General features: G+C 43.3%; 1 protein-coding gene and 1 pseudogene across 3 annotated transcripts; one reads left to right on the forward strand and one right to left on the reverse strand.

Moving 5' to 3' along the window:
- Positions 1-24,760: 24,760 nt before the first annotated feature.
- Positions 24,761-49,695, forward strand: XCR1 (X-C motif chemokine receptor 1). 3 transcript variants are annotated; one of them, XM_054551136.2, is made up of 3 exons: positions 24,761-24,953; positions 26,824-26,881; positions 44,719-47,267. In XM_054551136.2, the coding sequence occupies exon 3, from the start codon at positions 44,750-44,752 to the stop codon at positions 45,749-45,751; it is 1,002 nt and encodes a 333-aa protein (XP_054407111.1). In that variant the 5' UTR covers positions 24,761-24,953; positions 26,824-26,881; positions 44,719-44,749; the 3' UTR covers positions 45,752-47,267. The 3 variants fall into 3 exon arrangements, with proteins under 3 accessions (XP_054407111.1, XP_054407112.1, XP_002813880.1); XM_054551137.2 differs by lacking the exon at positions 26,824-26,881 and having other exon boundaries at positions 24,767-24,953; positions 44,719-49,671; XM_002813834.4 differs by lacking the exons at positions 24,761-24,953; positions 26,824-26,881 and adding an exon at positions 39,125-39,275 and having other exon boundaries at positions 44,719-49,695.
- On the reverse strand, positions 42,545-43,403 carry LOC100446551 (nuclear receptor-binding factor 2-like; annotated as a pseudogene).
- Positions 49,696-72,089: the final 22,394 nt, after the last annotated feature.

Here is a 72,089-nt window from a genome sequence, read left to right on the forward strand (position 1 = left end):
TGGAAAAATCAGCTATTGAGGACCCACCATCTATGTACTAAGTATCTAACTCATATTAATTTATATAATCCTCACACCAACTCAGTAAAGTTGGTGTTATAATTATCTGCAATTCAAGATAACGAAACTGAGGTGCCAAAATTGCGTAGGCACTGAATGCTAGAGTCTGGGTTTAAACCCCTGTGGTCTAACTCCAGACCCATGGAATTAACCTTTACACTGCCTGGCTTCCTTCTTCATAACTGCTTAGACACTTGTTACAAATGCAGAGGCCTGGGCCCCATCCAAAGAGCTTCTGTTTCTATAGGTCTGGGTGGAGCCTGGGAACCTATATATGCCACGAGCCTCACTTAGTGTAGTCCACACCAACTTCCCACTAAGAAATGATGGCTGTGGCTAGGCGGGATGGCTGACGCCTATAATTGCAGCACTTTGGGAGGCCCAAGTGGGTGGATCAAGAGGTCAAGAGATTAAGACCATCCTGGCCAACATGGTGAAACCCCGTCTCTACTAAAAATACAAAAATTAGCTGGGCGTGGTGGTGTGTGCCTGTAGTCTCAGCTACTCGGAAGGCTGAAGCAGGAGAATCGCTTGAACCCAGGAGGCGGAGGTTGCAGTGAGCTGACATTGCACTGCTGCACTCCAGCCTGGCGACAGAGTGAGACTCCGAAGAAAAGAAAGAAAAAGAAAGAAAAGAAAAGAAGGAGAGAGAGGGGGGGGAGGGAGGGAGGAAGGGAGGAAGGGAGGAAGGAAGGAAGGAAGGAAGGAAGGAAGGAAGGAAGGAAGGAAGGAAGGCAGGCAGGCAGGCAGGCAGGCAGGCAGGCAGGCAGGCAGGCTGGCAGGCTGGCTGTGCACAAGAGCACCAAGGAGTAAGTCCGGGACTCTACATGGTCTGGCCCTAGTGAGCCTGTCTTGCTGCATCACCACACACCCTGTGCTTACTACCCTCACTCCCTCAACCAGGAATGCTGTCGCTGGCCTCCCTCCTTCCATCCACCCGTATGTGCTTGAGCAGCAAAGGAGTGAGACAAGGGAGTGAATATATTTTCCTCAGATCTTCCTCTGAGAATGAGTTAGCAAATGCCCCAGGGACATCCCGACATGGCCTCTTCCAGAGGCCCTGGAGCAGGCAAAGACGCCTCAGGCTTCTCAAATGCCTGTTTAGTCTTTGGTGCTACCAGAAATATCCAAAAGGCTTCATCTAGGACCCTACACACATTTAGAGCACACCGCCCAGGGCTCAGTCCTCTAAATGCTAACCTTGGTCACTCTCTGAAGCTCCTCACAGCCCTGGTGATTCCAGCAGTAATTTGCTCTGCTTGAGACAGATCTGACCCAGAGAGCAAGGCAGCAGTGAAGCCTGGCATAGCCCGGGGCCACCACCTGCATTTCCCCAACTCTAATTGGTGATGCCGTGTAAGTGGGCTGTGTGTGGTTGGGTGAGCAGAGCAGGTTTCAAAGAAAAGGGCCTCCACCCAGGAGTCAGTGAATTTTACTGTCACCCGACATCAAGGGGGTATCATATGAGATTTGGCAGGTGGCCCAGAACAGCTCAGCTGTCAGAGCTTGTTGTAGAGTGGGCAGCTTAGCATTTGGGGGATTCCCCAGAGTGTGGCAAATGGAAGCTCAGCTGAGAGAAGGCACCTCTCTTAAAGCCACATCAAAGTTAAGTTGCTGGAAAGTTAGCAAGACTCCTGCAGGTAACAGTCCCTGAGGGGAGCCTGAGAGTTTGTTGCCCAGGCTGGAGTGCAATGGCGGGATCTCGGCTTACCACAACCTCCACCTTGCAGGTTCAAGCAATTCTCCTGCCTCAGCCTCCCGAGTAGCTGGGTTTACAGGCATGCGCCACCACACCCGGCTAATTTAGTAGAGACAGGGTTTCTCCATGTTGGTCAGGCTGGTCTTGAACTCCCAACCTCAGGTGATCCACCCGCCTCAGCCTCCCACAGTGCTGGGATTACAGGCGTGAGCTGCTGCACCCACCCTGGGTAACTCTTCCAAGTGGCATCAGTGGGGGTCCCTTGGTGCTGTTGAGCTGGTGGATACCTGGGACTGGGCAGAGAAGGCTGGAGAGCTAGGCTCAGCTGGAACCATCTACCATTCCTGCATGTGGCCTCACCAGCATGGTGGCTTCATGTGTCGCACTTCAAAAGTGGTGGTTCAGAGCACCAAGTGAGAATGTTCCAAGAGACCCAGGTGGAAGCTGCAAGGCTTCTTATGAGCTACAAGTCCAAGAATGTCACTCCAGCCACATTCTATCAGTCAAGCAAGTCAATGAGGGATTTCAAGGGAGTGGAATTGGACTTCATCGCTCAGTGGGAGGAGCAGTAAAGAATTTGCAGCCATATTTAACCTCCCATGATACAAGAGAGCTAGGAAAAACTTGCAAGGCTCATTGTGGGATTTTTTACTCCATACATGTTTGTTGAGTTCCTGGTATGTGCCAGCTACTGCCCTAGGCACTGGAGAGACAGACCAATGAACAATACAGAGACATGATCCCTGCCCTTATGGAGACTGTAGTCTAAAAGAGTCTAACAAATAATTATGCAGTGCCTGGCACATGATATGTGTTCAGTCAATGTTGAATACTGGTATTATTATTGTTAAATAATCATTAGAAGCCAGACACATTGGCTCACACCTGTAATCCCAGCACTTTGGGAGGCCAAGGCAGGAGGATCACTTGAGGCCAGGAGTTTGAGACCAGGATGGGCAACACAGCAAGACTTTGTCTCTACTAAAAATAAAAAAATTATCCTGGCATGGTAGCATCCACCTTTAGTTCCAGCTACTAGGGAGGTTGAGGTGGGAAGATTGCTCAAGCCTGGGAGGAGGTCAAGGCTGTAGTGAGCCATAATTGCACCTCTGCACTCCAGCCTGGGTGGCAGAGCGAGGCCCTGTCTCAAAAAATATTAATAATAACCATTGGGAAAAAAGATTTGCCATAAGCAGATAAACAACAGGGTGCCAAAGGGTACAATCAACAAAGAGGATTACATGTTTAGGAGGTTAACATTTAAGCCAAAGATGAGAAGTAATGAACTAGGGGAGGGGGGACATGAGAGAGTTTTCAGGCAGAGGAAACAGTGTGTGCCCCACAGTGCAGTGGGCAAGGGCAGTGGGCATCAAGTGAGGCTGGGCAGGTGGCACAAGGACAGATCACCCAAGGCTCTGCCCTTGGGTGTTCATGTAGATCCACCTTCTACCTTTTCCACCTGCCTTGTGCTTCTGACGACTGATGTGTACGAGCTGCACCCACAGTTCCCTTTTCTCCTGGTTGGCGACAGTGGAGGCACCAGCAGGAGTTTGGACAGAAGAACTCAGGGGTCGGGGGAGAAAGAAAGTGGAGTATGTATTTTTCTGGTTTCGTATCTCCTGGACTGGGGTGAAAGTAACCATGTTCCTCTGCCCAAGGCTGTGTGCCCTGCCAAGCAGCCCTCTCCTAAGGTTTTAGGTCTGACTAGGTTCTCCAATGGCTGTTTCCCCTGTGTGCTCAGGCCTAGGATTAGTAGCAGCTTCCCACTATTGTTAGATCAGGGATACTTTACCATCCCTTCTTGCATTCTCTATATCCTGCCACACCTTTGTAAATGGTCTCTTCCTTGAATTGTCATCAATTACCTTTTTGAGAGAGCCACTTGATTCCTACTGGGACCCTGAATGATAGAGGTATAGCAGCTAGGATAATAATTTGGAACTTTATCCCAAGAGCAATTCTAAGAAAATGATAACCTTCCATTCAGTGGTGTGCTGGTAAATTTTAACAACCAGGTCTCTAAAGGGAAAAGCTCTGATTTGCAGTATTTGTCTTGAGGTCCAAATACTTCCACTCTGGCTGATTTCAAGCTATCAATATGACACCAACAAGCTTGCAACATTCCTAAAAATAGAACACAAACTGGTATGAGCCAGCTCCTACATACTTCTGCCCAAATCCAAAACCAACTCTCCTATCTTCCACCACTAGAGCCACCCCAGCCCAGAGATAGACTAGGAGTTCTATCGGACACGACAGGCCCTCTGGATGCTGCCAACCTCCTTTCTGCTCCTTTCCACAAGGCCCTGTTGCCTCCTGGGGAAAGGATGGCCCGTGTTAGGCTTGAGAAGCCAGAATGGCCCTGAGCTCCTGTTCTGTTGGAATTTCAAAAGTGAACCCCAGAGGGAATTAGAGATACAAGAGAACTATTGGGGAAAATTCCCAAAAGAGTAACGGGAGAAGGAGCAGATGTAGGCAGGGAGAGCCTTTAGACAGAGATGCAGATCCAACACCTATGAAAGGAAGGGGGAAGGAAAAATGATCCAGGAGGTTGAACCTTAGACCATAACATAGAAAGTTCTAAGGAAGTCTTGGCAAGACCAATGGGGAGACCCAGGGCAGAAGTTGCCCTTAGAGGAGTTCTGCTCCAGGCAAGAATGGGAGGGCTCCAAGTTCAGTCATTAGCCAGAAGTAGTGGGGGGTGTTGGGGAGAGTGGCATGTGGCCTCAGTGTTCATGGTGGAAGTCGCTGAAGCCATCATTCCACCATGCATCCTGCAGCAGGCTCTCCTGAAGGAGAGCTGAATGGGCATGTCCATGGCTGCTGCAGGGACTCACATCCACTGGTCCTGCTTCCAGGAGGCCTGCATCTCCCCGAGGAGTTCAGAAGCCATCTGTTTTCTCCTGAACCCTAACTCCTTGCTGAAAAAGCCCAAAAGTCCCAGAGGTGCCCTGGGCCCAATCCTGCTGACTCAACAGCTTCTATATGTAATGGGCACTGTCCAAATTGGCCTCTGGCTAACTGACACCTCCAAAAGCTTATGCCACTCCCTTCATGATCCTTTGCCCCCACAAAACCCTTCCCTTAGGGGTTCCGGGGATGGAATCCATCCCAGAGAAGATACCTTCTATGCCAGACCTTCAAATCCAGCTTTGCCCCCAGTGCTGGACCCAGCTGGGTCTCTGAATTCAAGCCCCCATTCCAAAGCTTTACATTCACCTGGGGCTTTTCTCATTCACCATGCCCAGACGCCCAGGAGACCAGGGAAAGAAGCCCAGGCCTGGTACCCCCATGACTCCTTCTGGCATCAGCCACCTAACCCCCATCCTCTGTACCTCTAACTCCCCATATTCCTTTCCCCTGGCAGGACCCCAGGCTCCAGCTTCACTGAGATATGGCTGTATCTTCTGATTTTAAAAAGATTGTCCTAAGGAGTCCCTGGAAGCCGTGCTTCAGCCCAAAGGTTCTCAGCAAGGAAGTTGAGCAACATCCCATAAGAGAGAAGGGAATGCAGGGGAATGTCCCATGTGAATGTTCACCAAAGGGTGAACGCAGTAGAGGAGATTTTTAATAATCAAGAGGTTTGGATGATCCACCCTATGAGTCAGTTAGCTTCTTTCTCCAGACACTCCTGTCATCTCCCAACAGATTCATGGACAAAGTGGCCATGGTGGCAGGAATTTAAGTTATGCATGGGCTCAGCAACATGGACTTACACTCACCAAGGCTGACCTGGCTGCAGCCTCTGCTGAGCACTCAATTGGCCAGCAGCAAAGATCAACACTGAGTCTCTGATAGGGACAATTCCCCAGAGTGATCGGCCAGCTTATTTAGTGGTAAGTTGACTACACGGGACTGTTTCCATCATGAAAGGGGCAGTGTTTTGTTCTTACTGGAATAGACAGTTACTCTGGACACAGATTTGCTTTCCCCCCATTCCCCTCACCAAAAAGGATTTGCTTTTTCTGAATGCAATGCTTCTGCAAAAAATAAAAAATAAAATAACAATAATACCATCTGTGGACTTGAAGAATACTTTTTCCACCATCATGGTATTCCCACATAACATTACTTCTAAGTAAAGAACTCACTTCACACCAAATGAAGTGTGGCAGTGGACTTATGCCTATACAATTTACTGGACTAACCATATTCCCCATCATCCTGAAGCAGCAGGCTTGATAGAACAATGGAATGGCCTGTGAAGACTCAATTATGGTGGCAGCCAGATGGCAATATCTTGCAGTACTAGGGAAGCGTCCTCCAGGAGGATGTGTGTGCTGTAAATCAGCATCCAATATACATACTGTTTCTCCATAGCCAGGAGTCACCAGTCCAGGAATCAGGGGATAGAAATGGGAGTGGCACCACTCACTATTACCATAGGTAATCCCCTAGCAAAATGTCTGCTTCTGTTCCTGTGACCTTATGCTCAGCTGGTCTAGAGGTCTTAGTTACAAAGGGAGGAATGCTTCCACCAGGAGATTCAACAATGATTCCATTGAATTACAAGTTAAAACTGCCACCCTGCCACTTTGGGCTCCTCTTACCTCTGAATTAACAGGCAAATAAGGGAGTGCTGTACTGGTTGGGATGATTGATCCTGATTACCAAAGGGAAATTGGGCTGCTACTACACAATAGAGAAGACAAAGTATATTTGGAATACAAGAGATTCCTTAGGGCACCTATTAGTACTACCATGTCCTGTGATTAAAGTCAATGGAGAACTACAACCCAGTTCAGGAAGAACTGCTAATGGCCCAGGTTTCAGAAATGAAGACTGGGGTCACCCCCCAAGCAAAGAACCATGGCAAGCTTAGGTGCTTGCTGAGGGCAAAAGGAATAAGTCATGGGTAGTGGAAGAAGGTATCTATAAATAGATACAGCTATGTTATATAAACAGCTATGACCATGTGACCAGATGCAGAAATGAGGACTATAGATGAGTATTTCTTTCTATTTTGTTATATGTTTGTATGGATAGATATGCATTAAGCAAATATTTTTGAGTTTTTCCCTCTTTATACTCTTATCATCTAACATAAGATGTATTAACAGTGATTGACTTTACGTCCTAGTATTTAAGTTACAAGGTATCTAGGGAAAGAATGACTATCACTCAAGGACATTGCAACCTGTTCCAGGGAAAAGGTTAGCACATTTTCAGTTGTATCATGTTAGTAGAAAGTAAGACTTTCTTATTGTAAAGATAGATATAGATATAAATATAGATGATAGCTGTAGATATCCATTCTTCTGGTTCTATTCCTTTGGTGGAACTTTTACTTACACACGCCTCAATAAAGGTGTATACACAAACGCAAAAACTTTGGCAGGGACATTGGTCATGAGTATTCAGTCCTCAGCCAAGTGGAAGTGAAAAGTAGCCAGGTACCCTTTCCTCTTTTTTGCTAAAAGTGGGAAATGGAATGTGTATACTCCATGTTATATAGAAGTAAAGTGAAAGTTTTTCTTAATATCATTGTCACTGAAATTAGAAATTGGGAACTAAGATTTTCTTTCTGAAATCAACTAGCAAATTCAAATGTTCACAGGCTGCAATTTGTGGGACTGAACCCTGAGACTGTCTATAAATAATGTAATTGAGAGTTTAAGTACCTATTTTTCCTTCCAAGCAAAATGAACAACCAAGTGCAATGCTCAAAGTTCTGCCTACTGGGAGTATTTCTTCTCATCACTGTGGTTTAGGAATGACCCAGAGAGAAGACGTATTGCTACACCTGAACATCTTGGGTGATGCCTGCATATTGTGCACAACCATCTATAAGCAAACGTGAGTTTTTCTCTTCCTCATTCAGCTAATCACAGGGAATTCTTCATGAGGCCATAGGTACAGGCTGAGACAGAGAAGTCAGTGTAGGAAGAATCAGCTTTATAGGTATGTGGGCCACTTCCTCAGCTAACTTTCTTGTGCCTTCAAGGCTGGCTCGGGCCTGTCTCATATTTACCATTTCCATTTGATGATGGAGTGCTATTGTGCACACCCCACCTTAGGATTTGGTGGGTCAGACAGCAGTAAAAGGGCTGCTTCTGCTGGCAAAGAAGACTCAACAAAATTTAGAGATGTAATGCCCCCACCTTCCTTAGGATCTTTTCATATGTCCCCATTCTGATTTTGAAGAGCCCATTAGTTCCTAATCAATGCCTTCACTCTAACAGAAGACACCCTATGGCCAGTCATCGTGGGTCACACTTGTAATCCCAGCACTTTGGGAGGCCAAGGTGGGTGGATTGCTTGACCTCAGGAGTTCAAGACCAGCCTAGGCAACATGGTAAAACCCTGTTTCTACAAAAATACAAGAAAACTAGCTGGGCGTGGTGGTACCCGTCTATAGTCCCAGCTATTCGGGACTACAACTACTCGGGAGGCTGACGTGGGAGGATCGCTTGAGCCCAGGAGGTAGAAGCTGCAGTGAGCCATGATCTCACCACTGCACTCCAGCCCTGGTGACAGAGTAAGACCTTGTCTAAAATAAAATAAAATCGGAAGATGCCCTGCAAGGTTGTGAATTCAATTTGCACTGTAATACAGCCACTTGCAGGATAAGACTCAGGATCTGGTTTTCAGAAATTCCAGTCCTGCATCTACAGAGACAAGGTTTCTTTAAGGACAGACATAGAAGCTTTTGGATCACGTATGTGGAGCTCAGCTGGCAATTTAAAGCCCTGAGCTCATTCTTTTCTTTCCCCACTTTCTCTAACATAGTGAGGAGCAACCAGCCAATCTCACTATACACCTTATTTTGACTAAATGCCCCAAAGGTATCAAATACATGATCATCAGAACCTTACCTTTAATAAGTATTTGATCAGGAATATCCAGGAATATTTTGCCACCTCATTCCATGCCCTCTTTACCAATGGAAATAGAGTCATTACTGGCCTTAAATTGAATCATATGAGAGAAGCAATTCAGAAAATTCATCCTTAAGATTTTGTTCTTTTAGAACCAGTTCCATTACCTAAATCCATATGAGTCAGGCTTTCACTGGAGAAACAGAACCAGTAGGATATCCAGTAGGATGTAGGAGATAGGTAGAAAGATGGATGATCGATAGACGATAGATACATAGATGATAGATAGATAGATAGATAGATAGATAGACAGACAGATAGATGATAATAGATACTAGATAGAGAGTTATTGCAAGAAATTGTCTAAACAATTGTAGGGACTGATTAGGCAAATCCAAACTCTGCAGGGCGGCCATCAGGAAGAGCAGGCTGGAACTCTCAGGTAAAAGCTAACTGCAGTCCACAGGCAGAATTTCTTCTTCAGGGAAACCAGTTCTGCATTCATGCCTTTCAACTGATTGAATCGGGCCTCCTAGAGTATTAGGAATAATTTCCTTTCCATGAAGTAAACCAATTGTAGATGTTAATCACATCTACACCTAGAATCATGTTTGATTGAATAACTGTGGAATACAGCCTAGCCTAGATGACACATTAAAAAAAATACCATCACAAGGTATAATTAAAGTACAATAAACTGCACATATTTAAAGTGTGTCTTCTGATTTATTTTAACATATATGGAAACCCATGAAATTATCACCAAAATCAAGATGCCAATTTTTTCATCATCCCCAACAGTTGCTTTGCGCCCTTTATAATCCATCTTTCCCTCATCCCAAACCCCAGGCAACCACTGATCTGATTTGTTTCAGTCACTATAAATTTGTTGGCATTTTCTAGAACTTTACATAAATGGAATCAAGCCAGGTGCAGTAGCATATGCCTATGGTCCCAGCTACTTGGCTAGCTGAGGCAGTTGGCTCTCTTAAGCTTGAGAATTTAAGTCCAGCCTAGAAAACATAGTGGGACTCACCTCTAAAAACTAAAATGGAAAACAATGGAATCATACATTATGTACTCTTTCTTGCTTCTTGCATTTGGCATCATTATTTTGAGGTTCACTCACACTGTAGGATGATGATGAATCTGTTTCTTTTTAATGCTGAGAGTATTTCACAGTATGGATATTCCACGGTTGATTTATCCTTTCACCCACTGATGGACACTAGGGCTGCTTTAAGTTTTGCTTTATTACAAGTAAAGCTGCTATGGTCTTTTGTGAGCAAATATTTGCACAGAAATTGTTTTTGGTTTTCTCTAGTAAATACCTAGGAGCCAGATGACTCCTAGGTAAACAAACACATGGGTGTTTGTTTAACTTTTAAAGAAACTGCCAGCCAAGTGCAGGGGCTCCAAGCCTGTAATCCCACCACTTTGGGAAGCCAAGGTGGGCAGATCGCTTGAGTTCAGGAGTTGGAGACCAGCCTGAGCGAGATGGCGAAACCCCATCTCTACAAAAACAAATAAATACAAAAATTAGTCAGGTGTGGTGGCATGTGCCTGTAGTCCCAGTTATTTGAGGGGCTGAGGCAGGAGAATCTCTTGAGTCCAGGAGGTTGAGGCTGCAGCCAGCTGTGATTGCACCACTTCGCTCTAACCTGGGCAACAGTGTGAGACCCTGTCTCAAAAAAAATAAAAGAAAGAAAAACTGCCAAACTGCTTTCTAGAATAATTGTACCATCCCCCCAAGTTTTAAATTTGTCACCCAAAAGTCCTTTGATTGGTATGTGGGTCATAAATTTTGTGTTAAAAGAAGTATTGAAATGAAATCTTGAGGCTGGGTGCAGTGGCTCACGCCTGTAATCCCAGCACTTTGGGAGGCTGAGGCAGGTGGATCACCTGCGGTCAGGAGTTTGAGGCCAGCCTGGCCAACATGGTGAAACCCCATCTCTACTAAAAAGAAAAAGAAAAAAAAAACGAACTCTTGAAATGCTACTGTGACCCCTATATAACAAGCACTGCACCTACACCACACATTTCTGAGAGCAGTAGGAAGAAAAGTGGAGGAAGACAGTCCCAGCCAGCCTAAAGGGTCAAGAGACTGCTTAACAACCAATCCCAACCCCAAGCCCAATCTTGGAAACAAGTATGGCTCCCCTTAAACCAAGCCCTAGAAACCTGAGACTTTGGAGCCAGACAAGTTGGACTGAATCCCACTCAACCACCATTTTCTTGCTGTTTAACTGTGAGTGACTTTAACCTCTGAGCACCTCTGCTGGCTTATCTGCAAATTTCAAATACTGATTGTCTCTTCTTCACAGTGTTGTTACGAGATCTGATTAAGTTGATGCTTGGCAGAGTGGTGGTGGCTCCCTAACTCCATGTTTCCACATGGGCCCTACTGCTGGACAAGCAGGGATCCTTCAAGGTACCTTGAAGTTACGGCATCCAGGTCTCCAGAGGACCCTCTGAGGTACTGTAACTGTAATAGGTTCATTGTCTGATGTACAGAGCAAGTCAGTAGACCAAGACACTGGGTTGCAGCAGAGAAAGAGGTTTAATCATAGGGCCACTGAATGAGAAGATGGGAAGAAACTTCAAATCTGTTTCACTGAGGAGTTTGTGGCTAGGGTTTTTAAGGGTTTTGGAGTGAGCCAAAGTGTGCAGATTGTTGACTGGTCAAAGAGTGCAGGGTGAAGTCATAGGACAAGAGGATGAAGAAACTGTATTTTCATTATGATCCATTCATCTGGAGGGGTCTTCAAACTAGTTGGCAACAGCTGTTTGGCTGGAATTTGGGATCCGGAAAACATCTTAGAAATTCTTAAACAAAAACCTTATGATTTTGCTTATGATCGTTTTGTTCATGTACATGACTCAGATCTATCTTAAATAAAAGCCTTATGATTCTAACATCAGAAATCCTACCTATAGGAACAAGAGGGATGCCAATGGTCAGTATCAAGTGCTACATGACTTTTGGTTACAAAGAAGTGAGTGGAAGTGCATCCTGATTAATGCTTCATTATATGTATTTCTGTCCAAAATTCTTGTTAACTCTGCAAGGACAGCTTCAGCACTCTGTCTACTTCTTCCTGGCCTGAACTCAATGCTTTGCAGAGGGCAACAAGGGATATAACTTAAGAGAAACCTCCTTCCTCCCACCCTGAGTTACATATGCATTTTCTGCTAAGGATTCCACCAGTGATCGATTTCCTTAGGTCAGTTTTTCCTGATCTTGGCTAACCATTGGCTCCCAGGTGCATTTGACTGATCATCCATGTCTGTGGACCACTTCTTATTCAGGTGCAATGCTTCCCAGCACAAACCAATGAGATACCTGACCCCCTCATTCATCATGATTGCTTCCTTGCCCCTCCCTAGTTCCTCTTTTTTTACACATTGTTACATTTCTTTCCTGCTATATAAACCCCTAGTTTTAGTTGGTCAGGGAGATGGATTTGAGACTGAGCTCCCACCTCCTCAGCTGCAGCACCCGATTAAAGCTTTCTTCCTTGGTAATACTCGTCATCTCAGTCATTGATTTTCTGTGCAGCCAGCAGCAGTACCTACACCAAACCCCTGGTGTTTTGGTAACAATAATCCATCACACTCACCCCCTCTCATCCTTTTCAGTGTCCATTGTCTACCATTCCACACTCTACACTCTTGTGTACACATTATTTAGTTCCCACTTTGCAGGGAGCCTAATGCCGGTGGGACATGACCAACTCAGCATTCCACTGGAGGCTATATGATCAAACAGCAAACTGTTTATCATGAATGCAGGATGCAGGCAAACTCACGACTGCTCCCACTGCCAGAAGGTTTGCTGAGGGCAATCGCTTCCTGGCCTCGAACTCCTTAAGGTTATCTACTGGGACATCTAGAGAATGCAGTCTTGCAAGTCTACTCTGGACCAAGCAACTGACCCTTTCCTTCCAAGCCCCGCTTCTCGCTACCTCTTTTGCCTAATAAATACCGGAGGGCTGTGTAAAGCTCAGGGCCCTTGTCCACTAGAGGCAAGGTGCTCCCTGACCCCTTCTTCCAAATATACTCTTTTGTCTTTGTCTTTTATTCCCATGTTTGCCCCCCTTTGTTCAGTCCCCCTAGGTCCATGTGGGTTACATAGTGGCACCCCAGAAAAGGGACTTTGAGGACGTGAATGAAGAAGGTCTGCTGGAGCAGAGGAACTGAAACTGACAAGGCAAACGGGGAGCCCGGGATGAGTCTGCCAGCAGCGGATATAATTATGGTCAGTGCCCTAAAGAGAGGTACTGGGAGCAGGGCCTTAAAGTAGTACTGGGAATGGGAAGTTTTCTGAATCAGGGTAACAGGCAGAATTTGTCTGTTGAAGAAAAACATTATGTGCAGTTGCTTAAAGTTTTGTTGAAACAAACTGGTGCTCAGATTAGTTCTCACACTAAGTAAGATGCTATGGGAGGTCATTATGAATAACCCATGATTTCCACAAGCAGGGACTCTTGATGTAGAAAATTGGGACAGAGCAGGAGAAAGATTAAAACAGGCTCATCAAAAAGGTTTTAAAGTTATTCTTCAGTTTTCTCCTCTTGGAGTTTAGCTCATACTGTACTTCTGCCATTATCTCATTATTCTGCGGGACAGCAGGCTGAATCTAAAAATCTGAAAGAATCTGTTGTCCCACCCACAGCTCCAGCTGAAAATAAAAAAAAGGAGAGGGAGGATAAAAATTGGCCTATACCGCCCCCACCAGTTGCAGAAACATCTGTACCGCCTCCTTTGGTGGCAGAAATGGAGACTCCAATACAAAGAATTTTACGCTCTGCTGCCATGGCTGGAGAGCCCTTAGGACCTTGTGCTTTTCCTATTTCCGTAAGGCCTGATCCAAATAAACCACAGCAGCTTAATCATGAACACATTCCACTGGAGTTTAAGTTGTTAAAGGAATTAAAAGCGAGTGTGGTAAATAATGGCATACAGAGCCCACTCACTTTAGGAAGGCTAGCATCTGTGTTTGGTGCCATGCGTCTTCTACCCTTGATGTGAAACACTTGGCGCAAACTTGCTTGTCTGCTAGCGCATATCTGACATGGAATTTAAATTGGCAAGAACTGGGTGCAGACCAGGCTGGACAGAACCATGCTGCTGGAAACAGAGACATTACAAAGGATATGCTATTGGGTAATGGCCCTTATTCAGACCTGGAACATCAAATGACACTCACAAATGCTGCTTATCAGCAGTGCACACAGGCCACTAAATGCGCCTGGGCCACAATTCCTGAAGAGGGAGTCCCAGTATAATCCTTTTTACATATCACGCAAGGGTCGCAAGAAACCTAGGCACAATTTCTTGCAAGATTACAAGAGGCAGTGAAGCGTCAGATTCCTCATACCGCAGCTGCAGAAATGCTAACCTTTACTCTAGCTTTTGAGAATGCAAACGCGGATTGTGAACGTGCACTGGCACCGGTGAGGTGTACAAAGAACTTGGGAAATTTTCTCAGAGCTTGTCAGGATGTAAGAACTGAACTTCATTGCTCTTCAATGCTAGCTGAAGTAATGGCTAATTTAGTAGTTGACAAATCTAAAAGGAGCCAAGGGTCAGGCTCTAAAATGGGAAAGTGTTATAATTGTGGAAAAACTGGATATTTTAAAAAGGAATACCGCCAGATCTCAGGACAGAAAGGACCTTACAATGCAGTGCCCCACCCAGGGGAAAAAAACACCAGGACTGTCCTCCCTATAACAAATGAAATCACTGGGGTAATCAGTGCCGGTCAAAATTTCATCAGAATGGCACCCCCCTGTTGGGAAACGAGACGGGGGCCTGGACCCGGGCCCCACAAACAATCAGGGCATTCCCAGCCCAGACCTCAACCCCGTTTCAGGCATGGGTTCCCAGAGGCATATTGATTCCCTCACCCCAGGAACACCAGGAAGTGCAGGATTAGATCTCCCAGCCAGAGAAAGGGTTACATTAGTTGGGGGAGACAAACCCATCAAAGTTCCCACCGGTATTTGAGGACCTTTACCAGCAGGATATATGGGACTAATTTTAGGCAAAAGCTGCCTTAACTTGCAAGGCATTACTGTAGTCCCAGCAGTTGTTGACTCTGGTTATGAAGGAGAAATTCAAGTGTTTTTTGTTTGTTTGTTTGTTTTTTTGAGATGGATTCTCGCTTTGTTGCCCAGACTGAAGTGCAGTGGCGCAATCTCGGCTCACTGCAAGCCCCGCCTCCCGGGTTCACGCCATTCTCCTTCCTCAGCCTCCCAAGTAGCTGGGACTACAGGCGCCCACCACTACGTCTGGCTAATTTTTTGTATTTTTAGTAGAGACAGGGTTTCACCGTATTAGCCAGGATGTTCTCAATCTCCTGACCTCGTGATCCGCCCATCTAAGCCTCACAAAGTGCTGGGATTACAGGCGTAAGCCACCGCTCTCAGCCAATTCAAGTAGTTTTAATGTCACAAGATCTTTGGGTTTTTCAACTGAGAGAATACATAGTGCAATTGTTACTTATTCCCTGCAAATTACACCCTTCTCCACGAAAGGAGAAACAAGGAAATAAAGGGTTTGCGAGCACAGCTACACAGGAAATCTATCTATCCCAACCCATAGCCTCTAATAGACCCACCTGTGTAGTACAAATTAAAGGAAAGAAATTTTATGGGCTTATGGATATAGCAGCTGATGTGTCAGTAATATCTAAAGACAATTGGCCCCCATCCTGGCCCTTGCAATTAACTTCTACGTCCTTAGTGGGAGTAAGAACAGCTCAAAGTGTTCAACAGAGTGCTGAGATTTTACCTTGTCTTGGTCCGGATGGACAGTCACATACTTTTCAGCCTTATGTCGCAAATATAGCTATCAATTTATTGGGTCAAGACTTACTTACAGCATGGGATATGAGACTTACAAATAAAAACCTTGATAACCCAGGATTTAAAATGTTGAAGAACATGAGATATCAGAGTGGAAAAGGTTTGGGAAGGTTTCTACAAGAAAACCCTAATCTGTTATCAGTAACTGGAAAAACAGATAGAAAAGCAGCTAGGGCATCAGGATTTCTGTCGGGGGTCATTGATATTTCTCCTCCGCCTAAGCCTTTACCATTAGAATGGCTTAGTGACAAACCTGTGTGGGTGGATCAATGGCCCCTAACACAGGAGAAGCTAGATCAACTTCATCTGTTGGTAAAAGAGCAATTGAATGCAGGACATATAGAAAAGTCAGCCCCTGGAATTCACTGGTATTTGTTATTCCAGAAAAAGTCAGGAAGATGGTGATTGCTGCATAATTTGAGAGCTATTAATGCACAAATTAAACCGATGGGTGCATTACAGCAAGGTTTACCTTCCCCAGTGGCCATTCCAAGAGACTGGCCTCTTGTAATAATAGATCTTAAGGATTGTTTCTTTACCATACCCTTACACGAGAAGGATAAGCCTCTATTTGCCTTCTCTGTGCCTTCTATTAATCTAAGAGAACATTTCTCGCTATCAATGGAAAGTTTTACCTCAAGGCATGCTTAACAGTCCCACATTACCTCAGCATTTTGTGGGAAGAGCATTAAAGGAGCCTCAAAATATGTTTCCCACTGCGTATATCATTCATTTTATGGATGATATTCTTTTGGCCCCTCCTACAGATCAAATTTTACATCAATTATTCAGAGAAGTAAAGCGAGCTCTTGTCAAATGGAATCTCAAAATTGCTCCAGAGAAAATGCAAACAACATCCCCATACCAATACTTAGGAAGTATTGTTTATGGAGAGGAGTGTACGGCTTCAGAAAGTAGTTCTCCGTAAAGACAGGTTACAGACTTTAAATGATTTTCAACAATTAGGAGATATTAATTGGCTACAACCGATGTTAAGTATTGCTACCTATCAACTTACACATCTTTACCAAACCCTGCAAGGAGACTGTTCTTTAAATTCCCTGCAGCAATTAACTAAAGAGGCAGAAGCTAAATTACGGCTTGTAGAGCAAATGTCACAGCAGAGACATGCCTCACCGCTACAACCGCAAAAACCTTTGCTTTTGTTTATTCTTCCTACCCCCCACTCTCCAACAGGACTTTTGGGCCAGTTCATAGACAAGTCTGTAACAGTAATAGAACGGCTCTTTCTACCTAATCAAACAGTCAAAACCTTGCAAGTTTATCTTTCCTTAATTACACAAATTGTGACTATGGGCAGGCATAGGTCAAAAATGCTTATGGGATATGACCCTGACAAAATTATTGTTCCTGTAGACTCCCAGCAACAAGCCACAGCTTGGGAAATGTCAACTGCCTGGCAGACTACTTCTGCAGACTTCGTGGGTGCTATAGATAACCACTACCCTTCAGACAAAATTTTACAGTTTTATAAAATCCATTCTTTCATTCTTCCTGTGATTACTCATCACAAGCCTACTCCAGGTGGACAGACTTATTTTACTGATGGCTCTTCCAAAGGTCATGCAGCTATCTATGGACCAAAACGTACTCAAACAGTAATGACCTCTGGAATTTCAGCTCAATCCTCAGAGCTAATTGCAGTCATTCAGGTGTTACGGCGCACAGCTTCAGATCCTATCAAAATTGTCTGTGATTCAGCTTATGTTGTAAATGTAGCCAGTCACATAGAAACTGCTACAATTAAAAATACACTAGACCCAGAACTGCTTAATTTATTTTTAAGACTTCAACAAGTTATTCGCTCTCATGCAGCTTCTTTTCATATTTCTCATATTTATTCTCACACACAACTTCCTGGGCCACTATCTCTAGGTAATGAGAAAGCAGACAAACTGGTTCTGTGTTTCAGCAAGCTCAAGCATCTCATGCGCTTCTGCACCAAAATACTTCCGCCCTTACTCGCATGTTCCATTTATCTCGCAGCCATGCTAGGGCTATAATACAAACCTGTCCTACTTGCCAGCATGTCCCTGGAGCCACACCTGTAGAAGGATGTAATGCACGAGGTTTGGCTCCAAATGAAATTTGGCAAATGGATGTTACACACATAGCAACCTTTGGTAAGCTATGTTCATGTGACTAGACACTTATTTTCCATACGCTGCATGCTATGTGCCAAACAGGTGAGACAGCTGGTCATATACAGCGACATTGCCTATCACCATTTGCTCATATGGGGATACCTAAACAATTAAAAACTGACAATGGACCCGCTTATACTAGTCATGCTTTTAAAAATTTCTTACAGCTTTGGGCTATAACCCATAAAACAGGAATTCCTTATAATCCTAGAGGACAAGGCATTATAGAGCGGGCACATCAAACATTACAATGCATGTTGAAAAGACAAAAAGGGGGTATAGGAGGCCAACTACAACCTCGATCAAAACTACATTTAGCCTTATTTACTTTAAATTTTTTGACTCCTGGTACAGATGGTAAGACTCTGGCAAAAAGACATTGACAAGTGTTAGAGGAAAAGAGGAAAGTTTATCCAAAAGTGTTACGGAAATCCCCGGAAGGACCATGGAAAGGTCTGGTGGGTTTACTGACGAGGGGAAGAGGATATGCTTGTGTTTTCACAGGAGATGGACAAGCCGTGTGGGTGCCCTCAAGGTGCATGCGACCACAGAATGGGAGACTAGAGGAACCCAGGGTGGCCAACCATGGGCCCGGTCCCTCCGGTACGAGCCATGAGCCAGCTGAGCCTGAGTGCAAAGAGGGAGAGGAGGCCAACCAGAATCACAATGACATCAACCCCCATAACCTGGGGACAACTCAAGAAAGCCACACAGGAAGCTGAGAAACTACTGGAGCGTCAGGGACAGGCAAAAACCCCTGATTCCATGTTCTTGGCCATGTTAGCCATAATGTCCTGTGTGGTATGTTTCCCTGTGCAGAAGCAAAAACATATTAGGCATATGTTCCCAATCCCCCAGCAGTGCGACCTGTACTTTGGAGTGACACTCCTCCTGGATTTATCACAATCAGGGAGAGTGGGCTCCAGGACCCCTAACTCCCCCTGACATAGAACAGTTAGACTCTCAGAATAACATCATTAATTATACCGCTCCACTGGAAGGGCTCCCTTTGTGTATCACCACAAAAACGTCGCTCAGCCATAGCTGTCTTACAATTCAAGCTCAAACATGGTTGAGTCACTATGGTAAAATCATGTACTTATTAAGTCTTGGTTCTATTAACGTAACTGGTGTGCTAACCAACCATTCCCGGCCCAGTCGCCCTAATTGTGCTGACTATACAGAATGGATTGCCTTCAATAGTTCCTACCCCTCTCCATGGACCCCCTGTCTTGGCCCACTGGCTAGAAAACAATCTATGTTAACTGGAGACATTGGGGACCTAAAGGTCAATTAGATGGAAAAGACAAAATTCAGAAATTGTGGCACAAACTGCGCTGGCATTGGTGGCAAGCTTTTAATTCTTCTTTATACAACACTGGGATCCAATCCCAGTCTGCCACCCAGATTGCTTGGCATGGAGCAGGCTTTAGCCCACCTCTTCCTCAGTGGCGTTATCTAGGAAGGAAATGACCAATTCAAGAGACAATATGGAAGGCAGCACTCTCATTTATGAATGGCAACATCTGGGTTGGAATACTATCCAACAATAGCAATAGTAAGCGACACAGTCTTAATGGTACATTTGTAAAGAATATCACCACTCAATTTACAGTTTGTGTTTTTAATCCTTATGTCTTTTTGGCAGCTAAGGACCAGCTCCAGGTAAACAATACCGAATTGACCTGTAAATCTTGCCAGTTATATCACTGCATTAATCATAGCACATTGCAAACACATAATATCTCTACTTTGATGATTTTAGGTTGCATCCCTGGGCTGTGGATTCCTGTTAATCTGTCTGAGCCTTGGGCTGCCACACCTGCTTTGCGTTTTGTGAAACTTCTTCTAACTCAGCTTACTCATCGTGTCTGTAGAGCCTTGGGCCTGATAATTTTTGCTATTGTTTCCTTGGTCACACTAATAACTTCTGTTGTGATATCCTCTGTAGCTTTGCATAATTCTATTCAAACAGCTCAGTATGTGGAGAACTGGATGCACACAGCTGACCAAGTGTGGCTACTTCAGAATAAAATTAACACTGAGTTACAAACTGAAGTGGCAATGTTGAAATCCGCAGTTCTATGGTTAGTGGAACAAGTACAAAGCTTGCAATTCCAAGAGCAATTGCGTTGTCGTTTTAATCACACTCATATTTGTGTAACCAACTTAGAATATAACCAAAGTGAGTATCCATGGGACCTTGTGAAAGCCCATTTGCAGGGAGCTTTCACATCCAACATCACCTTTGATATTGGTGAATTACGAAACAAAATTCTTGATTTACATATGCAAACTTAAGAGTTTCAGCTTTCTTTAGAAGACTGGACCAAATTCCAGCAAGGCCTGGAGAGCCTCAACCCTTGGACCTATCTAAGGCACCACATTAACATTTTATATGTAGTTCTTGGAATAATGTTGTTTTGTCTCTGTCTTCTGTTTATAGTCTGTAAACTCGGATGGACTGCCAGTCAAAAAATGAGAGCTGCTCAGCCTGGCCTTACATTCTTTCAATTAATACATAAACAGAAAGGGGGATATGCAGGGATCCTAAGGCGCATGGGACATGACCAACTCAGCATTCCACTGGAGGCTATATGATCAAACAGCAAACTGTTTATCATGAATGCAGGATGTGGGCAAACTCACGACTGCTCCCACTGCCAGAAGGTTTGCTGAAGGCAGTCACTCCCTGGCCTCGAGCTCCTTGAGGTTATCTACTGGGACATCTAGAGAATGCAGTCTTGCAAGCCTACTCCGGACCAAGCAGCTGACCCCTTCTTCCACGCCACCCTTCTCGTTACCTCTTTTGCCTAATAAATACCAGAGGGCTGTGTAAAGCTCAGAGCCCTTGTCCACTAGAGGCAAGGTGCTCCCTGACCCCTTCTTCCAAATATACTCTTTTGTCTTTGTCTTTTATTCCCGTGTTTGCCCCCCTTTGTTCAGTCCCCCTAGGTCCATGCAGGTTACACCACTTGTAAGTGAGAACATGCAATATTTATCTTTCTGTGTCTCACTTGTTTCACTTAAGATAATGGCCTCCAGTTCTCTCCATGTTGCTGCAAAAGACATTATTTTATTCTTTTTAACAGCTGAATAGTATTCCATTGTGGTTATATACTACATTTTCTTTATCCAATCACCTATTGATAGACACTTAGGTTGATTCCATATCTTTGCCTTTGTGAATAGTACTGCAATAAACATGAGTTTAGGTGCTTTTTGATATAATAATTTCTTTCATTTTGGGTACATACCTAATAGTGGGATTGCAGGATCCAATGGTAGCTTTATTTTTGGTTCTTTAAGAAATATCCATACTATTTTCTATAGAGGTTGTACTAATTTGCATTCCCATCAACAGTGTTTAGGAGTTTCCTTTTCTCCACATTCTCACCAACATCTGTTATTTTTAACCTTTTAACTAATAGCCATTCTGACTGGTGTAAGATGATATTTTATTGTGGCTTTAGGTTTTAAAAAAAAAGTTTTTTAAATCATGTTGAGGAAGTTCTCATATATTTCTAGTTTGCTGAGAGTGTTTATCATGAATGAGCGTTGAATTTTGTTGAATGCTTTTTTCTGTATCTATATTGATATGATCATATGATTTATCTCCTTTACTCTGCTGATGTGATGGATTACATTAATTGATTTTCAAATTTTCAACCAGACTTGTATATCTGGAATGTATCCCAGTTGGTGGTGGTATTTAATTCTTTTTTTTTTTTTTTTTTTTTCCCGAGATGGAATCTCACTCTGGCACGATCTTGGCTCACTGCAACCTCTGCCTCCCGAGTTCAAGCAATTCTCTGCCTCAGCCTTCCAAGTAGTTGGGATTTTACAGGCACCCGCCACTGCGCCTGGCCAATTTTTTTTTTGTATTTTTGGTAGAGATGAGGTTTCACCATCTGGGCCAGGCTGGTATTGAACTCCTGACCTCAAGAGCCACCCAACTCAGCCTCCCAAAGTGCTGGGATTACAGGTGTGGGCTACCCTGCCCAGCCTAATTCTTTTAATACATTTAGGGGTTTTGTTTGACAATATTTTTGAGGCTTTTTGCATCTATGTTTATGAGAGATGTTGGTTTGTATTTTTCCTTTCTTGTAATGTGTTTATCTGGTGTGGTATTAGGGTAATGCTGGCCTCATAGAATGAGTTCATAAATGTTCCTTCTGCTTTTATTTTCTAGGAGAAAGTGTAGAGAATTAAGAAAGCTTAATAACTTCACTGATTAAGTAGAGTCTTGCTCTGTCACCCAGGCTGGATACCTTTTGGACAGGTTATTAATTATTGATTTAATTTGTTTAATAGCTATAGGCCTACCCATATTCTGTATTTCTCCTTATGTGAGTTTTGGTAGTTTGTATTTTTCAAGGAATTGGTCTATTTCACCTAAGTTATCAGATTGGTGGGCATAGAGTTGTTCATTATTTCTTTATTATATTTCTAATATGCATGGGATCAGTAGTAATGACTCCTCTTTTTCATTTCTGCTATAAGTAATCTGTGTCTTTTTTTTCTTTGTAAGCTGGTCTAGAGATTAATCAATTTTATTGATTTGTTTCAAAGAACTAGATTTTAGTTTCATTTATTTTCTCTATTGATTTCTTGTTTTCAATTTTATTGACAATGTACAGAATGGGAGAAAATATTTGCAAATTATACACATAATACCAGAGTATATAAAAAACTGCTACAACTCAACAATAATAAAACTGACAACCTAATTAAAAGTGGGCAAAGGACTTGTATAGACTTTTCTCCAAATATATATTATACAAATGGCTAACAAGTACATGAAAAGGTACTCAATATAATAAGTCACCAGAGAAACTCAAAATCAAAACCACAATGAGGGCCAGGCATGGTGGCTCATCCCTGTAATCCCAGCACTTTGGGAGGCCAAAGAGGGTAGATGACCTGAGGTCAGGTGTTTGAGACCAACACGGTGAAACCCCATCTCTACTAAAAGTACAAAAATTAGCTGGGCATGGTGGCTCACACCTGTAATCCCAGCTACTGGGGAGGCTGAGGCAGGGGAATTGCTTGAACATGGGAGGTGGAGTTTGCAGTGAGCTAAGACTGCGCCACTGCACTCTAGCCTGGGTGACAGAGCAAGACTCCGTCTCAGAAAACAAAAACAAAACAAAACAAACAAACAAAAAAATACAATGGAGTACCACTTCATACCCTCTAGGATGGCTACTATAAAAAAGTGGAAAACAACAAGTGTTGGCAAGAATGTGTAGAAATTGGAACCATCATGTTAACACAAATAATTTTACTTCTTTGTTTTCAATTTGTTTGCTTTAAAAAAATACTCTAATTTTTCTGGCTAGACCTTTTAGTACTATGTTGAATAGAAGTAGTGTAAGTACGCATTCTTGTGTGTGTGTGTAGAGATGAGGTCTCACTATGTTGCCCAGGCTGGTCTCAAACTCCTGAGCTCAATCAATCATCCTGCCTTGGCCTCCCAAAGTGCTGAGATTACAGGAGTAAGCCATCACACCTGGCCCATAAGTAGGCATTCTTATTTTATTCCTGATCTTAGGGGAAACATTTTCAATCTTTTACCAGTGAGTATAAGATCAACTGTTGGTTTTTCATTTATGGACTTTATCATGTTGAAGTATTTCCTAATCATACTTTTTTGTTTTGGTTTGGTTTGGTTTTTTGAAATGGGGTCTCGCTCTGTTGCCCAGGCTGGAATGCAGTGGTGTGATATCGGCACACTGCAACCTCTGCCTCCTGGGTTCAAGCAATTCTCCTACCTCAGCCTCCCAAGTAGCTGGGATTATAGGATATAGACCACCATGTCTGGCTAATTTTTGTATTTTTAGTAGAGACGGGGTTTCTCCATGTTGGCCAGGCTGGTCTCAAACTCCTGACCTCAGGTGATCTGCCTGCCTCAGCCTCCCAAAGTGCTGAGGTTACAGGCATAAGCCACCACACCTGGCCCTGGTCATAATTTACTCAGTGTTTTTAACATGAAAGGGTATTTAATTTTGTCAAGTGCTTTCTCTGCATCAATTGAGATGATCACATGATTTTATCCTTATATTCTATTAAAGTGATACATTACATTATTGATTTTTTTATATTGAACCACCACTCTTGCATTCAGGGATAAATCCCTCCTAGTCCAAGAATATAGCTCTTTTAATATGTTGTTGAATTCAGCTTGCTAGTATTTTGTTGAGGATTTTTGCATCTATATTCATGAAGGATATCGGACTGCAGTTTTCTTTTCTTGTAGTATCTTTGGCTTTGGTATCAGAGTAATGCTGGCCTCACAGATATAGATTAAGAACTGTTCCCTTCTCTTCAATTTTTTGGAAGGGCTTGAGAAGGACTGGAGTTAATTCTTCTTTAAATGTTTGGTAGAATTCACCAACAAAGCCAACTAGTCTTGGACTTTTCTTTGTTGGGAAGTTTTTGATGATTACTGATTCAATATCTTTTCTTGTTATAGGTCTATTCAGGTTTTCTATTTCTTCTTCAGTCAGTTTTGGTAGATTGCGTGTTCTTAAGAATCGGTCCATTTTATCAGTTACCAAATTTGTTGGCCTTCAATTGTTCATCATATTCTCTCATAATCCTTTCTATTTCTATAAAATCAGTAGTAATGTCCCCACTTTCCTTTCTGATATTAGTAATTGGAGTCCTCTCTATATATATCTCTAACTGTCTCTTTACTCAATATAGCTAAATATTTGTCAATTTTTTTAAAGAGCAAACTTTGGTTCTGTTTATTTTCTCTATTATTTTCTATTCTCTCATTTGATTATTTCTACTCTACTCTTTTTTATTCCTTCCTTCTGCTAGCATTGGGTTAGTTTGCTCTTCTTTTTCTAGTTCCTTAGAGTATACAGTTAGGTTGTTGATTTGAGATATTTCTTCTTTATAAAGTATAGGCATTTACAATATAAATTTCCCTCTGAGCACTGCTTTAAAAGCAGCATCACATAAGTTTTGACATGTGTTTTTCTTTTCACTCACCTAAAGGTATCTCCTATTTTCCCTTATGATTTCTTATCTGCCATAATAATTGTGTTACTGAAACACCAGTGGTTCACTCTGGGTCCCACTGCTTACCTCACAGAAAGCCAGTCACTGAGACAATGAATGTTGTCAAGGAAGAACGCGTTAACTGGGTGCTGAAGCTGAGGAAATGGGAGCTCAGTTTCAAATCCATCTCCCTGACCAACTAAAACTAGGGGGTTTATATAGCAGGGAAGACATATAACAATGTGCAAGAAAACAGGAACTAGGGAGTAGCAAGGAAGCAATTATGATAAATGAGAAGCCTGGTGTTTCATTGTCTGGATACAATGATCTGGTGAGTTTCAGTTATTTGATACTTTTTGGGAGACCAGGGGATCCTTTCCTGGGGAAGGAACTCAGCTAAAACAAATGTAAGTTTCAAGCTTTAAGACCAGAAGGATCAATTTCTATGTTTATCCAAAAACAACTGTCTATGGGATCACTGGGTCAGCTTCAGTCCCCCCTTTCTATTTATAAATTCCTCAATCATGGAAAATCTGGTCATTGATCTTTCTGGCTGCTTCATGCTGAGGAGGGGCTTCGTGGGAAGCTCCATACCATGGGTGGCCTTGCAGCCACCCAGGAATCAAAGATTAATCTACTATAGAGTTTTCTTCTGAAACACAATCTTTCTCTCTCCAGGCCCTCAGTTCCACCAAAGACAAATCACAGCAGGACCAATTTACCAGCAAAATAAGCTTCAGACCCTTCTACTTGGCCTGATTACTCACACAAAGTGCAACAAGAATCATTGTCCACATAGGCTTTTCTAAATTGGCTTTGCTGGAACCTCTCACAAGGCCGTTTCAGTCAAAGCCCTGAGAAAATAACCAATTCCTCCAACTGTGTCCCATTATAAGCGAAAACAGCTTCTTATTGAACTTATGCAAATAAACACATTGCCATGAATCAGGAATATTCACAAATAGTTTACAAATTCTGGAGAAATTAGGCAGAGAGAGAAATATGCCTCAAATTCTGTTTATAAAACTATACTCTGCTCAATATACAAAGCACATTTAAAGGCTATAAATGGCTCAAAAGAAAAAAATTCTGCAGACTCTGAAAAACAAACAGAATCAGCAATATTTCAAACAAAAAAAGCCATAAAAAATATTTTAGTCCTCCATTAGTTTGATCCATGCAATCAACTCCTGCTCTGCTTCACATTGGGCTAGCAATCTTTATGAACACATCAGCCTTTCAACTAGTGTCCTACAAATTTTCTCTCTAATCTAATGGCACAATTCTTCAGAGTTATCAGACACCTGCGTTCAAGAGTCCTTTTCATGAACTCTTCCAAAGAATCAAGCCCTAGACTGAAGCTGACTATAAGTCACTTTTTGAGGAGCATCAAAGCAAAATAACAATTATAGATGACAAGTCTTAGGACAGCCATAGTCAAAGACACAGTTGACAAGGCAGTTTGGTTATTTCTGTGGCATACAACAATTTAACATAATAATCATAATTATTACTGACAACATATATTAAGACATATCAGAATTTCAGGAATATCACATAATCCTGGAACACACATTAACAACATATCTATATAACTATAACCCAAAGAAAGTTAAATACCACTTCACATTTGACAATGCTTGCTGTATAATTCTAATGTATAAAATAAGCCTAATAAGCCTAATAGATCTCTCTTGGACTTCAGGGAATTTAATATCCAAAAAAGTTAGTTTGAGGTCAAAAAGACTGAATTTGGAACTTGAAATTTTGGTATTGTAAAGTCTGTCAAATATCAAAGGCTTACAACACTTAATATAACAAAATAGGACCACAAATTACTATAAAATAATCATTTAGCCAAAATTATAATATAAAATGTTTACTCTTTGATAAAGAGGAGTCCGTTTCCTATATAGTAAGACCTAATAAAGAAGGCATGAGGTCAATAAACTTGTGTCCCTTCCTTTATTTTTTTCTTCTGCGGTTTTACTCAAAAGGTAAACAAAAATCTCTTATTATGTCTTGCATGAAAATTTTGTTCAAAAGAGAAAACCATATTTTACCCTTGTATGGGGTATTATTAACGTTAAAGCTAACTTTAATAAAACCTTATAAACAAATCTAATTTTAATCAGTTTAACCGTAAGGTAAGATTTCCATAAACCTTTTATAACCTTTTATAATTTTCTATTGAAAAACAGATCAATGCTCCTAGAAAACCCTGTTATTCTGACACACTGGCCCAGACACTGGCCTTGCGTAAGTGTGGTTTTGATATTGTTTAATTTATAGAAAAACTCTATACTAATCTTATCTCTCAAAATTGATCCTTGCAATATCATAGACCTACCTCTTCTACAATAGTCCCTGGGCCTAGAGGGATAGAATAGTTTTAATTTTTCTGAACCTGTGTCTTATAAAAACTGTTCATTTTGATTGTCACCTTCTCCTGGGTCTGAAAATAAGGCTTCAAATGGTGTTAATGCTCAAGATTTAGCAGGGGTCAGTGCCTTTTTCAGACTCAGGAGTCAAAGGCCTGTAACTTAACAGCACAAGGATTACTTAATAGATTATTTATACTACAGAAAGTCCTATCATTCTAACATGTCACAAATTAAAACATTGTGATTTGGTGTCTAGGAGTGACTGCCTGCAGTACTTCAAACCACTGGATTAAAGTAGTTAGGTTATGCATTGCATATGTCTAATTGCTAGCATTCTAGTGACAGAACTATGACTAAAAGCACTAAAAAATGTGATAGGTCCTATGCCAAACTTATCAAAGTAAGACAATTAACTTTACTCTCCATCATTAAAGAAATGGTAAATGCAAGTATCAGTTTTGTAAATTCAGTATGAGAATAAATATCTCCTTTCACTTAAATACCATACAACAAAACAAGAACAAAGTAAAGCACACAATAATTTCTTTTCAGCTATTTAAAAGAGCATCATCACACATTTCCAAGATTGATTTCTAGGTACAGTACTGACAGCTGATTAGGTAATAACTTTCACCACAAAAATCTTCAAACCAGTGAAACACTCGCACATATTTTGTTTCCAAGTACACACATGAGGACCCATCAGTGATAAATGGCTTTGCGTCAAAGATCACTGGAAAGTCTCACTTTTTTTTTTTAACCACTTAATCAAAGTGAATATCACTTAAGTGTAATTAATTTGAGAAAAATTCCAATCAATATAATTTACTTGAGGACAAGGCCAATCTTTCCTTAGCATTAAAAGTTTATAGCCGTATCACAGTTTTCCCTCATTACAGGAAAAGATGTAAAACCAACTCAAATTGTTGATTGAATTGAATTACCTTGGAAATTATTCTCACCTGCTTTTTCCAGTAAAATAAATAGTATACTATTTCTGCTTAGAACTTGTAAAAATAAGTCTTGTATTTTTTGGCCAGGATCTTTAAAGTTCTCATAGTTCTCAAGATCATCAGGGGTAAGCAAAACCAATCAAATGTTAAATGGCTGGTGTTTATTAATTTTTGGAGGCTTGACAAAGGTAGCCTAGGAATTCTAGATAAACAGAACAAATGATGACTTGTTAGAAATGCATAGGAAACAAAATGACTATTCAAAGAACCAAATAAAAGCCTTCAATTACAAACTAAAAAACATCAATAGTTTTATAGAGATGTATACATAAGTAAAACCCAAAAGAGAACAAACAACAATAAATGAAAATTAGAAGCAAAAATAAACAGGAAACCAACCCGAAATTTTTATCCTACTCAGTTTACCTTGGAGGCTAAAGTGTTACCTAGAGGTTAAAAAAACACACACACGGCCAGGCACGGTGGTGGTTCATGCCTGTAATCCCAGCACTTTGGGAGGCCAAGCCTGGCAGATCACCTGAGGTCAGGAATTCCAGACAAGCCTGGCCAACATCGTGAAACCCCGCCTCTCAGAAAAATACAAGGCATGGTGGCACGTGCCTGTAATCCCAGCCACTTGGGAGGCTGAGGCAGAAAAACTGCTTGAACCTGGGAGGCAGAGGTTGCAGTGAGCCAAGATTGCAACATTGCACTCCAGCCTGAGTGACAGAGCAAGACTCCATCTCAAAAAAAAAAACAAAAAAAAACCCATGCACACAACATATATTTTATTCCTGGTGCACAGATTAATGTCTTCAAGTCAACTGATACAACTACACATTTTTTGAAATTAAGAAATTCACCTAGGTACATGACCCGTACAAGTACCTTAGTACCAGTACTATCTATGCAAAATAGCAAATATACTGTGAAGCAATGCAAGCATGTATGTGAAATTTGGCTCCATGCTAAATCTGGCTTCATGGTTAATTGTATTAAAAAAGAATTGCCAAACTGACAATATATTTCTTTATAATATTTATTTTATCTTCATCAAAACTAAGTTTTAACTATGAGCAATGTTAATCAGTCAAATTTTTCCCATTTTCTATCAGGTTTTAAGGGATATTTTACTATCTAAACTTTTTCAACTTTCTATTTTCTCTATGTGTGCATAAAGATAGAAACACAGAGAACCAGGAAAAAGCAACATATGACTTATACAGACCATCTATGATACATTTGGACTTATTTTGTCCTAAATTTTCTTTTCTTTTTTAAATAATTAGTCATTTTATTTTAGGACAAAAATTCACCATACGAGATTTTTTCTCATACAATATTTTTCTCTTTACGACCTTTCTCCCAAAAACACATTGTCACATTCATAACTTTCTTCATATCTCTCTCCCCTATTAACTGGTTCCTTTCTACCTTGTTTCATAAATAACATTTTCAAGTCCATAGTTTGAATTAACATTTAGATAACTTCTGAATTAGACAAAATTATTCTTTTTCTTACTAAGAACACACAGTTTTGGGTACCTTTTATATACAGAATTAATATAATTCTTATAATTAGTAACCTTAAATTTTAGTGAAATACTAGGAGGCAAGAAACCCTCAACTGCCTACCAGATATTAGCATTTTATAGATGAGAACAATTCTATAATTTTTAGAAATATATTTCCCGATATTGTAACCCTTCCTTAATTGGAAATGACTCAGGCATCCAATAAGCATTGAAAATAACTTTTAAGATTTTAAGTTACACAAAAACTTCACCTATAGCACTCACATTTTTTATTTATTTTTGGCAGTTTATCTCGATTATTTATGCATTATTTATTTCCTTGTTAACCATTTTATAACCTGTGAATATCAGGTGTTTACCTAAATAAGAACTTCAAGTTAACTACAAGGGCATTTTCACCAATAACTCAGAAGATTCAGCTGTTTTCATTAAACCAATAACATTAAATTAGTCTTACTTATTAAAAAATTCCTACAAAGATCATTTTGTTCTGGCTAGGTTTATCATTTTATAACCTGTGCCAAACCCTGATACCTCAAAATATCTAGCGGAGACAAATATAAAGCCCAAACAAAAATATATGTTAACAATTCTTAAGACATTCCTATTTTTATTAATATTTTTAAAGACAGTTTATTTATTAAAGGTTTACTTAAGTCATGTGAACTTGAAAAATACTTTGGGCTTACTTAATTTATGAGTTCTCTTTTGTTTACAAGCCAATTTGGTAGACAAAAAGACATAACATAATAAATGTACATACCTAAACACATCTAGACATGCATATGCACACATACAAAGTCATTGGTTTACGTGGTTACACTTTATTTGCCCCATATGTAATCCAACATAGGGTATGAACCAAAATTTTGGGTAAAGCAGTTTCCATAGCAGTTTGATTTTTAAAGGTCAAACCTCCTCAGACTCCAAGGAACACTGGGGCCAAACAGCACCACAGAAAACCACCTGGAACCTATTAACCAGGCCCAACCTGCTCAGAACAGCAACATAAAAGCCTGGATACAGGAAACTCCATCCCACTTTCTCATTCAACAGCAAACTCCGATTCCAAACAATATTGGGGACAAGCATTATTACAAAAGAATATCAGTTTATGTAATTCTAATTTCCCATGATACACTCACAATCACCAAAACACAATCCGACCGCTGCAGCAATAAACAAGCCCCAAGAGTGTCCAAATTGAAACAGCCGGGGTCCTTCCTCTCTCCACTGGTTGGGCTTAATCAACTTGCAAACAAAAATTCCTTAGGAATTTCCCAAATTGAGAGGAGCACATCCTGCTATCTGGTACCCACAAAAGACACTCACTTGCCTGGACACACAGGCAAACAATTATAAGCCCCCAAGAGTGTCCGTAGTGAAACAGTCAGGGTGCTTCCCTCACTGTCAGCTGGGCTTGTTCAACCTGCAAATGGAAATTCTTTCAAAAATTTCCCAAATTGAGAGGAGCATCTCTTGCTGTCTGGGCCCACAAAGGACACTCACCTATCGGGATGCAGACGTCAAATTTCAAAGACAGTTCTTCACAGGCAATCAGGAACACAGTTGAGATCAGCTGTAGTGGGGCCAGAGACAGACTGAAACTTACCTTCAACCAAAACTGAGTGGGCAGCTGCTTAGGAGGGCTTTTGAGACTCCTGGCCCATGGCAGCTGATCAATGAGCCATTGTGGCAACACATTGCTGGTCAGGGAACCAAAATCTGTTACTGAAACACCAGGAGTTTGGTCTAGGTCCCGTTGCTCATGGCACAGAAAACCAGTGACTGAGACAATTATTGCCAGTGAAGAAGGCTTTAATCAGGTGCTGCAACTGAGGAGCTAGGAGCTTAGTCTCAAATCCATCTCCCTGACTGACTAAAAGGAGATGTTTACATAGCAGGGAAGAAATGTAACAATGTGTAAGAAAACAGGAACTATGGGGCCAGGCATGGTGGTTCACGCCTGTAATCCCAACACTTTGGGAGGCCTAGATGGGCGGATCAGGAGGTCAGGAGTTCGAGACCAGCCTGACCAACATGGTGAAACCCCATCTCTACCAAAAATACAAAAATTAGCGGGGTGTGGTTGTGAGCACCTGTAATCCCAGCTACTCAGGAGGCTGAGGCGGGAGAATCACTTGAACCTTGGAGGCAGAGGTTGCAGTGAGCCAAGATCACACCGCTGCACTCCAGCCTGGGCAACAGAGTGAGACGCCGTCTCAAAAGAAAAAGAAAACAGGAACTATGGAGGGGCAAGGAGGCAATCATGATGAATGAGGGGTCTGGCATCTCATTATCTGGATGCAGTGATATGGTGAGTTTCTGGTGGTTGATACTTTTTTTGAGAGGCCTGAAGGTCTTTCCTGAGGAAGAAACTCAGGTAAAACAAATACAAGTTTTAAGCTTTAAAACCAGAAGCTTTTTTCATCAAAAAAGCTCTCCATGGGACTATTGGGTCAGTTTCATTATGAGAAATTAGTTAGTGGGTACCACGTACGTTATTCAGGTGGTATATATCATAAAAACCCTGACTTCACCATTATGCAATATATGCATGTAACAAAACTATACTTGTACCCATACATTTATATAATTTTTTAAAGAAAACCTAAACCTAACATTCATAAGGGTAAGAAACTGGATGTGTTTCCCCTAAGAATAGGAGCACGTCAAGGACGTCCTCTGTCACCATTCCTAGTCAACATTGTACCGAACATCCAGCTGTTGCAATAAAACAAACAAAAAAAGGAAATAAAAGGTATAAAGATTGGGAAAGAAGAGATAAAAATATCTTTGCAGATGACATGGTTTTCACAGTATAAAATCTCAAAGAATGCACCAAAAAACTCCTGTAATTTATATAGCAAGCCTGCAGAAGGCAAGGCTAATATACAAAAGACTTGGCTTTTCTAAATACCAGCAATGGCCAGGTGCAGTGGCTCACACCTGTAATCCCAGCACTTTGGGAGGTCAAGGCGGGTGGATCACCTGATGTCAGGAGTTTGAGACCATCCTGACCAACATGGTGAAACCCCGTCTACTAAAAGTACAAAAAATTAGCTGGGCATGAGGGCGGGCACCGGTAATCCCAGCTACTCCAGAGGCTGATGCAGGAGAATCACTTGAACCCAGGAGGCAGAGGTTGCAGTGAGCCAGGATCACGCCACTGCACTCCAGCCTGGCAACAGAGTGAGACTCTGTCTAAAAGAAAAAAAAAAAAAAAAAAAAAACAGCAATGAACACTTGAAATTTGAAATTGAAAACAAGACCATTTACATTAGCACCAAAAAATGTTAAATGCCTAAGCATCAAATTAATAAAATATATACAGAATTTATCTAAGGAAAACTATAAAACTCTATAAAAGAAATCAATGAAGACCTAAATAAATGGAGCAATATTCCACGTTTAAGGATAAGAAGACTCAATATTGTCAAGATGGCAATTCTTAACTTGATCTATAGCTATAATGCAATCCCAATCAAAACCCAGCAATTTATTTTGTGAATATCAACAAACTGATTCTAAAGCTTATTTGGAAAGACAAAAGACCTAGGACAACCAACAAAAAACTGAAGAAGAACAAAGTCAGGGGCCTAGCATTACCAAACTTTAAGACTTTATATAAAGTTACAGTAATCAAGATAGTGTAACTAGCAGAAACTAACGTGAAAGAATACTAGCAGAACATAACGGAGAGCCCAAAAATAGACTTGCACTAATATAGTCAACTGATTTTTGTCAAAGGCGCATAGGTAATTAAATGGATAAAGGATATTTTCAACAAGTGGTGCTAGAACAATTGTATATCTACATGCAAAAGAGGAATCTATACACAGATCTTACACCTTTCACAAAAAACTCAAAATGCATCTTAAATCTAAATGCAAAATGCAAATGCACAAAACTTCTAGCAAGTAACACTGGAGAAAATCTAGATGGCCTTGGATTTTTTATGAGTTTTTATTATTTTTGTTTTTCTTTAATTTTTGTCTTCTTTTTCTGATACCTAGGTAGGACCCCAAATTGAGGAGTTTTTAGATACAATACTGTGAAAGAAAAAAGTAATAAATTAGACTTTGTTACAATTTAAAACTTTTGCACTACAAAAAAAAAAAAAACCTTGTTAAAAGAATGAATAGACAAGCCAATACTGGGAGAAAATATTTGAAAAACATTTTGGATATGGGACTTATATCCAAAATATACAAAGAACTCTTAGAACTCAATGATAAGAAAACAATCCAATTTAGAAAATGGACAAAATATCTAAACAGACACTTCACCACAGATGATAGACAGATTCAAAATTGCATATGAAAAGATGCTCAACATCATATGTCATTATAGAATTACAAATTAAAATGGCAGTGAGGTACTCCTATGCACGTATTAGAATGGATACATTTTTTAGAACCTGACATCAAATGCTAACGTGAATGTGGATGTCTAGCAATGAGAATGCTCATTCATTGATGATGGAAATGCAAAATGATCCAGCCACTTTGGAAGACAGTTTTACAGTTTATTACAAAGCTAAACATAGTCTTATTGTTACAGGATCTTTGGGGGGGGTCTCTTTTCTGGCTGGAAACCTGTGGCCAGTGGTGCCTTTGCCCAAGTTTTCCTCAGGCCCACTGGGCTTATCCTGCTCACTCAGCCTAGCATGCTGCACTAGGCTCACACTACCAGCCTGTATCCCATGCCTCCAAGGGAGACTGTGAATCAGGCATGAAGCGGCAAGGGCTGTGTGAGCAAGTGTGGGGTCCAGCATTGCATTGTCAGACACGCCAGCTATGCTGTGGGGTGGGTAGCTCCAGATGCCAACCTGGGTGCTGGCTCTTTGTGAAGCTGTGGCTGGACCAGATGCACCACAAGCAGTTTCCCCTGCTAGCGTAAGGGAATGCAGTGGTACACAGAAACTTAGAGATGCCAGGAGCCACAAGGCCCCAAAGAGGAAGTCACAGTCCTAGCTTGGGGAGCACTCAGATCTGGGATCCCCAAAGGACCACAGCTTTTCTCTCCTCTTCGCCCATGTGGCAAGCAGGGGTTATGGTTCAGCCCTGTTTGTGTTACAGTTCTTTTAGCCTCACCATTTGGTGGGTCCCAAGTTCTTGTCCTGCGAACCAGAAGAATGAAGTATGCAGAGAAGTGGAGCATGAACAAGATGAAGAGCTTTATCAAGCAATAGAACAGCTCAGAGAAGACTCACAGTGCATAGCTCCTTTCTGCAGCCAGGGTGTCCCAATGAGTGTTCAGCTCCTACCAGAGAGGAGATGCTGGAGTGGGAAGTTCCTCTCTGCAGGCAGGTTATCCCATTGTCTCTGTAGCTCTCAGCAGAGAGGAGGCCCTAGAATGGGTAGCCTCTCTTAGACAGGTCATCCCGTCGTCTCTTCGTCATCTCTCCATCCTCTTCCCAAACCTGGCTAAGTCCAGGGTTTTTATGGGCAGCAGAGGGGAGAAAGTCCATGGGCAGCCATGGGCCAGAACAAGGAAAGGCACCAAAAGGTCCCCCTGTGGTTCGTGGGACTGTCAGCCCAGCCACCTGGCTTCAGGCCTTCCCCAGCTTGAAGGCGGGGCTTCACCAGGGACCTGGCCCTTTCTGCCCAGGAGCTTGTTGACCTCCCACCACTGTTTTTGGCACTCAGGCTATTCATGCCAAGGGTTGCCTGCAGGCCAGCAATGAGCTGTCCTTAGCACCCCCCTCCTCAGCCTTCCTCCTGTGCTCATTGGTGCCCAAAGTCCAGAGGGGGCTAAGGTGACAGGGTCTAGCATGTCAGCACACACACACCCGGCCAGGTTGCAGCAGCACCCGAGCTTGGCCCCAACCTTACTCCAAAATCAGAGCAGGCAGTGACAGTGGGGAGAAGCCAAGCAGCAGGAGCAGGTACTTCCAAGCCTGTGGGCAGAGGGGGACCTTCCCAGGCCCCTGACAGTGCAGAGATGCCTGGATCCATAGCCACAGCAGGGTGGCTGTAGCAGTGCCTTGGAGGGCTGGGCTCCTGCCTGTTCCTAGCTCCCAAGAGCACAGGGGTGCCCAAGTCACAGCCATGGCTTCGGCAGCTCCAGTTGTGCCTGGGGAGCTCCATGTCCCACCAACTTCTAAGGGGCAGGGCTCCCATTTGTCCCCAGCTCCTGCCGGGTCTGTGGAGCATGCAGCCTCAGCCACACCTCCTCTCCACATTTTCCCCACAGTGGTTCTGGGCAAGGTGCAGGTGGCGTGGTGGCCCTGGCCAACCCCTCACAAATGAACCTGACACTCCCAGGGCTAGCCCTGAAACTCCCAGCTACACCTTTGGCCAGGTACTCACAGGCCCCCAGAACATGGCAGGGAGTGAGGTTGAGGCTGTGGCAGAGGCTCCAGGCCTGAGAGTAGGTCCTGCCCAGCCATGCAAGGGTAGGGGTGATGCAGTAAGCTGCCTCAGGGATGCAGGGCATGGGGACGCAGGGCACAGAGGCCCACCACCCCCACTGCTGCTCCTGCAGCTGCTCCTGCCACCACCGCTCGTGCCTCCCTGCTGCAGCTGGCATGATGGTAGCAGCTGCTCTGGATGGCCCACCACTGCCATTATTATCATATAATCCAATCACACTCCTAGTTATAACTGAGCTCAAAACTATGTGTAAACAAAAACCTGCATTCAAATACATATCATGTATAAAATACTTTTTTATACATAGTGTATAGTGTATAAAGTATTTTTCATAATTTCCAAGAAATAGGATTAACCAAGATGTCCTTCAATAGGTGAAGGAATAAAAAAATCTGTGGTATTTCCATACAATAAACTCAAGAGATGCAGAATAAGCATTTAACAAAACCCAACACCATTTCATGATAAAAACACTCAACAAGTTAGAAATAGAGGGGAATTTCCTTAATCTGATAAAAGGCATGTATTAAAAACCCACAATTAACATCATACTTGTAGTGAAAGACTTAGAAGCTTTTCTCCTAAGATCAGAAACAAGACAATGATGTCCTTTCTCCTCTCCTATTTGACATTGCATTGGCGGTTCCAGCCAGGACAACTAAACACGGTGGGGGGAAAGTACCCAGATTGGAAAGGAAGAACTGAAACTATTTCTATATGCAGATGTCATGACTTTATAGTACACAAAGAACTGAAAGAATCCACCAAAAAGAAAAAAAACTATTAAAGCTAATAAATAAGCTCAGGGTACAAGATCAATATACAAAAATCAGTTGTATTTTTATACACTAGCAATGAACAATCTGAAAATGAAATTAACAAAACAATTCCATTTACAATAGCATAAAAATACTTAGGAATAAATTTAACCAAGAATGCACAAAATCTACTCACTGAAAACCACAAAATAATGTGGAAAAAAAACTAAAGAAGACCTATGTAAATAGAAAGACTTTCAGTGTTCCCGGATTGGAAGACTCAATATTGTTAAAATGGCAATACTCCCCAATCTGATCTACAAATTTGATGCAATTTCCATCAAAATTCTTTTTAAATTTCTTGATAGTGTCCTTTGACACACAAAAGTGTTATAGGTTTTTTAGCCCTTGCATTTGGCTCTTTAATCCATTTTGAGTTAATTTTTGTATATGATGTGAGGTAAGAGTACAACTTTGTCTTGTATATGACTATCTAGTTTTCCTGGCACCATTTGTTGAGAAGAATATTCTTTTAACACTGAATGGCCTTGTAAATGGTCTTGATTTTTGACCCTTGTCAAAAATCAGTTGACAATCCCAGCACTTTGGGAGGCTGAAGCAAGCAGATCACTTCAGCCCAGGAGTTGAAGACCAGCCTGGGAAACATGGTAAAACCCTCTCTCTATAAAAATTAGCCAGGCATGTTGGTGTGCACCTGTAGTCCCAGCTACTCGGGAGGCTGAAGTAGGAGGATCACTTAGGCCTGGGAGATTGAAGCTGCAGTGAGCCATGATTGCACCACTACACTCCAGACTGGGCAACAGAGTGAGAACCTGTCTCAAAAAAAAAAAAAAAATCAATTGACCATAGATGTATGGCTTTCCCCATTGTATTTCATTGATCTATATGTCTCCAATCTTGAATAGAAGAAAGAACAAAATTGGAGGATTTGTGATTTCAAAACTTACTACAAAGGTAATCAAAACTCTATGGTACTGACACAAGGATAGATGCAAAGACCAATGGAATATAACTGAAAGTTCAGAGCTAAGCCATAGCTATAAATCCCTATAACCTGACTAGGCAAGGATTTCTTAACTACAACAGCAAAATCACAAGCAACAAAAGAAATAATTTATAAATTAGATTTCATGAAAGTTAAAAACAGGTCAGGCATGGTGGCTCAGGTCTATTATCTCAGAGCTTTGGGAAGCCAAGGCAGGAGGATCACTTGAGGCCAAGAGTCCACGATTAGTCTGGGCAATATAGTGAGACGCTGTCTCTACAAAAAAATTAAAATAATTAGCTGGATGTGGTGCTGTGTACCTATAGTCTTAGCTACTTAGGAGGCTGAGGCGAGAGTATCTCTTGAGCTCCAGAGTTCAAGGCAATAGTGAGCTGATCATGCCACTGAATTCAGGCCTGGGTGACAGAGTGAGGGCCTGCCTCAAAAAAAAAAAGGAAAGAAAAGAAAAAGAAAATTTAAAGCATTTGTGTGTCAAAGGGCACTATGAAGAATTAAAAAGGAACCCAAGGAATGAGATAAATTATTTTTAAATCATATCTCTGATAAGGATCTAGTATCCAGAATGTAGAAATAACTCTTACAATTTAATAATAAAAAGACTAATAACTCAAAATTTTAAAAGGCAAAGGTTCTGAATAGACACTTCTACAAAGAGATACACAAATGACCAATACACATATAAAAAGATGCTCAACATCTTTATTCATTAAGGATGTGGAAAAACTGTCTCCTACTGTTGCAGCTTTTTCACTCCTGTTGTTTGGTGAGTGGGAGGGAGTGTTACAGCTCTTTTACTCCCCCCACTGGTGAGCTCCAAGTTCTTGTCCCACGACCAAGAAAAATAAGGCACACAGACACTGGAGAGTGAATAAGGCAGAGTTGGATTTATTAAATTAAACCACAGAAAAGCTCTCAGCAAAGAGAGGGGACCCAAAAGAGGGTTGCTAGCTATAAGGCTGAGTCACAGGTTTTTACAGGCTTAGAATGAGGAAATACGTGCTGATTGGTTTATGGGTAGGCCTGGAAAAAGCAATACTCAGGAAGAGGTACAATAGTGTAAAGAACCAATTGGGGGCTGAAGTGAAAGCTTGGCCTGAGACCTTGGCCCAGGACCAATCAGGGGCTGAAGTGACGTTACACTTTATGCAAATGAAAATTTGGCCAGCAGCTAATCACAGAAAGATAGGTATATGTAAAACAGGTAAAAGGTAAGGACCAATCGGGAGGAAGCGTGTGAAATGAGACAAAGGCATGCCAAGGAGAGGGATATATGTTCAAAAAGGAGTGGAATTTGTTCATCTGGATTCACAGAGTAGGTGTTTCTATTCAAACATGCAGGGTCTTTTCTTTATCTGGGGCTTGCAGCTTGATTTTCAGGCTCTTCTTGGTTTGAAGGAGTTCCACGAAGGATCCACCCTAACTGCCTGCCTGACTGGCTTCTTCCTTCCTCCTCTCTCACTAGCTGTCCCCCTCTGGCCCCCTGGCTCTCTCTGAGACTCCTCCCATCCTCCTCCTCCAGCCTTCTGGGCAGGACAGGTGTTTCAGTTTCTTTAAGTGAAATATGAAACAGAGAAGCACCATTTCTGCCTCAAGACGCATGTAAAGAGGTGTAGATTCAGGTGAGTTCCTTTACAAACATTTTAAACTTATGTTTTCCTCTAATTGTAACAGCCTATATCAGGAGTTCTTAAGCTTTGCTGCACATCAGAACCACCTGGAGGGCTAGTAAATATGCTGATTCCTGAGCTACCTCTGGAGGCTCTGATTCCTTTGGTATGGGGATTTCCCAAGAATCAGCATTCTCTTCAGAAAAGCTGATCTGGGCTGGGCGCAGTGGCTCATACCTGTAATTCCAGCACTTTAGGAGGCCAAGGCTGGCAGATTGCTTAAGTCCAGGAGTTCCAGATTAGCCTGGCAGATTTCTTGAGTCCAGGAGTTCCTCACCTAACATGGTGAGACCCTATCTCTGCAAAAAATACCCCAAAAAATTAGCTAGGTGTGGTAGCACACATCTGTACTACCAGCTACTCAGGAGGCTAAGGTGAGAGGATCACTTGAGCTCAGGAGGTTGAGATGTGATCACACCACTGCATTCCAGCATGGGTGATAGGGCGAGACCCTGTCTCAAAAAAGAAAAAAAAAATCAAAGAAGAAAAATTGGCTGGGTGCAGTGGCTCACGCCTGTAATCCCAGCACTTTGGGAGGCCGAGGCAGGCGGATCATGAGGTCAGGAGATTGAGACCATCCTGGCTAACACGGTGAAACCCCGTCTCTACTAAAAATACAAAAAAAATAGCCAGGCGTGGTGGTAGGTGCCTATAGTCCTAGCTACTTGGGAGGCTGATTCAGGAGAATGGCACGAATCTGGCAGACAGAGCTTGCAGTGAGCCAAGATCGCACCATTGCACTCCAGACTGGGGGACAGAACGAGACTCCATCTCAAAAAAAAAAAAGAAGAAGAAAAATGGATCTGGGAACCATACTTTGAGTAGACCTAACATATAAATAATATTTTTCTTATGCTGAAAGAAGTAGAGAGGTTTATTTGGCTACATATCTTTATGTAAGGCCTTGTTATTACTGGTGATTGTATAATTTAGAGCTGTCTTTCTCAATCTAAATTATATTACAGTCCAGAAAGCTAAATTCACTCCCTTAGAGTTGAGGTGGGCCACAGAGATGGGGAGGGGGAGAGACAACCAGCAAAAGGGAGCCAGGCCACTGAATGTAACTTGGAGAGGTTTGAGATTTGACATCATTTTCCTTTTTATCCCCAAAGTCTTCCAGGCCCAGAACATGACTGCCTCTCAAATTTTTCAGTAAATGAATTAATAACCAGCAAAAAAAAGAATGATTTTTATAGATGTCCAATATCCCTTTTATTTCTAATTTGCTGAGAGTTTATATCATCAAAGGTTGTTGAGCTTTGTCAAATGCTTTTCTACATTTATCAGAAAAGATCATATAGTTTTTTTCTTTATTCTATTGATATGGTGACTTAAATTGATTTTCATGTATTAAAACAATCTCATATTTCTGGGATAAACTCAACTTGGTCATGTTATATTATTCTTTTAAAATATATTGCTGGATTTGATCTGCCAATATTTTGTTAAGAATTTTTCTGTCTATGTTCATGAGGAATATTGTTCTGTAGTTTTCTCTTATTGTAATTTGTTGGTCTAATTTTGGTATCAGGGTTATTCTGGCCTCATAAAAGGAGTTAGAAAATATTCCATCCTTTATTTCTATTTCTGATAGTTTGTGTAAAACTGGTGTTATTTCTTCCCCAAATGTTTAAAAAAAATCACTAGAAAAATCCTCTAGTTCTAAAGTTTTCTTTGTGGTAAGGATTTATATAGTTAATTATATTTCTATAACAAATGTAGGGCTATTCACATTTGCCATATCATCCCATGTCAGTTTTGATATGTTGCATGTTAAAAGAAATTCATCCATTTCATTTAAGTTGTTGGATTTTTTAACATAAAATTGATCATAATATTTATTTGTTATTCTTGTAAAGTCTATTAGGTCTGTAACATATTTCCTCTCTCTTTATTCTCAATCAATCTAGATAAGCCTTCATCAATTTTTTGGTCTCTCTCTCTCTCTTTCTTTCTTTTGAGACAGGGTCTTGCTCTGACACCCAGACTGGAATGCAGTGGCGCCATTATAGCTCACTGCAGCCTGAAATTCCTGGCCTCAAGGGATTCTCCTGCCTCAGCCTTTCAAAGCACTGGAATTATAGGCATGAGCCACTTCTCCTTGCTGATTTTATCAATGTATTAAAATGTTGTCAAACAACCAATTTTGATCTTGCTCATTTTCTTTATTTTCTATTTTATTTCTGCTTTTATTTTTATTAATGCCTTCCTTCTACTTACTTTGAGTTTAATTAGCTCTTCTATTTCTAGCTTATGTCACTGATTTAAGTCTGAGATTTTAGACGTTTATTCTTTCTAATACAAGCATTTAAAGCTATAAGTTTCTCTCCAAGTACTGCTTTAGTTGCATTTCATGAATTTTGATATGTGGTATTTTCATTATTATCAATGCAAAATATTTTATACTTTGCCTTTTGATTTCTTCTTTGACTCAGATTCTAGAAGTCGGTTGGGTTTTTTTAAATAAAACACAATTACTTTATTGACTTCTTACAATCAAATACTGCCAACTAGCATTACTTCCACTCACGCATCATTAAAAACAAAGGATATTTCCTCCTTGGTATTTTCAAATGATGCATTATATAATAAACAAAATTAGAACTTAAAATGCACCCCGATTAATCATGTAAACAGGTAATTTGTTTAAAAAAGCATAACTAACAATTAAGGTGTATATCTTACAACTAACAAATAAGGTGTGTATCTTACACACCTTATTTAAACAAACAAAATAGGCATTAACAAAATGCATACAGTCAATACATGATAGAAAGCATGTTTCAAATACAAGGCAGCCCCTCGGGCCACCATATTATTTAGGTTTTGCATTATCATTTATGGCATTATAGATTAATTACACATAACATATTTTAGACATTTTAACCCTGAAGATAAGAAAAATAAATGTTGCTTGAAAAAAATTATTCCAAGTAGCCATTTGGTTTGTATCAGGAGAAACTGAACCTCCATGAGTTTAGGGTCTATCAAGTTGGAATCATTAGCTCAAGTCAGTGAATGAGATATGCAACGCATTTCACAGTGACTGTTTCCCAAGTCCTGGCAATGCGTGTTCTCCCGCAGTCCACCAGATGATGAAGCATTTCCGGGACCAGGATCCCCCTTCTATGTGGTTTTCTGTTTTCTTTTTTTTTTTTTTTTTGCTGGATTAACTATTACTGTATTATTTCCTCTTCTCCCCTCTTCTGTAGCCTTCCATTTTAATTATTCATAAATCCTTTAAGAATATTCTCAGGGAGCTCCATAAGGGGAAGTTCTGGAGATGTAAAATCCAAGGGAGGAAGACTGGGGATTGGAATGTCCTTGGCTTTCCCGGCATTTGCTGCAAACTTCTGCCAGATTGAGGAGGCTGTAGCAGTTTCTGAATGTGGTGGCAAGCTCCGTAACTGACGTTTTTACAAAATCAGCATCTACATCCAGCTCTTTTTCTACTGGACCTTTTTAGAAGTCCGGCCTTTTCAGCCTTTAGTTATTTTCTTTCCTTAATCTTTCATTCTCAGCCACAAGGAATTCCACATGCCTCTTCAAATTTGCAATTTTGGTTGCCTGCTCCTCTATAATTGTTTTATCATCTTCTGGGGCTTTGCTTGCAATACATGGCTCTGCTGGCTCACTCTTTTGCTGAAGTAAATATAGTAGTGTGTCTGGATCCCTGTCAAAGATCCCCTGAATCTCAGGCAGGCGTTTCTCCGAGGAAGGGCTGTACTTCTGAGAAAGGGGGCTCTGGCTCTCCGCATCCTCGGCAGAGAGTTTGTGAGACGCCTGAAGATAGGCAGCTACATCCTTGTCTGTGTTCTGCTAGGCTTTCAATCTTTCCTCACGCTGGGTCCTTTTCCATCTCTCTTGGATGAAGAGGAGCCGTTTCATGTGGCTATCCCTTTGCAATTCCAGTGAAAGATGAGCCTGCTCAGATTGTGTCAGCTTCATGGCTTCAGAAAGATATGCCGCAGCCTTTTTGTGACAAGAAATAGCCTCTTCGTATTTGCCTGCAGCTAATAAACGGTCTGCTCGTCTGCTCTGTTGATGAGCCAGGTTGAGGGGTCCTTCCATTACTTCCATAGACAGCAGCGGCCTTAGGAAGGGGAGCAGTGGAACCAGGGAACATGGAGGGGACCTCAGGGGAGCGCGACGCAGCCGCGTCCTCTCTGGGCGCAGAGAGAGCAGCAATCTCACCACTTCCTCCTCAGGCCCCGCGCCACGGGCCCGCCCCCTGCGCCGCCGCCGAGGCCACGCACGGCGCCATGACGTCACACGCGCTGGGGTTTTTTAAATTATTTCCAAATTATTGAAGCTTTTCTTGATATCTTGTTATTGATTTCTAATTCCTTTTGGGTCTTTTATATAACTTTTCTTTCTCTGCTGAGACTTTCTATCTCTCCATTCATTATGAATATAGTTTCCTTTATTTCCTTGGGAACAGGTATAATTAACATTTTGATACATATTTACAAATTCCAACATGTGGCCCCTCCCTCTCACAGGCAGCTGCTTGATTGTCTTTTCTTTTGAGTATGGGTCATGTTTTCCTATTTCTTTATATGCTGAGTAATTTTGGCTTGTGTCCTAAACATTGTTATGTTGTGTAGACTCTGGATTTTGTTTCATTTTTCTGAAAAGTGTTGATTGGTTATTTGGTGTTTGTCTTAACAAGCATTTAAGTTTTATAAATAAAAAATATAATTCTAAGCCCCACAACTAACTGAATGGACTCCTCAGCCAAGGAAGGGCATTCTAAAGAAACATTAGTTCAGGCCATGATGGGAATAGGTGGTCAGACATGCCTCATTATACTCGCCTCCTTTTGTAATTCAGCACAGGTGACCAGCATTAACATTAAAGCAGCCCTTAAGCCTGATAGAATAGATTCTTCGTAGCAATAAGATACCAACATGACAGATAGAAATATTTTGAAATGGTCTTGCAAAGCTATCTCTTGTGGGGAAAATACACTCTGTAGAGAATCCCCTTCCCATTCCAGGTCTTTTCTCTGATCCAGGAGAGAATTAACTAAGAGTCTGGCATCTTTTTTGGGTTTTTTGTTTGTTTTTGAAACATGGTTTTTCTCTGTCACCTGGGTTGGAGTGCAGTGGCGTGATCACAGCTCTCTGCAGTCTTGCCCTCCTAGGCTCAAGCAATCTTTCCCCACCCCCCAGTTTCCTGAGTAGCTGGGACTATAGGCATGCACCACCACACCCGGGTAATTTTTAAATTTTTTGTAGAGACAGGGGTGTCACTATATTGCCTGGGATGGTCTCAAACTCCTGGGATCAAGCAATCCTCTCCCTTTGGCCTTTCCAAAGTGCTGGCATTACAGGTGTTAGCCACTGTACCCAGCCACCACATGGCTTTAAACTCCATGTCTCTATCATTTCAGATGCTCTAAACGTCCCTGCCATCTGATCCAGATGGAGTCCTCGGGCAACCCAGAGAGCACCACCTTTTTTTACTATGACCTTCAGAGCCAGCCGTGTGAGAACCAGGCCTGGGTCTTTGCTACCCTCACCACCACCGTCCTGTACTGCCTGGTGTTTCTCCTCAGCCTAGTGGGCAACAGCCTGGTGCTGTGGGTCCTGGTGAAGTATGAGAGCCTGGAGTCCCTCACCAACATCTTCATCCTCAACCTGTGCCTCTCAGACCTGGTGTTCGCCTGCTTGTTGCCTGTGTGGATCTCCCCATACCACTGGGGTTGGGTGCTGGGAGACTTCCTCTGCAAGCTCCTCAATATGATCTTCTCCATCAGCCTCTACAGCAGCATCTTCTTCCTGACCATCATGACCATCCACCGCTACCTGTCGGTAGTGAGCCCCCTCTCCACCCTGCGCGTCCCCACCCTCCGCTGCCGGGTGCTGGTGACCATGGCTGTGTGGGTAGCCAGCATCCTGTCCTCCATCCTCGACACCATCTTCCACAAGGTGCTTTCTTCGGGCTGTGATTATTCCGAACTCACATGGTACCTCACCTCGGTCTACCAGCACAACCTCTTCTTCCTGCTCTCTCTGGGGATTATCCTGTTCTGCTACGTGGAGATCCTCAGGACCCTGTTCCGTTCACGCTCCAAGCGGCGCCACCGCACGGTCAAGCTCATCTTCGCCATCGTGGTGGCCTACTTCCTCAGCTGGGGTCCCTACAACTTCACCCTGTTTCTGCAGACACTGTTTCGGACCCAGATCATCCGGAGCTGCGAGGCCAAACAACAGCTAGAATACGCCCTGCTCATCTGCCGCAACCTCGCCTTCTCCCACTGCTGCTTTAACCCGGTGCTCTATGTCTTTGTGGGGGTCAAGTTCCGCACACACCTGAAACGTGTCCTCCGGCAGTTCTGGTTCTGCCGGCTGCAGGCACCCAGCCCAGCCCCGATCCCCCACTCCCCTGGCGCCTTCGCCTATGAGGGCGCCTCCTTCTACTGAGGGGCCTGTGGTGGTGCAGGCGCAGGTGCAGGTGGACAGGGACTGGAATGGGGGTCATGGAGAAGCGGGCCTGGAAGCAGCACTGCAGAACACAGCAGGGTGAAGACGTCACCTCCGCTGCAGGCGCGCAGTGAAGGTGATTCATTACACCAGTGGGTCCCACCAGCCTCTCATCTGCGGGAAAGTGGCTTCCTACCTGGGAATTTCATACTGCCATCCAAAAAAACATTTCTTGAACTCTGAGTTCATCCTGCACGCTCCTTCATTTAGACATGTGTTTCTAATCAGTGTTTGGTTCAGAAGGTTCTAAGACATGAAAGGATTCTGGGAAAGGTGCTTCCTTAGAGACTTTACAGGGCCTAAAGCTCATTGTGTGTGATAACTGCACGATGCTGACAAGACAGTGCCTCCCTTCCCTGACTGTAGGGTTGTCTCTACTGGTTTATTCACTTTGGAGACGCCTGGCTCCATATTCCTCAAGTACTGCTGGATGAGGCTGTCTGGAAGACAAAAGTCGCCATACCCTGAGACAAACACAGTCATGTTGAAATCTGGATTCTAAAAATCCACAACTAGACTGGAGAAATGTTCTGTATCCTGGATCCAAGTCCTAGCCCATGAACTGGCCCTTAAAAATTTAGCTCATAAATATTTGATTGAAGGAATGAATTTAATAAGTGCTACCTTCTGCACTAAGTATTTATTCAGAGAATACAAAGATGAATGAGATACAGTTGCTACCCTCCAGGGGCCAACAGCCCAGCCCCAAAGGCTCACCTGCCTTGGTGAACACCCACCTTGGTGAAGGCATCTAGGGTGGACTCCTCCAAAATCTCATCCTTCCCAGGTGGATAGTGAGCTGACTTCAGATTTATCACTTTGCACCTAAAGTGTCCTCCTCCTATTTGGTTGATGGTGCTAGCTTCCCCCCACCCACCCACACTCCAAACTTCAAGTCCTCTTGAAGGCCTGTGTTTTCTTTTCCTCAACTCCCACAGCCAGGTCCAAATGACCGTGCCTGTCTAGTGGCTTTCAGAGTTGACTCATTCTTGCCATTGCATGCCTATGGTTTCATCCCTGAAACAGGGCCTCACTTCCTTGGCATTTCCCCACTGCTCCTCTCTTTCCCCACCAGCCTGTCCTCTGCCCTTACACCAGGTGCTTCAAAACCCTTAGTGGCTCCTCATTACTTACAAATAAAGTCCGTACACTTTAGCAAGGCTTTCAAGGCCTCCACAATCTGATGCTAGCCAACTTTTCCATTCTTATTCCACTCTAAGCCTCCTCCCCACAGCAGCTTGGGATCCAACCCCAAAACACCACTGGCCTTCTTTTAGACACATATCTCCCCAATACCCTACCTCTAGGCATTTGTCATGCTGTCACCTGGGCCTGGAACATGTTCTAGCTGACAGGCCAGCTCCTCCAGGAAGCCCTCCCCAATCTGCAAATTAGAACACTCTCTGGGTTGTCGTGGGATTCTGCTTGTCCCCTCTAAAATAAAACAACCTTGTGTTGTAGTTACACACATGCAATGTCTTATCTCCCTGCCCCATCAGGCTGCAAGCTGCTTGAGGGCAGGAACCTGGTCTTGAACTCCAGTGTTCTATCACTGTGTGCTCAGTGAGAGCAAAGAATCAACAGCTGTTATTATCCTTCAGATTTATGCTTCTTGGGGAGCCATGCCCTGGGGCACACTTTACCTTCTTTGTCCCAGGCTGCTTGTCTATAAATATTAACCTTTCTTTCCTAGTCTACACTCTCAGAGAGTAGTAGAAAGAGAGTAGGGTGTAGTAGTAGAGAGATTGCTTATCTCTCTCTGTGGCGATGGCTATGCTTGACCTTGCCTTCTAGTTCATGGTACACATGCCTGCCTCTCACACTGGCCCATTGCTTCACACCCAAGGGCATAAATAAAAGTCACTCTCTAAACTTTGCCATGCCACAAAGACCTGGGCCCAATCTGTGAACCTGATTCGGCTTTGGCATGGGGATTTGGAAAAGCTTCCCATGTGATTCTGACATGCACCTCCATTAGGTACATTTGGCTGCAACTTTTTTAAAAAATGAGGAGTCCAGAGTCTTCTACAGTCCCTTGAGCAGGGATTTGCACACAGAAGACACTCAATATCTTGTTATTGAATACAGTAGATACCAATATAGCCCTCTGGCCAACCTAGAGAGAGCTTGTAAGGCATTTCCCCTTCAGTTCCAGATGCAACTTCAATGATCTATTTGCCAATGGGGCAGTAGATCTGGAGGAGTTTATCGGTCTAGGGAACAGCCAGGGCCTAGTTTTAATAATGAGGCCAGTAGCACCTGCTGGACAGGGCTGGGCAGCACACCAGTGAAGGGAAGGGGCTCCCATGGACCTACCTGCCAGCCTACAGGTGGGGCCACTACTCACCACTGATGAGAGAAACAGCGTAAGGAAGAGATAATGAGGTACTTTGTGGAATCAGAGCTAAGCCTATGGGCTTCTAGTTGGCCTAATCTTTCAAACACAGCTTCACACTGATTCTTAACATTTTGTTCGACTTTTATTCAGAGGGCAGGCTGAGCCAGGGAGCAAAAAGGCAAAGGACTCCTACTCACATACCCACTTAGCAAAACCAAAGCACCTTGGGCTTTGAACCCACCCTTCTTAGAAGGCAGGTTTGGGGGTTGAGGCCCCTTGAGAAGCTCACTTCACCCTCTCCCCATGCCATCCCATTCCTACCCATCCCAAGATGCTTCTCTTGTATTTCTTTCAGCACATCCAGCCATCTCCCTGGGAGCGTTTCATATCTGACTCTTTATACTTCCAGTGATGTTTTGGCATCCCTAATAGACAGGCTCCCAGGGCAGTCTTTAATCAGGAGTCTTCCCCTAATCTAGCTCCTCAAGAACCCAAGGGAAGAGGCACAAAGATAAGTATGAATAGGAAGATAGAAGGGTAACCCAGTCAGAGAGGAAGTGGTGGATGAGACTGCTGAAAAGGAGTTGCCAGAGAGTTGCACACCACGAGCCACGCTGTCTGTCCCTGACCAAAACCTCCACTGGCCACCACCTCCTGGGCTTTCCCTCCCTCCACCCACGGAAACCACTGCTCAATCTCAACTGGACTCTTGCAGGCCTATCTCTCCCTCCAAACAGAGGTGTGCTGGACACAGGGCTGCAGACCTCTAACCACTCCTGGAACACAAAAAACCCACAGTGGTTCTACAGCATTTACACCTCCACTTTCCCTCAGACAGAATCCAGAAGAGAAGAACCTCGCTGATCTCTGAGCAGAGCATGTCTCCAAGCTCAGGCCAGCCCCAGACCTCCAATGGCCTCAAATGGAGTGGAAATCCCTCAAAGGCACAAACCCAGTTCCTACCATCTCCCTCAGTGCCTGGCAATGTTCGTGGTTGGTTGAGTGAGTTAACAGGAGACCATCTTTTGGCTTTTTTTCTACCTCTGTTTCCTCTTACTATACTTGCCTACATCTCATCTTCTGGTCAACACCAGGTACTCACCCCATGAGCTTCTTGTGAACTTGTCTGGGGCCCACAGGCCCAAATATCATCTTTTTTGTTTGGAATTAAGCTTTGTTGAACTTTTCACAGGTTTCATTTGTGCAACTGCCTGTGATGGGACAAAAAAGTCCACAAACATGGAAACCCGGTCTAAAGAGGTCCAAAGTAAACTGTCTGTGGAGTCGAATGGCATTTGAGCCCTGGACCTAAACTCCAAATCCAAGCTCTTTCCCACTGTGACCTTGGGCCTCTCGAGGCTCAGTTTCCTCATCTATAAACTGTAGAGAAGCCAATAACAGACTCACCCACACTATGAGGGTGTGCATGAGGTCATGTATGTAAGAGTACTTGCTTTGTTGATCATTCTGTCCCAGATAAGTATGAATTATTATGCATCATTTCATTAAACAAGAAAGCTTCACTGTGTTATATGCACAAGTAAAAGATTAGCACGTAGTGTCTTACCTTTGGCTGGCTGTCTTAGTCAGTTCAGGCTGCTATGACAAATACCATAAACTGGGTGGCAAACACTCAGCCCATAGCATTGATTATGTCCCCTCATTTCTACCAAGAGCATATAGGTTCTTAAAAGTTTTTTGGAGGATCTGGACTAGGGATTCAGGATTGGAGAACAAAGTGTGGAAAAAGGCCTGTGTGAGTCAGGGTGGTGGGAAACTGGCTCAATTTAGACCTTAGGTGAAATTGTCCAGGAGACCAAGTCTATCTTGAATGCTCTGTGACTCAATTTCCTATCCCCATTTCTCCCCTGTCTTGACACCCAAGTCTTCTGTCTCCAAGTCCAAGGCTTTTTTTTTCTGTATTATAAAATATTTGGGTCTGAACAAGGACCTTTCAGAAATACAGTCCTACAGCCAGAAGGTATGATACTATTATTGGCTGGAAATTTCAGGCATGCTGAAAACTTGGTGGGAGATACTTGGGGGTTTCAGGGAAGTTTGGGAAGGGACGAGGGTTTATCCTAACTCTTCACCAACTTATTCTGAGCACAGAGCTTTGCTCTCTACCTTGAGGCCAGCCCAGATCGTAGATGTGGGGTTGCTGCAACCGCCCCCCAACATGTCCACTGGCCCCTCCACAAAAGGAAGTGAGACCACAGGTACCAAAGAAAAACAAAGGAAGCCTGGTTCCTTGACTTTGACCATGTCAGAAAATCAGCGTTGAGCATCATTCATGGTTAGAAAGAAGAAATGGACAGTTGGATGGTTGCAGGAATGAGAAGGGAGAGAAGGGTGTGAGACAATGGCATGCAAACCTCCAGGCAACCCCTGGCTACTTTTGTGGAGTATTTTCCCAATGCAAGAGCAGAGCAAAGCCCATGTTGTGGAGAGTGAGACCACAAAGATGAATTGGCCCCACTCTCAAGTTGGCCACCCTCTAGTCATACCCATTTGAAGAAAAGTTCCCATAGGATTATTCCAGGCCCAGGGAATTCCTGTTCCTTTTCCCAGACCACCTTGCTGACCTCTCTTGACTGAAAGAAAATGACCTGGCTTGATTGTCCACACAACTGGGGATGCTCACTTTAAATGTATTATTAAAGCTCTTCCAAGGCACTTTGCAATAAACTGTGGGAATGTGGGGTAGGAAGTACCCACCTTTACCTGCTCCCACCCTCAACTTTGGTTGCAATTGGTTCAACGATATGCCAATATACAGTTTCCCAATAGTAAGGATAAATTGGGGGGTGGCGGTGGGGGAGGAAGAACCACTGGGCCCTGCTAATTTATCAAAGAATCTTCTGTTTACTTCAAAATTAGAGAAAAAAATACAAATTAGGCCACTTTTCTGGCTGGGTCTTTAGCAAGTTACTTCCCCTCCTTTGAAGCTTATTTCTTCATCTTAACTAGAGAGGTTTGCACTCAGATCTATTCTTATGCTTAAAAACAAAGTCTATAGGTCTAAAATTTCATGGCTTATATTTTGATGAAGTTCTTCAGGGGATACAAATCTATAGCTTAGGGCAGGTTACAGGTTGAATTGTGTCATCCTCTGCCCCCAGATTCGTATGTTCAACTCCTAACCCACAGTCTCCCTGAATATGACCTTATTTGGAAATAGGATTATTGCAGATCATATAAAATGAGATTATGCTGAGGTAAGGTGAGTTTATAATTCAATATGGCTGGTGTCCTTGCAAAAAGGGTAAATTTGGGCACAGACACAGGAGAATGTCATGTGAAGACTAGAGTTATGCTGCCACAAGCCAAAAAACACCAAAGACTGCCAGCAAGCGCCCAGAAGCAAGGAGAAAGGCATGGAGCAGATTCTCCCTTACAGCCCCAGAAGGAACTAACCTGACACCTAGATCTCAGACTTCCAGTCTCCAGAACTGTGAGACAGTATATTTCTCTTGTTCGAGCCACCCAGTCATGGAACTTGGTTAATGGCAGCTGGAGCAAATTAATACAGGACACAAATTTCAGTGGGTGGGAGGGGAATCCCAGTGCACCTCCAAACTTTCCATGGTGTTCCAGTGTCTCCTGCACCTACACAGAAGGCTACACCTAACTGAAGACATGCAGAGGAGATTGGAAGCTAGTGTTTACTAAGACCTACTATGTATTCGGCCCATACATTTTCACATCTCACAGCTACCTTACGAGGTTTCTGTTTTCTCCAGTTTGACTAAGGAGGATACAAGGGACCAGAATAAGTCACACTCCAACATCCAAGGCTACATGTCAGATCACACACGGAGCTTAAAAAATACTAATGTCGGCCGGGTGCAGTGGCTCATGCCTGTAATCCCAGCACCTTGGGAGGCCGAGGCAGGTGGATCATGAGGTCAAGAGATTGAGACCATCCTGGTCAACATGTTGAAACCCCGTCTCTACTAAAAATACAAAAATTAGTTGGGCGTGGTGGCGTGTGCCTGTAGTCCCAGCTACTCGGGAGGCTGAGGTGGAGGTTGCAATGAGCTGAGATTGTACCACTGCACTCCAGCCTGGCAACAGAGCAAGACTCCGTCTCAAAAAACAAAAACAAACAAACAAAAAAACTAATGTCTGAGTTTCTACCCCAAAGTTTCTGATGCAATTGTTCTAGGGTGCAACCTGGCCTCAGGATGTTTTTAAAGTCTCCTGGTGGTTCTAATGTACAGCCACGTTTGACAATCACTGATCTAGTGTCTTTATTCATTCAATCATTCACTCAATGAATATTTATTGAGCAACTACTGGGTGCTAGAAACTGTGCTATGTCCCTTGCACACATTATGCCACATTCCCACAATTTTACAAGGTAGGCATTATCTCTACCCAGATGAGAAAAGGGGGGGCTTGGAGAGATAAATGACGTTCTTAAGTTAAAGTCAAACTCAGGTCTGTATTGTACCCAAACACCTACTCTTTCCATCACATCTTGCCAATTTCCCAAATGATATGCCCATCAGGACTCTTAACCATAAGCAACAGAAATTGCCTCTAGTTACCATGGCCGAAGAAAATGTGTGGAAAAGATACTGGACGTGATTTCATTGTAATTGCATCAGAGATGCGGCAGGGTACAGTGTCATGATGTCTGCAACTACATCACAAATGATTCGGCAAAAAATTTAAAAAAGAAAAATGTGTGTAATTATACATTAAAATTGGAGAGAAATGACATATAGAAGGGGCTATACTCAAAGAAAGAGAAAAGCTGTTGGGTAGCTCACAAAACTGGTGGGAAGGCAGGAGAAACAGCTAGGACAAAGGGAGGTGGTCTCTGGCACAACAACCGCAGAAGCCAGAGGTTACAGTGACTCTAGAAAGACTTCTCCCACCCGCATTACAAAAAACAGGTACACAAGGCTCACAGAGTGAGCCAAGGCCACACACCCACACTCTGGCCTCAAGGGAGCTGGGAAAGAGCCCCCAGGCTTCCTTATCTCCTACAGAAGTGGGCTCTGCCTCCCACCAAGACTCATGTGGTGAGGAATTCCCCCAAGCAGGGAGAGTTCAGCCACAGGATCAGCTAATGGCCACCACAAGTGTGAAAAAGGTTACTGAGGTTTTCTACTGCTCAGCCAGTAGAAAGCCAGTGGCTTAGAGTCTAAGCTGCTAAGATAGGAGGTCAGAGCTGTGACACCACTGGGCACACCAAAAACATTTTAGGATAAGCCTTTGACAAGTGATACGATCAAACCCCACCCCAAATTGCACCCATCAGCAGTACTGCGCCCTGCCCACATCAACAGAACTACTCAAGAGACAGTGAAGCACTTGGAAAATGGCGGGCTCAATTTTCTACAATAGTACTATTGAGAATTTCCTTCCTACCAGCCATTTACTTAAAGGTTATCTCTTGGTAGCAAAGCTGAGTTTTTCCAAAGAGGTTTTTCAATTTCTTCTCATGTCTTAGATGGAGTTGATTTCCTTTATTCTGAGTGTCAAGAGCCAGTTTGAAAATAAAAGAACTTGGGCCGGGTGCAGTGGCTCACACCTGTAATCCCAGCACTTTGGGAAGCTGAGGCGGGTGGATCACGAGGTCAAGAGTTCAAGACCAGCCAGGCCAACATGGTGAAACCCCATCTCTACTAAAAATACAAAAATTAGCTGGGTGTGGTGGCAGGCACCTGTAATCCCAGTTACTCAGGAGGCTGAGGCAGGAGAATCACTTGAACCTGGGAAGCAGAGGTTGCAGTGAGCTAAGTCACACCACTGCACTCTAGCCTGGGCGACAGAGCAAGACTCCGTCCCCCTCCCCACTCCAAAAAAAAGGAAAGAACAAAGAAAATAAGAGAAATGTATTTTTCCACTCAGAAAAAAAAAAAGACTTTGTTACACAGTCTTGGCCAAGGAAATACTTAAGTTTGTGTTGAGAATTTGGAGGCTTCAGTAGTGGAAAGGTCACTGAATTTGGAGTCTGAAATCCAAAATCGTCCCAGCTCTGCCACTAGCTGGCTGGGGGGCACTTTTTGAAATAGTGATGATGAAAATGATGATGATAGTGGTGGTGGTGGGGGTGGTGGTGATAGTGACAATAATGATGACAGTGGTGGTGGTGGCGATAATGATGACGGTGCTGCTGATGATGATGATATGACAACGTAGCCAGCAATTATTCAGCAGAAACTTTACATCAGGCACCATGGTAGAGGGCTTGGATTGCCTTAGCTCATTTAATGCTCCCAAAACCATTTGGAATTGCTGTTACTGCCCCTTCTTCTAGATGAGGACGGTAAAGCATGGAGGGATTAAACAAATTATCCAAAGTCACATAGTCAGGACTCAAACCTAAGCTTTCAACTAGCACTGTGCCTCCTTTCATAACCCTATTGACATTTCTAGACCTTAGTTTGTTCATCTGCAATACAAGGAATTAGATCAGAGGGTTTTTACCAGGAGTACATGACAGTATCACCTGGAAAGGTACTTAAAACTACAGATGCCCTGACCCTGTCTAGACCGACTAAATCAGAATGCTGCAGAGGGTAAGGCTCCAGGACATGTATTTTTTGTTAAGCCTGGATGGGCCCAGGCAACTATATTTTTAAGTACCTTCCCAAGTGATTCTGATGACCCCAGTGAGAACCAGTGAACAAACGTACTGACACTGGTCCCTTCTGTCTCCTCTGGTTTTCATCTGCATGTGCCAGCATGTTTCCTGGAACACTAATCCTTAACATGGTTCATGACCAGGAGTTCCTGGGCTGATTCAGTTGTAGAAATGCCATCTCCCTTTTCTCCATTGTGGAGACTCCCAGTGCTGCCTGAGGCTACTTCATGAGGAGGGGTGACCAGAGAGTGGTGATGCCAAGCCCCACCTGCTGCTCCGCTTGACTCAGCCTCTCACAGAGATGCTGTCAATGTGAGCTGAGGACCATGGCTGCTAAGCTCTTCCACCCAGTCTTCTCAGGAAGTCACCTCTCCACTGTCCCTCTGCCAGGCCACTGCAATGAGTTTTCTCCAGTTTCCTCCGGCAACTCCAGCTTATGCTGCTTCCCTCAGGCCATTGCCTCCTTCCATCAGTCTGGCCTGGAGGGACTGGGACAAGGATGAAGGAAGAGGGACTCATCCTTCTTGTTGCCACTCTATCCCAAGCCCGACCTCTTTTTTTGAGAGAAAATCTCACTTTGTCCCCCAGGCTGAAGTGCAGTGGTGCAATCTCAGCTCACTGCAACCTCTGCCTTCCAGGTTCAAGTGATTCTCGTGACTCAGCCTCCCAAGTAGCTAGGATTACAGGTGGCCGCCACCACATCCAGCTAATTTTTGTATTTTTAAGAGAGATGGGGTTTCACCATGTTGGCCAGGCTGGTCTCAAACTCCTGACCTCAAGTGATCCACCCGCATTGGCCTCCCTAAGTGCTGGGATTACAGGCATGAACAACAGCGCCCGGCCCTGACCTCTTAATTCTCAAATTTTACTGAAGCATTTGGGATTAACCAAAGTGAAGAATCACACAGAGAAGGCATCTGGTAGTGTCTAAGGCCTAGACTCCAGACTCATTGTCAAGAACCTTTTTTTTTTTTTAACTGGAGATAGGGTCTCTGGCTAATTATTTGTGGGTTTGTTGTTGTTGTTGTTGTTTTGGTAGAGGTGGGGTTTCACCATGTTGCCCAGGCTGGTCTTGAACTACTAGGCTCAGGCAACTAACTGGCCTCAGCTTCCCAAAAAACTAGAATTATAGGATTACATGGCCCCTGTGCTTGGGGGCTTAGAATTTTGTTTCTGGTTTATATATATGATCCAGTAATTGCACTCCTGAATATATAACCAGAAATAATCAAAGCAGTATTTCAAAAAGATATTTGTACCTGTTCGTCTCAGCATTATTTGCAATAGCCCAGAGGTGCAGGCAACCCAGACGTCTATCAATGGATGAATGAAGAAAATGTGGCATATGCACATGAGGGAATATTATGCAGCCTTGAAAAAGAAGAAAATCCTGTCACATGCTACATCTGAATGAACCTCAAGGACATTATGCTAAGAAAAATAAGTCAGAGTCACAAAAAGTCAAATACTATGTGAATCTACTCATATTGTAACAAAGCAGCTTAGCAGCTTAGCCTCAAACTGTTTTAAAACTTTTTTCTTTTCCCCTTTCCTTCTCCCCCACCAGTCTCAAGATATAATTTTGAGACAAACTGCATATGTGTTTCCTTTCTTCTTGAAATACAGCCTTGGAATGTGCTGTGACTCTCCATTCCTTTTCTTTTCCCATACTGTGCTCCCATGCCTTGTGCACATTTATTTACCTAGATGCTTGTTGCTTAACACCATACTCACACTGTACTCACTTATCTGGTCATATATTTCCTTAGAACCTTCAGGGGTCGGATCCTGACAGGAATCGGACATCTCCTGAATTCTCTCTCCAACAAAAGGTTGCTTTAAGGCACCCACTTGCAGCTAAAAAATACTTCAAGATTGACTGCAGTTAATTTATAAACTGTTAGGATCCACAATGGCAGCAGCTCCTTCGCCAAATGGAATAATAATTCAAGATGAGCCACTGGAGTAAGTCTCACCACCTGACACCTCCTAGTACCCACCCCGCACATGCCTCTTGTGCATTCTAAGCCCTTTCTTTAAAAACTCCTGCATTCCCTCCACAAACTGAAGAGTGAAATTGCTTTGGGCTCTTCCTCTTGCTAGCACATGTAATAAAAATCTTGCTCTCTATCTTTTTTTATCACAACTTGTTATTATTTCAACTTCTTTCTGCAAGTGGTGAGCAGCTGAACCCTTTTACTGATTACAATATAAAATACATTGTGGGGACAATAGGCTTCTGGCCCCTTAAAGGTTCACTAAAAATCACTGACATGAGGCACATCGACTAATAAGAGAAAAGGCATACAGATTTATTTAACATATATACACAGGAGCCTTAAGAATGAAGATCCAACTTCCCAATGAGTTACAGAATCTTGTATACTATTTTTGAGGTTACAGAAAAAATGTGGGCTTATGTTCTGGTAAAACAGGCCACTGGAGGGAAAGAAGAGGCTTAGCTAGCAAAGGTGGCCTTGTTATGTAAGTGAAGCCTCCCTCAGGAAGAATAGATAGTGCATAAGTCTGTTCTCACTCTGCTATGAAAAAATATCCAACACTGTGTAATTTATAAAGAAAAGAAAATTAATTGACTCACAGTTCAGCATGGCGGGGGAAGCCTCAGGAAATTTACAACATGATGGAAGGCATCTCTTCACAGGGCAGCAGGATAGAGAATGAATGCCAGCAGGGAAAATGACAGATGCTTGAAAACCATCAGATCTCATGAGAACTCATTCACTATCAGAAGAACTGATAGTGAATAATGCTGAGACAGTGAATAATGCTGAGACAAACATGGGAAACTGCCCCCATGATTCAATTACCTCCCACCAGGTCCCTCCCATGACACATGGAGATTACGGGAACTACAATTCGAGATGAGATTTGGTTGGGACACAGCCAAACCACATCATTCCATCCTGGCCTCTCCCAAATCTCATGTCCTCACATTTCAAAACACAATCATGCCTTTCCAACAGTCCCCCAAAGTCTTAGTTCATTCCAGCATTAACCTAAAAGTTCAAGTCCAAAGTCTCATCTGAGACAAGACAAGTGCCTTCTGCCTATGAGCCTGTAAAATCAAAAGCAAGTTAGTTACATCTTAGAATCAATGGGGATACAGGCATTGGGTAAATACACCCATTTGAAATGGGAGAAATTGGCCCAAACAAAGGAGCCATAGGCCACATGCAAATCCAAAATCCAATAGGGCAGTCATTAAACCTTAAAGTTCCAAAAGGATCTCCTTTGACTCCATGTCTCATATCCAGGTCATGCTGATGCAACAAGTGGGCTCCCATGGCCTTGGGCAGCTCCACCCCTGTGGCTTTGCAGGGTACAGCCCCCCTCCCAGCTGCTTTCACTGGCTGGCATTGAGTGCCTGCAGCTTTTCCAGGTGCATGGTGCAAGCTGTCGGTGGATCTACCGTTCTGGGGTCTGGAGGGTGGTGGCCCTCTTCTCACAGCTCCATTAGGCAGTGCCTCAGTGGGGACTCTATGTGGGGGATCCAACCCCACATTTCCCTTCCACGCTGCCCTAGCAATGGTTCTCAATGAGGGTTCTGCCTGTGCTGCAAACTTCTGCTTGAACATACACATTTTTCCATACATCCTCTGAAATCTAGGCAGAGGTTCCCAAACCTCAATTCTTGACTTCTGTGCACCCGCACGCCCAACACCACAAGTAAACTGTGAAGGTTTGGGGCTTGCATCCTCTGAAGCAATGGCCTGAGCTGTATATTGGCCCATTTTAGGCATGGCTGGGATGCAGGGCACCAAGTTCCAAGACTGCTCAAAGCAGCAAGGCCCTGGGCCCAGCCCACTAAACCATTTTTTCCTCATAGACCTCCAGGTCTGTGATGAGAGAGGCTGCCATGAAAACCTCTGACATGCCCTGGAGATATTTTCTCCACTGTTTTGGCAACTAACATTTGGCTCCTCATTACTTATGCAAACTTCTGCAGCAGGCTTAAATTTCTCCTCAGAAAATAGGTTTTTCTATTCTATCACATCATCAGGCTACAAATTTTCCAAACTTTTATGCTCTGCTTCCCTTTTAAACATAAGTTCCAATTCTAAACCATATATTTGTGAATGCATAAAACTGAACGCTTTTAAGAGTATCCAGGTCACCTCTTGAATGCTTTGCTGCTTAGAAATTTCTTTTGCCAGATGCCCTAAATCATCTCTCTCAAGTTCAAAGTTCCACAGACCTCTAGGGCAGGGGCAAAATGCCACCTATCTCCTTGCTAAAGCACAGCAAGAGTCACCTTTATGCCAGTTCCCAACAACTTCCTCATCTCCATCTGAGACCACCTCGGCCTGGACCTCATTGTCTGTATCACTATCAGCATTTTGGTCAAAGTCATTTGACAAGCCTCTAGGAAGTTCCAAACTTTCCCACATCTTCCTGTCTTCTGAGCCCTCTAAGTTTCTAGGAAGTTCCAAACTTTTCCACATTTTCCTGTCTTCTTCTGAGCCCTCCAAGCTGTCCCAACCTCTGCCTGTTACCTAGTTTCCAAAGTCACTTCCACATTTTCAGGTATCCTTATAGCAGCGCCCCATTACCTCAGTACCTATTTACTGTATTAGTCCATTCTCACACTGCTATGGAGAAATACCCAAGACTGGGTAATCTATAAAGAAAAGAGGTTTAATTGACTCACAGTTCAGCATGGCTGGAGAGGCCTCAAGAAACTTACAATCATGGCAGAAGGCACCTCTTCACAGGGTGACAGGAGAGAGAATGAGCATCAGTAGGGGAAACGCCAGACACATATAAAACCATCAGATCTCATGAGAACTCACTCACTATCATGAGAACAGCATGGGGGTAACCACCCGCATGATTCAGTTACCTCCCACTGGGTCCTTCCCATGACACATGGGGATTATGGGAACTACAATTCAAGATGAGATTTGGGTGGGGACACAGCCAAACCATATCAGAAAATAAATGTTTCTTTTCAGATTTTTAAAGGTGTCAGACTCTCAATCTCTCCTGGATCTGGTGAAAGGCATAGAAAGGGGAAGGGGCATGGGTGCATTAACGAAGAGTCTCTACAGATGCAAATTTTCCCCCCTTAAGACAGCTTTGCAAAGTCACTTCTGTTAGGATGGCCAAGTGGCAGCCATTTCAAAATACATCAAAGAAATATATTTTTGGAGTAAAATTGTAACTGCCCAACATGTTATTCTTGCCCACTGCCAAGACAGAGCAAACTTATCAAGATAAAGAAATTGCAATACAGAAAGAGTTTAATCCACGTAGAGCCAGCTAAATAGGAGACAATAGTTTTATTATTACTCAAATCAGCCTCTCTGCAAATTTAGAGGCTAGGGTTTTTTGTTTTTTGTTTTCTTGAGACAGAGTCTCACTCTATCACCCAGGCTGGAGTGCAGTGGCGTGATCTCGGCTCATTGCAACCTCCACCTCCCAGGTTCAAGTGATTCTTCTGCTCAGCCTCCCAAGTAGCTGGGTCTACAGGCGTGTGCCACCATACCTGGCTAATTTCTGTATTTTTAGTAGAGACGGGGTTTCACCATATTGGCAAGGCTGGTCTTGAACTCCTGACATCATGATCTGCCCACCTCAGCATCCCAAAGTGCTGGGATTACAGGCATGAGCCACTGAGCCCAGCCGAGGCTAGGGTTTTTAAAGATAGTTTGGCAGGCAAGAAGGCTAGGAAGGGGCAATACTGATTGGTTGGGTCAGGGATTAAATCACAGGGAGTCAAAGCTTTCCTCTTGCACTGAGTCAGTTTCTGGATAGGGGCCAGAAGACCAAATGAGCCAGTTTACTGGTCCGGGTGGCACCCTGATCCACTTGAATGTAGGGTCTGAAAAATACCTCAAACACCAATCTTAGGTTTTACAATAGTAATGTTATCCACATAAGCAATTGGAGGTTAGTGATCTTGTGGCCTCTGGCCATGTGATCCCTGAGTTATAATTTCTAATCTTGTGGCTAATTTGTGAGTTTTACAAAGGCAGTCTGATTCCCAGGCAAGGAGGGGGTTTGTTCTGGGGAGGAGCTCTTAATATCTTTGTTTCAAAGTTAAACTATAAACTAAATTCTTTCCAAAGTTAGCTTGACCTATGCCCAGGAATGAACAAGGGCAGCTTGAAGATTAGAAGCAAGATGGAGTCAGTTAGGTTAGATCCCTTTCACTGTCATAATTTTCTCACTGTAATAATTTTTGCAAAGATGATTTCAAAGTATTTTCATTTCCTTCATGATAAAGTAGTCAAAATCATAGAAACAGAAAGTAGTAAGGTGGTTACCAAGGGCTTGGGGGTGGAGGAGCTAGTGTCTAATGAGTATTGAGTCTCAGTGTTGCGAGATGAAAAAGTTCTAGAGATCTGTTGCACAATAATGTGAATATACTCAACATTACTGAACTGTAAACTTAAAATGATTAAGATGATAAATTTATTTTGTTAGATAATAAATTTAATGTTATATGTTTTTACTATAATAAAAACTTTTTTTTTTTTTTTTGAGACGGAGTCTCACTCTGTCACCCAGGCTGGAGTGCAGTGGTGCGATCTCGGCTCACTGCAACTCCGCCTCCTGGGTTCACGCCATTCTCCTGCCTCAGCCTTCCAAGTAGCTGGGACTACAGGCGCCCGCCACCACGCCCGGCTAATTTTTTTGTATTTTTAGTATAGACGGGGTTTCACCACGTTAGCCAGGATGGTCTCAATCTTCTGACCTCGTGATCTGCCCGCCTCGGCCTCCTAAAGTGCTGGAATTATAGGTGTGAGCCACCGCACCCAGCCAACAAAAACAATTTCTTAAGGGGATCTGAGATCAAACTGAAAGTCATTGCTTTAAACCAATTGTATGTTGATGACACCCACATTTATATCTGCCACAGCTCAAACCTCTCCCCTGCATGTGGGCTCATGCATCTTGGTCAGAGGCGTCCTAACCAAAGTGATTCCATCTTTAATAAAGCTGGGATAAAGCCAAACCTGCTGAGTTACATTGCCAGGGAGCTGGGCACTCTTGGTCACAAGATGTTTATGGTTGAGGGAATGAGTTAATAGTATTAACTAACTAAATTAAGACCCAGAACTTAAGGAAATGTCCCAGTACTTTAAGAACAAAAAGCATTTTTAGTTTAAGAACAGGTTTTGCTTTAAAGATAATAGTAACAGGAAAGTAACAATACTAACAGACAGTTACAAGCTGATCACAGGCCTTCGTGATAGAGTACACTATTCTTAATAACTTATATAAGCCAGCACTACGTTTAAGGTAGTGCATTCCTCCTCTTGCTTTCTGAGGATGCCCTACTTTGTAATTGAGTAGCCTCTAATAAACTTAACTTCAATATATTCTGTGACTCACCCTGAATTCTTTCCTGTGCAAGATCCAAAACCCACACTTGGGGTCTGGGACAAGACCCCTTTTCTGGTGATAGCTTCTCCCTGCCGGACACCTCCACTTGGATGTCTAATCAGCATCTGAAATCTATGTCTAAAACCCAGCTCTTGACCTGCCCCCTACATACAACCCCACATCTGCTTCTACAGTCTTCACTGTTCTTGCTTTCGCTAACTCAATTCTTCCATTGGCCAAAAGGCTAGGAATCATCTTTGGTTCCTTTCTTTCTCTCAGTGTTTATGACCAGTTCATGACTGAATCTTCTCAGCTCTACCTTTTAATCTAACCACTTCTCACCCCTATCTCTTCTGTGACTGACCACACTGACTCACCTGCACTCTCATAAGTGGCTCCCTGCTTCTTCCCTTGCCCCTACAGTCTATTCTCCTCCGGCCACACTGGCCTCCTTGTGGCTCCTCAAACACACTAGGCCCAGGTCTTGACTCAGAGCCTTTGTGCTGGTTGTTCTTTTTGCCTAAAATTATTTCTCCAGTTATCCCCAAGGCTCACTCCATATCCATCTCACCATGTGGCCTTCCTCATGGCATGACTGCCTCAGGGTAGTCAGATTTCTTTTTTTTTTAGACGGAGTCTCACTCTGTCGCCCAGGCCGGAGGGCAGTGGCGTGATCTCAGCTCACTGCAAGCTCCGCCTCCTGGGTTCACGCCATTCGCCATTCTCCTGCCTCAGACTCCCGAGTAGCTGGGACTACAGGCGCTTGCCACCACTCCCGGCTAATTTTTTTTTTTTTTGTATTTTTAGTAGAGACAGGGTTTCACCATGTTAGCCAGGATGGTCTTGGTCTCCTGACCTTGTGATCCGCCCCCCTCAGCCTCCCAAAGTGCTGGGATTACATGTGTGAGCCACCGCGCCCGGCGGGTAGTCAGACTTCTTATGTGAAAGTTCAAAACTCCAACTACATCATTTTTCGTGACTCAGCCTTGGAAAACACAATGTTGCTTCTGCATTCTGTATTGGTGGAAGCAGTCGCCAGCGACTCAGAATCAAGGTGAGGGGAATTAGACTCCACCTCTTGATGGGGGAGTGGCAAGGTCACATTGTGGAAAAACACAAGGGATGGGAAATCGTATTGTGACCATCTTTGGAAAATACAACCTGACACAGTTCACTTTTCCCAGACCACTTTTGGTAGCAGATTTCTATTTCAGATACCATTCCTGCCTAATAAATTATCCTGAAACTTAGCAGCTTAAAGCTATCGTTTTATTTGTTTATTGCTCATGGATTTTGTGGGTCAGGAATACAGGAAGGGCTCAGCAGGGCAGTTCCCACCTAGGATCACTTACACAGTTGCAGTCAGATGTCAGCTGAAGCTGCCATCATTTCATGGCTTGACTGGGTAGGACATCCAAGATAGTGCAATCACATGGCTGGCAGATGACACTGGTGTCAGCTAGAAGCTCCACTGGGCTATAGATGTGGTCTCTCCAGCAGGGAGTTCTCAGTGAATCAGATTTCTTACATGGCATCTGGCTCCCACAGAGAACAATCCCAAGGCAACCAGGTGGAGACTGCACTATTTCCACCTAGCCTCAGAAGTTCCATAGCATCACTTTTGCTATGTTCTTTAGGTTACAAGCAATTCACAAAGGTCAGCCAAGATTCAAGGGGAGAAGACATAGAATCCTCCCACCTACCACCACTACCTCTGGGTGAGAGTAATGTCAAAGACATGCTTATGAACCTGTTTTAAAATTGCCATACTCATCTCCTTCAAGTTTGCTAAAATGTCACCTTCTCTTTTTAGTTTTTTTAGTTTTTGAACATTAAAAAAAAAATAGAGACAGGGTCTTGCTATGTTTCCTAGGCTAGTCTTGAACTCCTGAACTCAAATGATCCTCCCACCTAGGCCTCCCAAAGTGCTAGGATTACAGGTGTGAGCCACCATGCCCAGCCAAAATGTCACATTCTAAGAGAGACTTTTTATTCCCACCCAACCCCCAATCCCAGCCTTGCAATTCCTTTTCTATGGTTTCTTTTTCCCCTAGAGTATCTGTCACCTTCTAACTTAACATTTAAATTATCTCTTCATCATGCTTATTGTCTCCCTCCTCTAGAATATAAGTTCCATGAGAACAGAGATTTTTGTCCATTCAGTCCACTGCTGAAGCCCAGGCATCTAAGCCAGGAGTCAGCAAATGGCCATATCTGACCTGCTGCTGGTTTTTTTTTAAATAAAATTATGTTGAAACACGGCCATGTCCATTCACCTATGTATTGTCTATGGCTGCTTTTGCACCATAATGACAGACTTAAGCAGTTGCAACTGAGACCATATGAGCCACAAAGTTTAAAACATTTACTTCTGGCTCTTTACATATAAATTTTGTCAACCCCTGATCTAGAATAATACCTGGAGTGCTCCATAAATATTTATTGAATGAATAAATAGCTGTGATTTAACCAAATACAACTTTTCTATTACCAAACAGTTTCTATTACCAAACTCTGTTTTTGTTTTTAAGTATAAAACAGAGAATGGGCATAAAGAGGCCCATTTCAGTGTTTTTTTCCAAAATAAAGAAACATTTCGCCCAAAGGTGAATTGAAGTCCCCATCCCTTACAAGACAAACTGCTCACAACTGTGAAATGGCAAATCTCCAGCTGCAATTGCTTCCTGGACTCCTGGAAGCAACTGCAACCAGGGGCTCATTTTTAAACATTTGGAGGTTCCCCAGAGTCCTGTGGTATAGGATTTTGTTTTTTGTCTTCATCCAATCCTGTTTTCAAAACTTATTTGACCACAAGGTCTAATATTGTTGATGAAACACTCTTTACTATCTCAGGGAGCTACTTGACTTATGGAGAGAGTGACTGTGATATTATGCAATAGATATTTGGTCTTCATCCCCATTTCCTGGCATACAACTCCTAAAATTCTTGGAATCTTCCAAGTGCTATGTTTTTTGTATGCTAATGTTGACTTGTTAGTAGTGCCGAATCTGTATGGGTCTGCAGCAACTCGATTCTGACCTCCTCAAAGGAAAGAATTCAACTGAGGGGCATAAGGCAGAGGGAGAAACAGAGGCAAATTTTAGAGCAGGAGTGAAAGGAAGTAAAATACACTTGGAAGAGGGCCAAGTGGGTGACCTGAGAGATCCAAGTGCCCCATCCGGCCCTTGACTTGGGGTTTTATACGTTGGCGTGCTTCTGGGGTTTTGCATCTCTCTTCTTTGATTTTTTCCTTCAGGGCAGCTTGTCCTCAGTGCACTGGCCTGCCAGCACTTGGGAGGGGCTGCATGCACAATGTGTTTAGGAAGTTGTACATATGCTCACTTGAGGCATTTTTCCCTTACCAGCTGAGTGTTCCTAGGTGAAGGTCATATACCAGTTAAACTCCACCATTTTGCCGCTTAGCGTGCATGCTTGAGCCCATTTTCCCCAATTCCTGAGATCTTACTGGGAAGCCACTGATCACCAGCTTCAAGTGTTTTCTATCTATTGGGAGACTGTCTAGTTGCCAGCTGCAACTAATTACTATTTTAGAGAGACAGTTTGACAACTGCCTGACCATCATTGGATAGTTGCCTGACCATCATCGGAGAGTTGCCTGACATTCCTGGTGGGGAGGAGGGCCCCCTTGTGCCCTGCTCATGTCTGCCTAAATACCTACTCTAACATTTCCCCCCTCAAGAGTCCAAGACCCAATTCTTTGGGAAAATGGACAAAGAACAATCTTCTGTAACTGCTTCCTGCTGACAGAGGGGCAGTGGTGGTTGTTCTGTGGGTCTTGGCCTCTTGCTAGCTGTCAGGGCAGGGTGGCTCCATGGGTTGGAGTTGAGTTTCCCTCAGCTCCTGTAGCATTTGGGAACCTGAGTGAAGTCCATCTGCCAGTCCTCCCCAGGGTATGTGCCTCTCCTTTGGATTGCACTTATTAATGGAGGGGGCTTCTCTCTCAGAGGATTATTTATGGTGCACAAGGTGCAGTCTTGACAAATCTGTTGAATAGTTTTATTTAGTGCCTTCCTGCTAAACGCCCATTTACAAATTTGCCCTAGTCTGTCCTTTCCAAGGCGGCAGGAGTTGTGGAAACTCTTGATGACTTTCTTTGGGAGGCTTTAGGTAGATACAGAAGCCCTCCCAACCTGTACCAACTACTGATTTCTTCCTTATACCCACGTTGGGTGGCCCAATCTATTTCTTCCTTAGTGTACTGGAGAGGGGACAGTTCATTGGTGGGAGAGGGGAGCGAGGCCTCCATGAAGGTATTTTTTGAGACAGCTGCCTCTTTAGCTTTTTGGTCTGCTGACCGTTTTCCTCATGCAGTTTCATCAGAACCCTTCTGGTGTCCTTTACAGTGCACTATTGCCACTTCCCAGGGCAAATGGACAGCCTCTGGGAGCTCTAAGATTTGAGGCCCATACTTAATAGGAATATCCCAAGCTGTTAGGTACCCCCCTTTCCTTTCAGATAGCAACATGGACATGAGACACCAGAAAGGCGTATTTAAAATCTGTATACATGGTTATTCTTTTTCTTTCCCTAGTTTTAGAGCTCTGGTTAGTGCAATGAGTTCGGCTAGTTGCACTGAGGTCCCCGGGGACAGAGCTTTAGCCTCCAGGACTAGATGAAGGGACACTATAGTGTACCCTGCATATCTAGTTCCATTACGGACAAAACTACTTTAATCTGAAAACCATATTTCATCCGGATTATCTAGGGGCTGATTCTTTGAGTCTTCCCAGCTGGCATAAATTTGCTTAAGTATCTCACAACATGAATGTGTTGAGTTATAGTCTCCTCGTAGTGGCAGTAAGGAGGCTGGGTGAAGGGTGGAATACCACTCAACTGTTACCTGTTGGTTTTCTAACAACAAGACTTGGTACTTTGGCAGTCTGCTATCAGTGTGCCGTTATGGCATTTTTATGTTCAATAAGGGGCCTACTTGCTGGGATGTCAGGAGTCGGACTGACAGTCCCATGGTGATTTTAAGGGCCTCCTCAAGTAGGATGGCCACTGCAACAAGTGTGACCACACTTGCACTACTGGGTCTAGGTTCTTTAAAAAGTAACCTACCAGACGTTTGATTGGCTCGGTTTGAGTTAGAACTCCTAGGGCTACACCTTGCCTTTCAGTGACAAAAAGCTGAAATGGATGGGTTAGTGTGAGTAGCCCAAGGTCTGGGGCTTGTAAAAGGGCAGTTTTTAGCTGTATAAAGTCTTGCTCCTGATCCTTTACCCAAAGAAGTGGGTGCCTATCAGTCCCTTCTTTTAGAGCCTGATATAAGTACTGAACAATCCCACCATGTCCCAGTATCCAAAGTCTGCAATATCCTGTGATCCCTAGAAAGGCCTGATGCTGCTTTTGGGTGGCTGGGAGAGGTATTTTAAAGATGGCCTGTATCCATTCTGGGGAGAACTTATGTTCTCCAGGGGTCAGGATTATCCCGAAGTATTGGACCTCTTATCTTAGTAGCTGTGTCTTGGCCTTGGACACCTTGTGCCCTCTGCCTGCCAGTAAATTTAGTGTCTGGACTAGCCATTGGATTCCCAGCTGTCTTGCGGGGGAGCAGATTAACAGGTCATCCATATGCTGTAGGAGCCATCTGCCCCACCTAAAGGGTCAGGTCCTGCAAATCTCCAGCCAAGTCTTGCCCAAACAAACAGGAACTATCATCTGTGAAACCTTGTGGAAGCACTGTCCAGGTGAGATGTTGATGCCTTGCTTTCTCATTCTCCTACTCAAATGCAAATAAAATTGGGAGGATGAGTCTAGGGAGATGCAAAAGAAAGTGTCTTTGAGGTCTAAGACTGAAGACAACTGAGCATCTGGAGGTACTTCTCCTAGAATTATTAATACATATGGGTTGGGGACCATTGGGACTACTGCCTCATTTATGATACGCAGGTCCTGGACTAGCCTGTATTTGTCATTGCTCTTTTTTTTTTTTTTTTTTTTTTTTTTGAGACGGAGTTTTGCTCTTGTTGCCCAGGCTGGAGTGCAATGGCGCAATCTTGGCTCACTGCAACCTCTGCCTCCCGGGTTCAAGCGATTCTTCTGCCTCAGCCTCCCGAGTAGCTGGGATTATAGGCACGTGCCACCATGCCTGGCTATTTTTTTTTTTTTTTTTTTTTTTGTATTTTTAGTAGAGACGGGGTTTCTCCATGTTGGCCAGGCTGGTCTCAAGCTCCTGACCTCAAGTGATCCGCCTGGCTCAGCCTCCCAAAGTGCTGGGATTATAGGTGTGAGCCACTGCGCCTGGCCTCATTGCTCTTCTTAACAGGTAAGATGCACGTGTTACAGGGCAAGTTATCGGGTATTAATAATTCATGTTACAGAAATTTTTCAATCAGGAGCAAAAGTCCCTCTTTAGCCAGCTGCCTTCTACAAGGATAGCAAGAAGGATCCTTGAGATGAATTACTACAGGCATTGCTATTATGGCCTTTCCATGTATTCCTGTGGCCCAGACCTCTGGATGGATGGAAAGGTCTGTCAGCAGCTCATCCTGTGTGTGGTTTCCTTGAAGCATAAGATTGCATTTGGAAAAGGAGGTGTTGCCTTAGAGGAAAGGTTAACTAAGCCCCTAGTCTAAGTAAACTATCTCTACCCAAAAGGGGCATAGGACATTCTGGCATCACTAAAAATGAATGAGAAAAGACAGTTTCCCCCCACAGGCACCAGAGAGGAGGAGTAAATCTTCAGCTTATAGGCACCTCATTTAGCCCCAGCACCAGGGAGGATTTGGAGGATAATTGCTCAGGAAAAGAGGTAAGCACTGAAGTAGGCCGCTCCCATGTCCAAAAGAAAACTTATAGTCCTACCTGCCATGTCCAAAGCAGCCCCTGGGTCTGTCCCTTCAACAGTGATGTTCAATCTGGGAGCTGGCTGATGTGTAGGGCTCCTTCAGCTCAAGGCCATCAGGGGTTGGGATTCTGTTCCAGAGTCCCTTCGGTCCCAGGGCAGTCCCATTTCCAGTGGCCAAGCTTGTGGCAGTGGGGGCAAGCCATGTGGGGCTTTTTTCCATCAGTCCCATTGGGGCAGTTTGCCTTCCAGTGGCCTGCCCTCCTGTGCTGATGGCAGTTACCTGCGAGAGTAATCTGAGGGCAACCTGGAAGGGGCTGGCAGACTTGTAGTGCAGCCAAGAGTTGGAGCTGCTACTTTTCCTTTTGCCTCCCTTTTCCTGAGCTCTTTCCTCCTTCTCCTGGTTTTGGTTGTAGAAGATTGAGGAAGCTATTTTGAAGATGTCAGGCCCGGGGTGTTGGGGCCCAGTGCTAGCTTTTGGAGTTTCCTCTGAATATTTGGGGCTGCCAGAGTTAGGAAATGGTCCTTTAGGGTCAGTTGTCCTTCTGGTGTGTCTGGGTCTAGGTTAGTATGTTTCATTAGGGCCTCTTGTAGCCTCTCTAGGGGTTTTCAAGAGGGCCTTGATCTGTTAAGGCCAATTTATTATAGTTCATAGGCTCTGTTTTGCTAGCTTTCATTCCTTCTACCAGACAGAGAAACATGTGGTTCCTTGCCCATATACCCCCGCTGGATATGGTAACCCCAATTAGGGTCAACCTAGGGAACTGTGGTGGCCCCCACAGTGTTGCCACCAGAGTCAGTCATGTGCATTGCACTTATAAATTGCTGGGTCACCTCTGTAATGGAGTCACATTCTCCCTTAGACAGAGTTTGCCATAGTATGACTGAGAGGGTCCTCCAGGTGAGTTCAAATGTTTAGCCCAGTTTATGGAACCCTTTGATGTATTTTTCAGGGTCTTCCATAAACTTCTTACTTCCATCTTAATCTGGCTCAGGTCTTGCATAGTGAATGGAGTCTGGACTCTAGTGGGTCCACTGGGGCTGCTAACCTCTTGAAAGGGGCATAACTTAAGGGGGTGGTGTCCAGAGGGTGGCCCTGGCTAGAAAGAGGAAGGCTCCAAGGCTGGAAGACTTGGATATAAGGGGTAGAAGAGGCAGTGGGGTTTGACCCAAGCTCTGCTCTTGGTTCCTCTGGGGCTTGAGCCCTGGGTAAACCCAATAAGAGGCCTCCCAAACCAACTGGTGGGAGCTGCCTGACAATGGCCGCTATCATCACTGGATCCATTTTACAAGCCTGACAAAGGCCATGGTTGTTTCTTAGGGCCACGAAGGCCTGTACATAAAGGATTTCTGTTCATTTTCCCTGCTGACAGCAAAACAAATCTACTTGATGGATTGTATTAAAATTTATGCTTCTGTTTTCTGGCCAACATTACTGGTCCTGGAGCTTTTATTCAACCCAAGCTGTGTTACAGAAAAATATTAGCCTTTTCCTTTTTAGGGTTTGGGGTTCAAACTTTTCTCACTTCTTGAGGATGCATCCGAGGGGCGTGTCCCATGGTATGAATATGTGATTATCCATCTGTGAAGAGAGAATAGAGGATTAAAAAAAGGGAAAAAGAAGGTGTCCTCTCTTATTTCCCTATTATCCCTTCCTGAACAGGGTGTCCCCCATTCATCCTTGGGGCTCCAGAGTGAACCGGTTTTACCTGGTACCCTTAACCTTGCTCCCATCTCATCATGATTATCCACTTGAGAAGAGAGGAGACACCAGAGTGAATAGGGGGCCCCTTATTCATCCTTGGAGTTTCAGAATGAACTGGTCTTACAGATACCCCAACCTTGCCTTCATCTCTGTTCTAGGGTAATCTATTCTGTGTCTGTAGCCTGGGACCAGCCTTTATCTCTGTCCGGTGGGTACTTTTGTCTCTTGAGCCTGTGGCCTTGGGCCAGCCTATATTCTTGTATCCATGAACTTATAGTGACTCTCTCAGAGCATTCTGGCAACAAAGTGAGTATCTCTTTTCTTATCATCTCATTTCCCATTTTTCTTAAAGTAGATGAGAAACCTGTGTCTGTACCAGTTCAGTCAACTGCCAGAATGGAATGGACTTCTTTCCCTTCAAATATGACCTTAAAGGTCTGGATGCATATTGGCAAGGGCATGGAAGTGATTCAAGAAATGGAGGAAAATGTGTATGTGAGATTCCTCGTCCTCCCCCCTAACCATCACCTGATTTCCTGACATTCCTTGGCAGGGGTGAGGGGGTCTCCTGCCCTGCTCATGTCTGCCTAGCTACCTGCACTAACAGACTGACAGCTTCAGGGTGGGGGTGGTCACCACAGACAGAGGCATGATTAGAGGGTTGGGACTTAGCTCCACCACCAACCTACTGAGAGGGGAGAGAAGCTGAAGGTTAAGTTGATCACCAATGGCCAATGACTTAATCAATCATGCTTATATAATGAAGCCTCCATAAAAACCCAAGTGGCCTGGGTTCATAGAGTTTCCATACCACGTGGAGGTTCCTGGGGGGTAGCATGCCCAAGGAGAACATGGAAGCTCTGGCGCCCCTTCCCCCATACCTTGCCCTGTGTATCATCTCTTCATCTGTATCCTTTGTAATATCCTTTTAATAAACCGGTAAATGTGTTTCCCTGAGTTCTGTGAGGTGCTTCAGTAAACCAATCAAACCCAAAGAGGAGGTCTTGGGAACCCCAGCTCAAAGCTGGTCAGTCAGAAGTTCTGGAGGGCCGGACTTGTGACTGGTGTCTAAGGAGGGAAGCATGATTCTTGGGTTGTGGGCCCCAAAATGGCAGGATCTGACACCATCTTCAGGTAGACAGTATCAGAATTGAATTGGAGGACACCCAGTTGGTATCTGCTGCAGAAGTGATTGCTTGCTTGGTGGTGGAAAGGAATCCTCAGGAAATACAGAAGTCTTCTGTGTTGATTGTTGTGGTGTGAGAACAGAGGAAAACCGGTTTGAGAGTTTTTCCCGAACAGTAACTATAATGTATTGAGAAAATGGGACACCACTGGGAGTGAACAGAGGTGCTATGAATATTCATGCTGGGGTAACAGGGCTCTCTTGACTGAACCAGGAAGAATAGTCACCTTATTCCGTGGGAAATGCTATTTTCTATTATTATCACTTAAAATGGAAAAAGTCTAAATCT

The sequence above is a fragment of the Pongo abelii genome, chromosome 2, assembly GCF_028885655.2.
Source record: "Pongo abelii isolate AG06213 chromosome 2, NHGRI_mPonAbe1-v2.0_pri, whole genome shotgun sequence".
Taxonomy (NCBI): Eukaryota; Metazoa; Chordata; class Mammalia; order Primates; family Hominidae; genus Pongo; species Pongo abelii.

Coding starts and splice junctions, on each gene's coding strand:
- XCR1 (XM_054551136.2), top strand. CDS start 44,750: ATGGAGTCCTCGGGCAACCCAGAGAGCACCACCTTTTTTTACTATGAC.